At 45.4% G+C, this 71258-nt stretch overlaps 3 protein-coding genes and 1 long non-coding RNA gene across 19 annotated transcripts in view; 1 reads left to right on the forward strand and 3 right to left on the reverse strand.

Moving 5' to 3' along the window:
* The window catches only part of GNB1 (G protein subunit beta 1), a 72334-nt gene extending 61129 nt beyond the window's left edge, over positions 1 to 11205 (reverse strand). For 5 of the 14 annotated variants that reach the window (XM_083752793.1, XM_083752795.1, XM_083752803.1 and 2 more), the window contains exon 1: positions 10289 to 11077. The gene's annotated coding sequence lies outside the window, so the exon portion shown is untranslated. Of the gene's footprint in view, positions 1 to 8590; positions 8884 to 10288 lie in introns of those variants that run through there. The other 9 variants (XM_083752794.1, XM_083752798.1, XM_083752797.1 and 6 more) reach the window with 5 other exon arrangements.
* A 7025-nt stretch (positions 11206 to 18230) lies between these two features.
* Positions 18231 to 48980, reverse strand: LOC310850903. Of its 2 annotated transcripts, XR_014567455.1 has the most exons (5): positions 48820 to 48980; positions 46545 to 46623; positions 45740 to 45898; positions 28587 to 28737; positions 18231 to 18524 (listed from the first exon to the last, which is right to left on the reverse strand). It is a non-coding gene; the product is annotated as an uncharacterized lncRNA (long non-coding RNA). The 2 variants fall into 2 exon arrangements; XR_014567456.1 differs by lacking the exon at positions 48820 to 48980 and having other exon boundaries at positions 46545 to 47231.
* CALML6 (calmodulin like 6) lies at positions 35450 to 48534 on the forward strand. Of its 2 annotated transcripts, none has more exons than XM_083752895.1 (5): positions 35450 to 35734; positions 41914 to 42088; positions 42873 to 43017; positions 43789 to 43889; positions 47831 to 48534. In XM_083752895.1, the coding sequence occupies exons 2-5, from the start codon at positions 41965 to 41967 to the stop codon at positions 47875 to 47877; spliced, it is 417 nt and encodes a 138-aa protein (XP_083609021.1). In that variant the 5' UTR covers positions 35450 to 35734; positions 41914 to 41964; the 3' UTR covers positions 47878 to 48534. The 2 variants fall into 2 exon arrangements, with proteins under 2 accessions (XP_083609021.1, XP_083609020.1); XM_083752894.1 differs by lacking the exon at positions 35450 to 35734 and adding an exon at positions 36565 to 36743.
* Positions 48981 to 53229: 4249 nt separating the features above from the next.
* TMEM52 (transmembrane protein 52) lies at positions 53230 to 65070 on the reverse strand. Its single transcript, XM_083752845.1, has 5 exons — positions 64837 to 65070; positions 60634 to 60677; positions 60181 to 60225; positions 55708 to 55877; positions 53230 to 54360 (listed from the first exon to the last, which is right to left on the reverse strand). The coding sequence occupies exons 1-5, from the start codon at positions 64897 to 64899 to the stop codon at positions 53912 to 53914; spliced, it is 771 nt and encodes a 256-aa protein (XP_083608971.1). The 5' UTR covers positions 64900 to 65070; the 3' UTR covers positions 53230 to 53911.
* Between the last annotated feature and the right edge of the window lie 6188 nt (positions 65071 to 71258).

The following is a 71258-nucleotide window of genomic DNA, read 5'->3' on the forward strand; positions in this document are numbered from 1 at the left end:
AATATTCTATTCACATGCAAATAGCTCAGTAAAATAAGGTCAGAATTTTATATCAAATCATTAATATAATGAAACTTGTGAAGAGGTGTGTTTGGAATGGAGCCATTGCAGGTTGAGGTTTATGTTAAAAGTCTTAAATAAAAACAGCTCACACTACTGGTATCCCACATATATATGAAGGTCTTCTTAGTCTGCTTTTAAAACACTTTGCAGCAAACATTTGGATCTGCTTTAATATTAAGACAAAAGGCATGGCTCAATGCAGTAGAACACATACAAAAAATATCACAATCAGCCCCTGGCATCTTCCAATAGTGCTGGGAAAGATTCCTGTCTGCAAGATGTTTGACCACTGCCAGTCAAAGTAGACAATACTGAGCTAGATGGATTAATTTTTTGACTCTGTATATATCAGCTTCCTAAGTTTCTAAAACACAACACTACATTTATCACCTCCCAGTCCCCCCAACTTTTCAATAAAGTAAGGCCTCAAATGACACAGGGGCTGCATTCAGGAAATCGCACCTAAAGCCAAAACACATGGGGTTCATTGGCAGGTGAAATTGCCAAAGTCATTTTTTCATGGAACACCACCCCCATTCCAAGATTTTTTTAAAAAAATAAATAAATCCCCACACACACATAAAGCTGAATGCACACAAGTTAAATGTGTGTACGTTGTGGGCCTACTGTAATGGCAAACAATAAGAAGAAAGGTGTACTTGGGGGAAGGGCTGTAAAAGAAAGATCAGTTAATTTTAGCATTCCCACAGGCATCCAAAGGGACAAAAACACAAGTAATTCCAGGAATGCGTTGAAAATTACTTCTGGCCATTTAAATGAGCCTTTGAAACAGCTAACTTGTAATTAGAAGACAAAGTTAAAATTCTACTACACAAAAGCTCACATCCCTTACCATTCCCTTATGTGTCAACATTCTAAATGACGTTTCTCTTCTGCAAGTATCTTTTATACTTCAAAAAGATAGTGAAAGAATCATGGAAAGCTTATGTAGCAGATTTTCATAAATTTTGGCAATTCTACTCAAATTAGCAGTCATGGCAAAACACAGGTTTTAAGTCACCTAATAAGTCTTATACATTTCACCTCTTGCTAATGTGCTCCTAATTTAATAAGAAAACCTAAGCAACAAACCTATACACTACACTGTTATTTCATTAGGGTATACATAAAGCTCAGTACACTTTTTTATTGTTTAAAGTAGGGAGTATCAAAGTTTGCCACAAAAGACTCCTCAATTTCAACAGCCAGAAGTGTTGAACCTACTCACATATTCAGAAACACCACTCTGAACACAAAATTAGATTTTGGAAGGTATCACTCTCTGGCTTCTTGACAGGCAGCTTAACAGCTCTTGCCCAACTTTAAGCTGCACCTGAGAGATGCCTTTGTCCTCAAAAAAGAAAGACTCCTAAAAAACTGAACTACTGAATTAAAAAGTGACAATCTGCTTGTATATAATAGGAGAGTGGGGCTAAGGTATATCCTCATCAGAAAAATGAGAATTTTGCCGCAGATCACTTTGTTTATAACACCATCAATCAACATTCTTAAAAAAAACAAGAGCTTGCATTTAGATCTTAATGCTGTGGAGAATGCACATACCACCCTTTCAAGGTCCTACCAAACTACAACCTGTGAAGTAAATCATGCCTTCAAGAGTCCTGAAAACTCACACTTAGATGAACCACAGCTTTAGAGTTAAGATAGAGAATCCCTTCCTGTTCTTTGATGAAAAGATATGAAACAGTCTTTTAATGCATCTCCCTTGTAAGAGAACATATCAGCATAACTCACTTTTAAAGATGTAAGAGATGAGTATCAGATGAAGTTTTACATATGAATTATAACAATTCATGGGTGTGATCTTTGATAAAGGTTACCTCTTCCACTTGCCTCAGGTTAGCCTATTTTTCTTACTTGCAAGTATATACAACAAGAAGCAATAGGACTGAAGCAGAAAATTTGTAGTGAATTTATTTCCTCCCACACCCTTTCCCATTAATATATCAGCACTACATACACACCATTTCCCCAAATACTTATAAGATAATTTAAAAAGATGGTGCCAATTGGCAATTTTTATTGCTATGTGGCAGGAAGGTGAGAGTGAGGTAAAGATAAATATAACACATATTTTCAAAGTTAAACTATGGTAAAATCCATATGGTAAACAGTACTTACAGAAACGAAATACAGATAAACACACAAAAGGTTCTCAGAAAGATAAAGCTATTTCCTTAATTTCTAAATGCTATAGTTGTGCAAGTGATAAATATAAAGTGTGCATGTATATGCAAATATGTGTGTGTGCCCCCTTCACCATCTGCACATTTGATAACATATCTTCCTGATATAATAAAATTAAGTCAGCCTTAAAGATGGCAAAGAACACTCTGGTGTGGAAACAGACTAAAGATGCAACTAAATGACATTAAGACCTTCCCATTTTTAAAAAATGGTGAATGCAGCTGTGCAAGCAGAGAGGAATTTGTATTGGACCATGGTGCAGGAAGAGGAGCTTTAACCCTTCCCTCCCTTTTCCTAGTTAAAACCTACCTCCCAAAACTGCTTTTTGCCCAAGACAGCAAAGCGTATACCACAGGGCAAATGGAAGTGGAGCAAGGGGGAGTGTCAACCAGAAAAATTGTGGGTGGGATTAACTCCTATTCCTCAGTCCCTCAGTCTCAATATGAATGACTCCCACTGCTATATTTTAAAAAACAAATACAAAGCAAAGCAAAGCAAAACAAAACAAAACAAAACATGGAAGTAATGGATACAAACATTTTCCAGAGTATCCAAATTTTAAAATGCAAGCATCTAAACACACAACTCCTCTGAAACATCTCTAATATTTATTTAAGGGATGCATTATTTCTCATCGGAGGATTCTGCTCCAACATTTAATAAACAATGTATCCAAAGTTTGGAAACTGCTTTTGGTTTTTACAATCAAACAATATATGAATTTTATTAATTTATTAAATAAATAAATAAACAAATAAACACTGCTGAGAGGAGACCATCTTCTTATTGAATCAGTACCTCTCAACCAAACACACTATCAGATTCTCTACCTCTTTTATCCCTGACATTCTCCTTCACTCTACATATTCTCATCTGGTATCAGCTCCCTTTTGTCATCCATGGCATTTATCATACTACTCCTTATGACTGGAATAGCTTCCCGCTCTTTATCATCAATGCCTTTAAATTTTACCTTACAATGCACATTTTCTGAACAAAACCTTTCATAAACCTGAACTTATTCTACAGTGTCAGAAACCTCCCTCCTCCTGCCCTTTGTCATCATCTTAGTTCTGCCTTTGCCTAGAAGCCTTCTGGGAAGTGACCCTGTCACTTGCATTTGCAATGACTGCCATTCTAGGCTCCAAATATAATTGACTATTTGGTTTAAAAGTAACCAGTCTTTAGCCATTTCACAATGACTGATACTTTCAAAATGACCTATTATGCCTGCTGAGGGCAAGGGGAAAGAAGATGACAGCAATAAGGATTTTTCTTCAGTGCCAAATCTGCCATCTACACAAAATTATTCATTCCCTTCTTTCTTCTGTCAAGCTCATGTTAATGGCAGTCTCAAACAATACGGAATGCCATATGGCTACATCTGGATATTAAAATTGAGAATATCAATTACCAATCCACTAATGCAAAGCCAAAATCCACGGACAGTAAGAATTTAATCCAATCCAGGGACTGAAACTTGAGCCAATTGCAGGAAGCAAAATACAGGAAGCAAAAGCTACATTCATTTTTAGCAGAAGTGTGATTATTCCACTGAAAGTCCTCAGATAATAGTAAAATATGTTTTATTCAGTCATACACTTTAATTAGTACGGAGAAAAGTGACAAAAAACACGAGCAGTTACAGATTTCATGTAGTGACATTATTAATGAAACCAGTTGGATTATATCACCATTATGTGAGGTTGTAGAATCAACTCCATAATACAGTGAGGAGTAAAAGTATTTGATCCCCTGCTAAATTTGCCCGTTTGCCCTCTGACGAAGAAATGACCAGTCAATAATTTTAATGGTAGGTTTATTGTAGCTGTGAGAGACAGAATAACAGGAAAAACCCCAGAAACCCAGAAGACAAGTCAGAGATTGATGTGCATTATAATAAGTGAAATAAGTATTTGATCCCCCTATCAACCAGCCAGACGTCAGGCTACCTGGTATCTTCACTGTATCTAAGGAGCTGAGATTAGAGACACCTGCTGTAAGGGAGAGGTCTTACCTGTAATCCCAGCTCGTTACAGTACCTGTACAAAAGACACCTGTCAACAGAAGCAATCAATGCAGCAGATTCCAAAGTAGCCACCATGACCAAGATCAAAGAGCTGTCCAAGGATGTCAAGGACAAGATTGTTGACCTGTACAAGGCTGGATTGGGCTACAAGACAAGCAGCTTGGTGAGAAGGTGACAACAGCTGGTGCAATAATTTGCAAATGGAAGAAACACAAAATAACTGCCAACCTCCCTCGGTCTGGGGCTCCATGCAAGATCTTATCTTGTGGAGTTGCAATGATCATGAGAATGGTGATGAAGCAGCCCAGAACTACACGGGGGGGGGGGGGACCTGTCAATGATCTCAGGGCAGCTGGGACCATAGTCACCATGAAAACAGTTGGTAACACACTACGCCGTGAAGGACTGAGATCATGCAGAGCCCGCAAGGTCCCCTTGCTCAAGACAGCACATGTACAGGCCCGTCTGCAGTTTGCCAATGCACATCTGAATGACCCAGAGGAGAAGTGGATGAAAGTGTTGTGGTCAGATGAGACCAAAATCAAGCTCTTTGGCATCAACTCAACTCGCCGTGTTTGGAGGAGAAATGCTGTCTACGACGCCAAGAACACCATCCCCGCCATCAAACATGGAGGGGGACATATTATGCTTTGGGGGTGTTTTCTGCTAAGAGAACAGGACATCTTCACCGCATCGAAGGGACGATGGACAGGCCCATGTATTGTCAAATCTTGGGTGAGCACATCCTTCCCTCAGCCAGGGCATTGAAAATGGGTTGAGGATGGGTACTCCAGCATGACAATGACCCAAAACACATGGCCAAGGCAACAAAGGAGTGGCTCAAGAAAAAGCACATTAAAGTCCTAGAGTGGCCAAGCCAGTCTCCAAACCTTAATCCCATCGAAAATCTGTGGAGGGAGCTGAAGGTTTGAGTAGCTACACATCAGCCTCGAAATCTTACTGACTTGGAGAGGATCTACAAAGGAGTGGGACAAAATACCTCCTGAGATGTGTGCAAACCTGGTGGCTATCTACAAGAAACGTCTGACCTCTGCAATTGCCAACAAAGGTTTTGCCACCAAGTACCAAGTCATCTTTTGCAAAGGGATCAAATACTTATTTCACTCATTATAATGCACATCAATCTCTGACTGACTGGGTTTCTGGGGGTTTTCCTGTTGTTATTCTGTCTCACACAGCTACGATAAACCTACCATTAAAATTATGGATTGGTCATTTCTTCGTCAGAGGGCAAACGGGCAAAGTTAGCAGGGGATCAAATATTTTCTCCCCTCACTGTATGTAGTGCACATTTTAAAATTTATTTCTAGATCATAGACTAGACACAATCTTCACCTGAAGAAAAAGTGCTCTGACTCCAAACTGTGGTTGAGAAATCACAGCAATGCCTCCTAGAACAGTTAGTGGCTCTTTTAATGACCTAACTTTACTTCCTGGCATTTCGAGAAACTTATTGCACACAAAATGCAAGCTATGTGCAGGGCTGATTTGCAAAAAGGATGACCTAAAAGCCAAAACAGTAATGTGTGTTCCTTTTAATCAATCTGCTCAAAACATACAGCATTTATTTGCTGGCTACATAACCACTATTATGACCGGTTACCATGCTTAGCTGTTACAGATACAATGGAAATTGACATCCTTATACTAAAGCCTTGTTTGTTGTTAGTTTTCATCTGAAAAAGAGGCCAAGCAGCCTCTAACATATGCTTTTAATTTAGTTTAATAGAACATATTTCAGACTTCCTCATCTATCCCCCCACTACCACACGTAATGCCTAGGTATTGTAACATCAACCAGTGTCCCCATACAATAATATGGTTAACTTCCAAGTTCAAACTTTTCCAGGTAAGTGGATGAGTTTCTCAATGCCAGACACATAAAGTATCACGACAGAATGCTTACTGCCACATTGACCTAGCAGCTGCAATGAACAAATAGGGATAAACCCTAGTGAACACAGGCCCTTAGGTAATTTTAACACCTACTCATAGAGAAAAGGGCAAAAAAAGGAAAATATAAAACATGATCAAAATTCCAGTGGTGTGCACATGAAAATACAATAATGACAAGTAACTGTCAATCAATATCTTGTGCATTTATCCAAAGATCTATTCTTTATGTGGGCCTCAACTACAATGTAGAAACATAAAACAGACCCAACCCCCCAGAAAAACAAACCCGATGCCAAATGCAAAGAACACTGTTATGAGCTAACAATTAGAACCCATAATAAAGAGTATGGGGTTACTATTAAACTCAAAATATACTATGCATTTTACTAATTGCAAGATATGTGTACTAAATAAATAAATGTCATCTAGTCTGCCCTGGTGAGCTTTCAGATGTAAGATAAAAATTAAACTAATAAAATTTGATAGTATTATTTTAAAGCTATTAACAATAATTTGATGCCATCCAAATAGTGTAATTTCAAATGTTTCTGCAAATGCAGGTACAATTCCAAACATACAGACTGTGAAATATGTTCTGCTCACTTCTAAATTAATCTGCTTTGGGTCAGTTAGAAGTCTGCAGTACTGTACTTTAACCCAGCTGGAATGTGAATTAAAATTAGCTATTGGTTTTTTAATAAAGAATGTTACCAACTTTAAAAATCTCATTCAATTGTACAAGCTACTCCAGTAAGCACTGAAAATATGTAAAAACTTGTATAAAAAATATAAAAGACCAGGGAAAATGTTCTACTAATCAAGCAAGCTTCTGCTTCATGCCACTTTTTATTTATATATATATTTCACTGAAGAATTTCAGGTCAAATACTGTTGCAGAAGCTGTCATATTTTTGGCAAGGGAGCAGAACTGCATTTCCTTTCCATCACAAAGAGGTCACATGTGATCACACTGACAGATTACACAGTTCTACAAATAATGCTTGTATAAGATTTATGTAAGCCCTGCTGTAGAAGAAAATTGGTGGCAACATTCTGGGGAGGAAAGAGTTCAAAACTCTTATGAGGAGGCTTTGATAAGTTAAAAATGATCCCATCACTATATCCCATGTATTTATGCCACGATGTAAAAATTTCAATAAAACTATTTACTCCACCCACCCGGCTTTATTTGGAGACTGAAAAGCATCAAAAGATTAAAAACCTAGAACATCTGCCAATCCCCTAGCCCCAACAAAACAAATCTGTTAATTAAAAAAAAAAAGCTTATCAAAGTCAGAAAAGGAATTTAAACATGATTTGGTTTGGTGAAGCTGTGTTTAGTTGAAAACGAAGAGTTGCCTTCCTGCAAACGCCATCTTGTTGCAGTTACCGGGCCCAGCACAAAAAGATCCATTCATTCCCCGAAAAAATGGGGGGGGGGGAGAACAAGCACACCCTCCATAATCTGCAACCACTAAAACAATTGACCTATTCAATCCCCTCTTCCCAAAATTACAAGAGAGAATGCTTAATATCTAATATTAATTAAGATCTCATCTTCATCTCGTTTTCTAACATGCATTTCACAAACCCAGCAGAAGCGGTTTGTCTTTATTTACAAGCCTGTGCTTAGAAGGAAAGCCTCAAAATGTGCAACAGACCTCTCCTCAGACTATGTACATAAATGGCGACAGCAGCCTCCTTTCAATTTTTGGTATTATTCTTTCACCACATCCAAATCCCCAAGGATAGGTGGTGTGAGAAGCAGCTTTCCCCATTTCCAAGCTTTCATTTTTTTTAAGGAAACAGCATTTGCCTTGTTTAAAGTGGCTAATATATATATATATATATATATATATATATATATATATATATTGCATAAAATGTGTTCGAATAAGTGGTTTTCCTAAAGCAATCATGACAAAAATCACATTGGTTAAATTTTTAGTTCTTCATCACAGTGACAAATTGATAACCTCTACATCATTCTAATATTCTTCTTGACACATTATTTAAAAAATAAAATAAAATCCTTCCTTATCCTCTGGATTAATTCATTATTTAAAGTCACACAATAGTCTCCATAAGCATTTCCCTCATGTGGTTTTAAAAATTCACCTAGTTATTAAAAAAAAAAAACTTTTACTACAAAAGCAATTTTCCTTAAATTGCTTTAAAAAAATAAATCATATTTGTGTGCTCCCTGGTTCTCAAGCAACCAACGTCTACCCTGAGCAGACATTAATGGCAAAATTATACAACACCTATTAAAGCAGAAAAGCAACTAAAAAATACAGCAGCTAAATCTCTCTGCTATGACAGTGAAAGTAGAAGCATTTCTTATTCTCTCCCCGCCTCCAAACCATTTCCTACCGTAGGAAGAAGAAAACCACCAAGATTCCATTTTCTTAGCCTTCTCCTTGGCCAGGGGTTGCCTAAAGCAATCTCACCCTGTTTTCCTCTCCTCCACCCAATCAATTTTCCACCATTACAGTACCAGCCACACACAAACAGCACTCTCTTGATATTTTCTCCCAAGCATCCTCTGTGGACTTGCTTGCCTCCTTCCCCTCCCCCCACTTCTAGCCTCAACGCATGCAGAAAAGAATCAGTTCTTCAACACCCCGCCATACACACACACACCCTTTTCCTATCTCTGGCCAGCAGCTACAGAAAAACACTCCCCCTCCCTGATGTTCTGAGATGGGTGGGACAGTGATGGAGACAATGAAAGCAAAAAAACCGAAATGGTTATTTCTTGATTTCCTGTGTCAGCAGCCCTAACAAAAAAGGGCAGGGCACCTCGCCTAGTCAGGAAGGATGGCATTGTAAGCTGGGGGGAGAGGACAGGATAGAGAAGGGGAGAGAGAAAAAAAGAGAGCGCAAAATGGAGGGGATCAGATAGGGAAAGGATTTGAAACAGCAAGGGAGAGTATTAAAAAGGGAGGGGAAAGCAGAAGTAGCTGTAATAGGGAAGGGCAGTCTAAAGCAGCTGGGAGGGGGAAATTCTGCGGGGAGAGGTAAAAACAGAGGGGTGAAAGAGAAAGAAGTGGGGCAGAAAGGAGCAAGATTTAAGTCATGAAGTAGGAAGGAGATGAAAGTATGAGGTGAAAGGAAAGAGAAAATATGGGGGAAATTGATCAGTACAGCACAGTACTCAAATTTCAAGGAGGGGCAGCCTCCCTCCCTCCCTCTTAGTTTTTGCATTGCTCTTTTTAGAAGGCTAGAGAGGGAAGAGAAGCATGATTTGGCTAAAACAGGAGGGACCCAGGGTTGGGGATTTTATTAAAGGGTTCCTCCGTCCCCTATAACTGAAACACACTGAAATGTTTTTTCTTTTTTTGCCAACAATTTGTTTTTTTAGAAAAAGAGATGATATGGGGGGGATAGGTATCTAGACGGGAGAAGTGAGGAGAGAGTATTTTAAGGTGGGGGGGGGAGAGAAAATGATTTTAAAAGGGAGGAGCATGTGAAGGGGCGTAATGGAGGCTTCTGCGGGGGTGGCAGAGGAAGAAAGGGTTTAAGGTGACTTAACAAGGGCCTGGAGAGATCGTAATGGGGCGGGGGGTTGAATAGGGTCTCCGCGGAGAGATTTGATGGGGCTGCATGCACAAGATCAGTGACTGGGAGGTGGTTGGGGTTTTTTTTTAAGAGGGGATGAATAAGGCCTGATTTTCGGCGTGGGGAAATGAACAAGGTCTCCCGATTTTACAGGATTAACCGAATGAGGCCTGTTTTTTTGCGGGGTGGGTGGGGAGAGTATTAACACGATATGAGATGGGGCCGGGTTCCCCCCCCCTCCCGCCCAGGATCGGGTCAGTAAGGCCTGTTTTTCAGGGTGGGGATGTGAACAGTGGCTGTCATGGGGCTTCGGGTTTTTTTTTAAGAACGGGGCGAACGAGGCCTGTTTTTTCAGGGTGGGGATACGAACTGGGTCCGTAATAAGGACGGCAAGCAAAGCTGTAAAGGGTGGGGTGGGGGAACGTGATTAGGATCCCTGCGAGGGAGACTTCGAAACAACACCCCCCCTCCAATAATACCACATATTATGCTTTCCTCTCTTTCTCTCACCTTCCTCGACGGTCGTTGCTCATCCACGGCCTCCGCCGCCGCCGCCCCCAGCCAATACGCCCTCCTCTCCTCCTTTCTCCCTCCCCGCCGGGCGGGCGACCCCCTCGCAAGACCCCCGCCGAGAGGCGCCGGTTCTCCTCCTCCTCCTTCCTCCTCCCAGTCAATTCAGTCCGTCAGGCCAGCCAGCGGGGCAGGAGGCAGCGTCGAGGGAGGAAGCAGAGAGGAGGAGGAAGAGGAAGAGGAGGAAACCGGGGGGGAGGGGGAGGTATGGAGGAGGGGGGACACAGAAAGAGAAATAAACCGGGAGGAGGAGGAGGAAGCCCCTACTGCTGCTGCTGCCGCCTCGTCGCCGCCGCCGTCCGTCCCGCGCTGCGCTTGGCAGCCGCTCCGTTTCCTCACGAAGAGACGCACCGAGGAGGAGGAGGGGGGGGGAGAGAGAGAAAAGAGGGAGGGCGGCGGCTGCACCACCAACAGGAACGTCGAATCAAGAGGAGGCGGGCGGGCAAGGGGTCCCCTGAGGGAGTCGCTCGGGCGGGCAGGTTTTGTTATGTGTGGGAGGTTGTTTCCTCCTCCTCCTCCTGGTTTTTCTTTCTTTCTCTTCGCGGTCCTCGGTTTTTTGTTTTAAAAAAGCTATGGTGGGTGGGTGTGAGCTCAGCCGCTCAGCTCCCGCTCGCGGCCATAGGGAAAGCAGCGGAGTCTCAGCTGGCTGGGTTGGGCGCGGCAGGCGAGGGTAGGCGGCAACTCCCCGCTTGCTTGCTTGCTTGCTTCCTTCCTTCCTTTCTCTCTCTCTGCCTGCCGCTCGCTCGCTCGCTTCCCCGCCCTTGCGGCCCGGCTGGGAAACCCCGAGCACGGCCGTTTGGCCTGCCTGGGTGTTCTCTCTCTCTCTCTCTCTCTCTCTCTCTCTCTCTCTCTCTCTCTCTCTCTCTCTCTTTTTTTTTTTTTTTCCTCCTCGACCTCCCCCTCCCCCTGTCTCGTGCCGCCTCCTTCCTGGAACTGAAAACCAGGCAGTCTGAGGTGCTTTTTTTTTAATAAAAAAAAATCAAAAATAATATAATCAAGGTTAAAATAAGTCACTTCATGCTGCTTTGGGGTTCTTTTCTCCTTTTGGGTCATGCCCACCGCCGTCCTTTCTCACAGGCTGCGTGTGAGGCGATTTTGTTACTACACTAGTCGTTTCCAATAAATAAAAACGTCATGATTAGGAAGGAAGGAAGGGGGCGGGAAAGTTAAAAGGAGCCCCTTCGTGGTGGTGAAGGAAGGCAACATGGGTGGTCTTTGTAGGGTTGCCATGTTGTCCTCTTTCTCCAGGACACGTCCTCTTTTTCCCCCCGGGGTAAAATTTGAGGCAAAATGCCTTTATTTGCTTTGAATGGCCGTCATAGTGCCCTCTTTTTTTCTTTTTCTTCAAAATAGGGCAACCCTACCTTTTGGGTTCCCAATACTTACAATCTTTCTCACAGACAAAACCAGGCTACGTGAGGGGATTCGTTTCGTTGTGAATAAGAAAGTTATTGTAGTAAAAGTTAAAAGTTACTTAACAGCGATTCCAAATATAACTGGTTCTTTCTCCTTTTGGCCCACCCCCAATCCGAAAACCAAGCTATGTGAGGTGTTGTTGTTTTTTAAAGGGGTTTGTATGAGAAATGGATTTAGCCCCTTTTTAACATTGTTGTTGTTAAAGGCAAAAGTATTTTAAAAAACAAAGTCACTCCATGATGATATTGAAACATGACTGGTTACCGGTATCTCTCCCTTTTCTCACAGGAACCCAGACTGTAGAAGTTTGTGTTTAGAAAAAAATGATGATGATGACGATGATAAACTTAAGTCACTTCATGATGATTTGAAACATAGTTTTTTAAAAAAAATAAAAAATGAAATAATGTTGGGGAGAGTGAATGAAAGGACAGGCTACGTATGGAAAGGAAGAACACCACTTCACAATGTGCAAAGATGGCATAAAAGGGGGGGGGGGGAATGATAGAGAAAATAGCAAAAGGTTAAAAAGTGCAGTCTTTAACATAGATTTGGCCAGTCGCATTTTATACCTATCCATCCCTAAGACTTTAAGGAGAAACAAAGAGATTGTCAACAATGAAAGCAGGCTGTCAGATTATTTAATTTTTAAACTGATTTTTTTTTAAGTTTTAAATATATGCTGGGTTGAATCCAGCTTATACCCATTAGAAAGGACAGGGGTGGCGCTGTGGGTTAAACCACAGAGCCTAGGACTTGCCAGTCAGAAGGTCAGCAGTTCGAATCCCTGCGAAGGGGTGAGCTCCCATTGTTCGGTCCCTGCTCCTGCCAACCCAGCAGTTCAAAAGCACGTCAAAGTGCAAGTAGATAAATAGGTACCGCTCCGGCGGGAAGGTAAATGGTGTTTCCGTGTGCTGCTCTGGTTTCGCCAGAAGCGGCTTAGTCCTGCTGGCCACATGACCCAGAAGCTGTACACCGGCTTCCTCAGCCAATAAAGCGAGATGAGCGCCGCAACCCCAGAGTCGGTCACAACTGGAGGACCTAATGGTCAGGGGTTCCTTTACCTTTACCTTATACCCATTAGCAGGGGCTCTGAGAGTGCTGTACCTGGCCCCACAGCCTATAGGTTCCCCAGACTTTGCACTTTAATTTAAAACAAAATCCCAAGTCTCTAGTCCTCTTAAAAAGAAAGTTATGAAACAAAATATGCAGCTAACCTTTGGAGTGATTTTAGTTAGATGACCCAGCCTGACTGCTTCCACCTTTCCGTGTTTTTTGCCAATGAGTAAGTGAGAGATGGAATTGATGAGTGAATCGTTTGGACACCAGGGTCATGAAGAGCTGCTATATATTTTTTCCACATCGTTTTCTAGTCTATTTGTCATTTTCTAAAATCTCTATAGAGTGCCCTTCCTTTTCACCTAGCTACCAGGATTACTACACAATAAGTTCAGGTGGACGTTAAAGAATTCCCAATAGCAAATACAAACTTTGCAAAGAGTCTTAGGCATGTCTCTTGTTGTGCAACCTAAAGCCAAACACTCATTAAGAATCCACTGTATACAGTTCACTTATAGTACAATGCTTTGCATATCTACTTAAAAGTACATCTCTTTGTGCTTAATGGGGTTTACTTTGGGGTATGTTAGACTAGTTGCCTTGGCTTTAGTTTAGGATTGGCACTGTGGGAAAATAGGGTTCTTGTGCCTTTAACAACTGTGTCACAGGTAGAATATCATGAAAGCCTCTTCTAATATGGGAAAAGCTACACTTGTTCATTCTGTCCATCAGACATTTATTATCTGTGTGTGCCCCTGATTTGTACAGGAACAAAACATATGCAAATCTTATGCAAGTCTGTCTTCTTTTGCAAGTAGGTTGTAGAGGAATAATCCACAAACATCGTAGTAGACATGGTTGACACCACTGCCCTCTAGTCCACTCTAAGCATGGCTAAGAATGGTTTGAGCTCAATAAGAACATATACAGCCATGAGATCAAAACAAAATGCAAAATTAAAAGGTTAGGCTGTGATCTTGTATTCACATAAATCTTCTCTACATTTATTGTGGGGTGGGGAGGATAATAATTTTCAGCACTGGCTAAGTACCAAATTCAAAACTAAAATAAAATTGGTGAGCGATCAGCAATTATTGGGAAGAGAATCTAGCCCCACTGCCATGGGCCATAACATAGCTTTATTCAGTTGCATGTTGATAATGAAATCTTGAGAACAGAACCAAATAATTCTTTATGTGGTTGCTGTTTCTTTTTAAATGAGTCACCTTATAATAAAAAGTTATGAATGGCAAAGTTGAATTATTAATAGCTCCCCCAAATCCAAAAAGAATGGATTGCTTATCTCTCCCCATCCCCTCTGTTTCGGTGGTGCTACATCTGGACAAGTCTGGATCTTCATGTGTCTCAGAAGCAACCATAATGATGACATCAATTATTGATAGATGATTTTGTGTGAAAAAACACATCCCGCCATTTGGGGAAGCTGAAATGCAGCAAGGAAGCAAGCGGCCATATATGACTAATTTTGAGTATCTTGCAGAAGTCCTGTAAGCTATTTTTGAGGATGAAATTAAGCTGGTATAGTTTGGGTTTTTAATGTCAATTGGAAACCTCTTTAAAATAAATTTAATCCCAACCTCACCTCTTGGTGAAATGAACTGGACTCTGTATTTTATTTTATTTTATTTTATTTTACTGCACTGTTACCCTGGAGAGAGCCCTGCCTGAAACCCCAGAGAGCTGTTGCCAGTCAGTGTAGACAGGACTGAGCTAGATGGATCAAGTATAAGGCAGCTTCCTGTGTTCTGTTCATCAGATCTTCCAGGATGGAGCAGGCTGTAAGTCTGAATACAGGGGGGGAAATGATTCTATTTTTAAGCTGAAGCTGTGTTTTTCAACAGGGCATTTTAAAAGTAATAGACTGCAAGGTGGGAAGCCCCAGCCTGTAAGAGAGCTCCCTCTGCCACCTGAGAGTATCTGTAGGAAAGGAAGTTGTCTTTCAGATATTTTGGGACTCACTACTAGAAAGCACTTATTGACTATGAGCAACTGAGTAAATTGGAAGGACTACAGTAATATGAAAAGTGAACAGTATTGTAGGAGAAAATAAATGCTAGACCTCATATATCAAAGACTTCAAGGTCTAACCCAGAGAAGGGGCACCCGTGCTAGGAATGGATGATTTTCATCCATGCCTGCATACGTACAAAAGAAGTCTGTCCCATCCTGATTCCATGCAGATTTTTAGGGGAAATCCTAAAAAATTCCATATGGGGGACAGGACTTTCCAGGGGTAAATGTAGATACTGCACTTAGGTGGTGATCAGAGGGCTGCTTTCATTCTTATGTAACAGTTTGAAGTTTTCTGCCAGACAGAAAAGCATTTTTTTTTAAATACTCCAGGAAGTAGCCCCATGTTGCTTCCTGCTTAATTGTATTTAATACAGTGTGTACGAGAGGATTTTATATAGGGGTTGGAAATGGCTGCCTGCATCAGCATTGATGGCTCTTAGTCATTTCCTTAAATGGAAGGAGCCCTTTTGTTTGCCACTCCAGATCCAAGTTAGGGATGGGTGAATCAGAGGCGGATTTAGGGGAGCATAACCGGTTCACCTGCAATGGACACTAAACCAAGAGGGTGCCGCAATGATGACTTCAAACAGAAGACAAGAGGCGGGGGGATTTTCATGTTGCACAAGGTGCCACTGAAATTTGCGAACCCAAAATCTGCCACCGGGCAAATGTTTCATGTTGTGTATTGAGTCAAAGGATTTTATATCTGTATTATTATTGTCTGTATTGCATTAGGGTAAAGTAACTGCCTTTTGGTTCCAGAGGGTACAGCTACTATTGGTTCATTTAAGCTGCTGTATTTGGATCCTCTTATTGGTTTCCTCCAAAAGGCAGGACTGTGATTGCCTGATATTGTTCCCTCCAAAATGTATCCTTTCTAGCTTGTTCCCTGTCCCTATAAATGTAGCTCTCCCCTCCTCAAGTCTCCGTCTTGTTTGCTTTAATAAAGAAGTGTTACTAGAGAACTGTCTCCAGCATATTATGTCAAGAGAGCTGAAATCACAAACCCCACGTCACAACATTTCAGTTTCTCACTCTTCCAGTGGTTCTCCACATTTCCACACCAGCATGCAATTTAAGAAAAGAAAAAAGTATTTGTGAAGATTCATCATCAGCATTTCCCCTACCATGAATTTTTTGTATGCAATTTTGCCTAATATATCCATTTTTACAAAACAGTTTCCCCATATATAATGCATTTAGTAGGTTATTTTGACTAATGCATACATTTATATGCACATTGTACCTCGCATGCATTTTTGTGCTCACTGCAAAATCTGGAAAAGTGCAAGTTTCAAAGGACAGCTGTGTTTCAGTTCTTGTATTGCTTCATAATGGGGCACATTAGGTAAGTTCCCCTTTAAATGTAAACAGCATCAAAATTATCCCCTTCATCTCTAACCCATGTGAAGGAGATACGTGGCCACATCCAGGGCTGGCCCACCCATGAGTCAAGGTGAGGCAACTATTTCAGGCGGCAGGATCCACTAGGGTAGCAGGTCCGGATTTTGATGTTCCTTCCCGCTTTGTTCCTGATACAGATCTTCCCTCATGCCTTCTTTCCTGGTGGGGAATGGGGTGCCATTTTGGGGTGCCAAAATGTATTGGGGCCAGCCCTGCCCATATCACAGAGCTGGTTGAAGTCATGTTTCTTCTAAAAAAATGTAAGGGTAGTACTAAGGTGATCCATACCACTGGAGATTGCATTACAGTTCTGTCCCCCCCCCCTTTAAATTTTCTGAAAAAGAGGAAGCAACACGGGATGGGGGACGGGGTAGATACCTAAGAAAAACAGCCATTTGATGATGACATCATAATGTAGATTCCCCACGAAATCTGAGTGAGCAAATTGCAATTCCCGCAGTAAGCATCTAGTATGGAAGCATCTTAAGTGGAAAAGGTTATGAAAGAAAGTATTACATGCTCCAGGGAAAGGAACTAGCTCTTTTCAGCACTGGCATGCACTACGCTTTCTAAACAATCCATAAACAACTGCTTTTCGGCAAAACTGAATAAAACTGCATCATGCTTTAGGAAGGGCTCAGAAGGCAGATTGTAGGGCACACATCCTTAGCACTTTAGGGTTTTCAAAAAACAAAAAAAACCAAACAAAATTAAAAGCCTAATTCTCAGCCATTAAACAATATTCAGCTAGCACAGGAGGAAGAAAAAAGGTGGGAGTAACTAATTCAGTCTCCCTAGTTACATTCTTAAAGTCTACATTCCCCCCCCCCTTTCAGCTTGACTGTTTCTTATGCAACAAAGGGGTTATTTTAAACACCTTCTGAAAATAGAGAATTTAAAAGATTAGCAACAATCTTGATCATGAGAAGTTCTTCAGAGCTGATGTGCAGAGAAAGAGCTTCTGAGCGTAATGGAATATTTTAGAGAAGTTGAAAGGTACCTGAATTCTAATGCACTCCCCATAATTTTAGTCATATCCACACCATACATTTAAAGCACATTTTTAACACTTCATGTCTCCCTCCTTCAAAGAACCCTGTGAATTGTAGTTTGCCTTGCACAACACCTGTAACAAACTATAGTTCCCATTATTATGGGGGGGGGAGCCATTTGTTTAAATGTATGGTTCCTGACCAGACGGTTCCTCTAGTTAACCCATCTAATAAGCACAAGGGAATTTGAAAGTACCACATTCAAAACACATCATTTCAGGTAACCCATTAGAATGCACAAGTGGGAGCTGCAAAAAAATATTACAGTGTGACGTGCTTTTGTTCAGGATCCCAACCAAGCAGCCACACCCTTCCCCAGGATACAGTGGTACTTCGGGTTACATACGCTTCGGTTTACATACGCTTCAGGTTACATATGCTAACCCAGAAATAGTGCTTCAGGTTAAGAACCTTGCTTCAGGATGAGAATAGAAATCGTGCTCTGGCGGCGCAGCAGCAGCAGGAGGCCCCATTAGCTAAAGTGGTGCTTCAGGTTAAGAACAGTTTCAGGTTAAGTACGGACCTCCGGAACGAATTAAGTGCTTAACCCGAGGTACCACTGTACTCCAATCCATTCTGCTTCTCACCCTGGTCTGCAACTGACACTCATCATCCACTGAATACAGTCTTAATTGGGCTGCTTTAGAGGGTTTATTGTCACTGGTACACACACACACACACACACACACACACACACGTCTACAAAATGGCCACGCCGTTTTCATACCCCAGCCCCAGTTTTTATAACAACTTCTGGAAGTCCACAGGTTTCCCCATCTCAAATATCGAGACACAAGACACTTGTCAAGTCAGCTGCATCTTTAGTGGGAGATGGAGACATTTTTACCTTCAGGTTGTGGGCCAATGGAGACTAGTCCTTTGAAGCAAATGGGTCAGTGCTCCACCAACCTCAGCCTGATAATTTTTGTGGCCCTTTTCTGAACCTTTCCCAACTCTCCTCATAAATATCCTTTAAAAGTATAGTGTATATTTTGAGGCTATTCCAGCAGCAGCCTGTAACACCTTTGTTTCAGCTTTGTTTTTGTTCAAGGGAGCGTGTCTCTCCCCACACATACACACCCTGGCCATGCTCCCAAACAGCATGAGATGTTCTGCACACTCTCCTCGTCCTCCAGGATCCAATTACAGCACAGGCCCGGCTTATCGTCAACAAGGGAACCCTGTTCAGCCTCTCGAGTCAGCACCTGTTACTTCACAAATGAACTTGTAAAATGGATGTTTCCATGCAACAGAGCATACATGGAGCAAAAACGTCTTCTAAGCTGCCACTCCAGGGATCAGGCAACCAAACAGTTGCATGGTGAAGCAAGATCATTAGCCAAAAAGCTTGAGCAAGACTCCTGTGGGAGTCATTAAAATGATCACTTATTAGGGGAGAGAAACGTTTAGATTGAGACACCAAACGTAAAAGTGTTGTGTGTGCTTTTAAAGAAGTTAAACAAATAGTTCAAGTACTGGGGTAGCCACTCTCCACTTTGGAGAGGAGTAACCTTTAAATAGCAGTGGTGCAGAGTTTTGCCATTAAATTATGCATGGGGCCCACTTAGCTGAGATGGCTTTTAGAAGGTGGGTAGGAACGTCATAGGTATAAAATCATGAATGGAAAAAGTGAATAGAGAGATATCCCCCCCCCCCCAAAAAATATCCCCTCATAGTACAGTGGTACCTTGGGTTACATATGCTTCAGGTTACATACGCTTCAGGTTACAGACTCCGCTAACCCAGAAATAGTACCTCGGGTTAAGAACTTTGCTTCAGGATGAGAACAGAAATCATGCTCCAGCGGCATGGCGGCAGCAGGAGGCCCCATTAGCTAAAGTGGTGCTTCAGGTTAAGGACAGTTTCAGCTTAAGAACGGACCTCCGGAATGAATTAAGTACTTAACCCGAGATACCACTGTACTAAAAACCTGATTAACCAAACAAAACAGAAATGTTGAAAGAGTAAAGAAAGTATGTCTTCAAACCACACATGATTAACATATGGAATTCACTACCGCAAGATGTAGGAATGACCACCAACTTGGATGGCTTTAAAAGGCGGTTGGACAAATAAATAGTGATATAGCCATCAGTGGCTTCTCACCAGGCTGCCTGTTTTCTCTCTCTCTACTGTCCGATGCATTAGGCCCCTGAACTCCAGTTGTTGGGAGTCACAAATGAGAAGAGCACTGCTACACTCAGGTCCTGCTTTCGGGCTTCCCCTTGGGGCATCCGGTTGGCCATAGTGAAAACAGGACACTGGAGTAGATAGGCCTTTGGTCTGATCCAACAGGCCATAGCAAAGACCCGTTTGAAACCCCAGAGAGCTACTGCCAGTCAGTGTAGACAGTGCTGAGCTAGATGGACCAATGGTCTGACACAATGTTAGGCAGCTTCCTATGTTCTTATGAACTGCCTCTCGTCTATTTTAATGTCTTATACCATGAGGCAAATCTCGTTTTTGCACACCCAGCCCAGCTTTAAAAATCTGCTATCTTTAAAACCTCCTGTTTTTTTCAAATTCTCCACTTCTTCAGTCTCATAATGTGATTTTACCCTTTATCACATTAATTCAGTTGTCATTATACTAAGATCGAAACTAGCTCTGCAACATAAAGTAATAAAGCAGATCGCAAGCACTATCCTTTTTCTCATACACACACAGAATACCCCTTCTAAGATAAAGATGGCTATTATACACAGATACCTATGGATGACTGTTTTTGGCTTTAAAAACATACCTTAATTTATTTGCTTTGGACCTAGTAAAAAACCCAAACTTGCACATACACTAAAATGCATGTACACAATTATGTGGTGGCTAGTGGTAGACTTTAGACAGGATTCTTCAAATCTCCACTCAGCTATGAGGTGAAGGTAAAGGACCCCTGGATGGTTAAATCCAGTCAAAGGCGACTATGGGGTTGTGGCGTCCATGCCCATCTTACTTTCAGGCCGAGGGAGCCGGTGTTTGTCCACAGACAGCTTTCTGGGTCATGTGGCCAGCATAACTAAACCACTTCTGGTGTAACATGCAACGTGACAGAAACCAGAGCACACGGAAACACTGTTTACCTTCCTGCCACAGCAGTACCTATTTATCTACTTGCACTAGTGTGAATCAGGTGGGCTATCCCATGATCCAGCTGTTAAAAAGTGCAATGACTGAGCTAACATGTTGCCCCAGTAGCATTAGACCAAGCCATTTAGAAGCATGACTGGCTGTGCATGATGCAAATCAAGGCGAACATAGAGACTATTGTGTCTTCGGTAGGTTTTTTTGCAGTGCTGGTGCCAGGCAGGATTTGCATTCCGTTAATATCACATCAGCAAACACAACTCAGTGGATTGTTGGCCTCTGCCATTTGCATGCCTCTGTGGTTTTCAATGCAACATAGCTACATACCCTTTTAGTAGTACCAGCACCAGAATTCAATTATTATTCTACTGGTATTGCTATTGCTTACTGTTCATTTACTACTCATTGTAGGGAAAGCACAAGAAAGAATTGAAATGTTGTCATTCCTAAACAGAGGAGCTTACTAGATCCTGAACGCAGAAAGCTGCCCTATACTGAGCCAAAACAGTGGTCCACCAAGTATTGTCCACACTGACTTGCGGTGACTCTGTAGGATTTCAGACAGGAGGCATTCTCAGTAGTGCAAACCTAAGAAGAACATAAGGAGAGCCCTGATGGATCAAGTCAAAGGCCCATGTCGTCTGGCATCCTGTTCTCACAGTGGCTAACCAGATGCCTATCAGAGGAAGCCCAAAAGCAGGACTTGAGTGCAACAGCACTCTGCCCGCTTGTGATTCCCAGCCAGTGGTGTAGCGTGGGGGGTGCAGGGGGGGCGGCCGCACCGGGCGCAACATCTGGGGGTTAGGGGGCGCAATTCCACGGGTTAGGGGGCACAAATTACTTGCCTTGCCCCGGGTGCTGACAACCCACTCTATGCCACTGTTCCCAGCAACTGACATTCAGAGACATATTGCCTCTTATAGGATTTTTTGTGTGCCATTCAACACAAGGTTCCAAGGGGGGTTACAGGATAAAAATGCAACATCAAAATCAGGGAATCAGGTGGCCACTCAGGCATGGTTTGAGTGCAACAGCGCTCTCCCTTTCTGCAGTTTCCAGGAACGGGTATTCAGAAGCATTACTGCCTCCAACAGTGAAAGTAAAAGATAGCCACCAGTGTTAGTAGCCATTTGTTGGGGCCCAACGGCTCCTAGCTGGAGGGCTGTGGGCCAGCCAAAATTTGTTACCCTGCAATAGTGGGGAAAGTTTGGACCTCCAGGTGTTGTTGGACTCTGAATGCCGGTTGCTGGGAATTGTAGTTGGAGAGAGTTGTTGCACTCAGGTCCTACTTGTGAGTTTCCTGTAGGCAACCTGGTTGGCCATAGGATGCTGGACTAGATGGGTCATTGGCTTGACCCAGCAGGCTCTCCTGATGCTATGTTATCTGTAGACAGCTGACAATCCAGGAATTTGCCTTTCTGCCTGTCCAAGTATTATGTGGGGCATATTTCTGGTGATCCCACAGAAGTGGGGCCTGTCCTGTTGTGCATCTCCCAACCGCCAAGAAGCAGTAGCTGGCAGATCTGTGCTGAGGCATGGCAGAGCTCCCTGACATTTGCTATCGCTTGTGTCATGCTATTTATTATTTAGTAGGCCCTAGCAGCAGGAGCATGCTCAGTGGGGCCTTGCGCACGCAGGTGTGTGATTTATTATGTCTCTTTGCATGAGTGGGTGGCATGGATGCATAAATGGCAAGGGTGGAAAACACGCTCCCCACCCCCCACCTTGCTCATTTCTTGTTTATTCATTTTTAAATTCTAGGTGTTAAGTAGTCCCATAAAAGCTTTCGTCTCCTTACTAATGCTTTACATTCATTGCTATCAACCCAATTTAGGAAAGAAAAAGAAATGGAGATGAAGCATCTGTTAGTAGGTCCCTGCCTCTGCTACCCTGTGGATCTCACTGTGGTTTCTTGGTTACATTAATTCGCATACTTGCAACCCCTTCCACCTTTGCATTTTAAAAATAGCTGGCCAGTTTTCTTCATTTTATGAATTTGGAGAACAGATGTCCATAAATGTGCTCATTAGATGTTAGTCATTCTGTTCTATCCAGCAGTGATAAATGCATTGATGTGGTTTCGGGTACCAAATACCAGCGTAAAAAACTCTGGGTTGTATACAATGTTAGTCCTACAGAAAGTAGAGCCATTTAAATTAATGGACATTGCTAACTTAGGTCCATTAACTTCCATGGGTCTACTGTAAGTGAAACTTAGTTGGAGGCAACCATCGATTGAGACCATCTATGGCCAAGAACATAAGAGCAGCCCTGCTGGATCAAGCCAATGGCCCATCTAATCCAACATTGTGTTCTCACAATGGACAACCAGATGCCTGCAGGAAACTCAAGGAGGATCTGAGCACCAAGCACGCTCCCCTCCTGTGGTCTCCAGCAACTGGTACTGTATTTGGAAGCATTGCTGCGGCTACTAAGCTATGGTGGGCTGCATGCAACTAAGTCTTAGACTAAACCCATTGAAACTAGTGGTACTAAGTGAGTCCTGCCTATCACTTTCAATGGGTTTACTCTGAGTAGGACTAACTGGAGACAGCCCAATAGCTATGTTCTACCTCTACTTTTAGAGGCAGGATGTCTCCAAATACCAGTTTGCTGTGGATCACAAGTGGGGAGAGTTGCTGTTGCACTCAGGTCCTGCTTGAGAATTTCCCATTGAGTCATCTGGTTGGCCACTGTGAGATGAAATTGCAGGACCAAATGGGCCTTTGGCCTGATCCAGTAGGTTCTTATGGCTTAGTGCAGGAATCACTGAGTGAACATAGGTTGTCCCTGATCCTGACCTCAACACATTCCCCTGAAGGGTTCAACAGGGGCATAGGCAGGTATGCTTGCAGAGTACAGTGACGGTCCCTTTGCCGGGTCCCCAATTTACTGAGAGGACCAAGAGCAGTGGGTCCCCAGGGGGTACTCAAGGGTACACAGTACCAGCACCTCTATTTTGTTGTTGTTAAAAAGTGTGGCACTTACTGCAACAACTTCATGGTGAGTACCGGCACCTATTTTTGTAGAAAAAAAGCACTGACCGAGAGTCACATATACATTTTGGGTTACTTATATGTGTTGTTTTCCTGATGCATGTTAAGAGTGAGGGAATTGGGTTCTCCAAGTGTTGCTGGACTACAACTCCCACTTATGGCTGACATTTGGCCATGGTGGCTGGGGTTGATGGCCATTAGATGCCAACAACACCTTGAGGACCACAGGTTCCCCATCTCTGATAGATGTACTCCCACCCTAGGATCAACTGGTAAAGCAGGCATAGGGAAACATTGGCCCTCCAGATGCTGCTGAAGTATAGCTCCCACCATCCCAGGCCATTGGTTATGATTGCTGGGGCTGATGGGAGTTGTAGTTCAGTAACATCTGAATAGCCAAAGGTCTCCCATCTCTGTGGTAAAGGGTGGAGCATAAATCCCATAAATATAAACAAGTACCTGGCCACGTGGAAGGAGATTATAAGGGTTGTAAATATTGGTGATTTTTTCCCTAGGAGTTTATCATTAAAAAGAGGGAAACGCTTAATGGAATTGAGTGGGGAAACTCAGGCTCTAGAAGGAGAAGCAACTGGAAACAATGTCTTTGGGCAGGAAATGTGCCTTGGGTGTCCACTTATGCATCACCACACAGGAGGAAATGCATCACCAGATGAGGAAAAGCACCAGAAAGGGCACAGGGTTTACATAAAAGTTGCACATGCTAACTTTGCTGAGACCCACCTGGTGTGACCTTGCAACCCACCTGGTGTAGCCTCGTGACCCACTGATTGAAGATCTATGGGTTGGTGGACCTTGAGATGCTAGAGCAGGCATAGGAAAACTCGGCCCTCCAGATGTTTTTGGCCTACAATTCCCATCATCCCTAGCTAACAGGACCAGTGGTCAGGGATGATGGGAATTGTAGTCCCAAAAAACATCTGGAGGGCCGAGTTTGCCTATGCCTGTGCTAGAGGAAAGGAGATCCCATAAGCCTGTAGCTTCTTGCATGTGGAATTTCAGGGTTGTCTCCAATTAAGTCCTTCTCAGATTAGACTCATTGACCTAAGTTAGTCATGCCTGTCAATATCAATGGGTCTACTCTGAGTAGGACTAGGTTTGGCTGCAACTCCAAGTCTTGCCTGCCCTAGACTGTGTTATTCACCTCTGGCCCTATTGAATTGAGAACTAGACTCCCCACCATTTATTTTTATTAACACTATTTATATGCCACTCTCTCATAAAACATCAGGGCAGTGGACAACACTATAAAAATTTTTTTAAAAACCTAATATATATATATATATATACTTTTACACGGGAAGACACCCGAGGACACCAAAACCTGCATATATATATATATATATATATATATATATATATATATCAGGACAATCATTAAAATGGCTGGATACTCAAGAAAATTTTAAACAACTGCAGAGACTTGTTGGCATAACAAAGTCTTCAAGAGATCCCTGAAAGTTAAAGGATGGATCTGGCAACACCAACTGGTTGGGGCTAATCAGGTTTCTGCAGCAAATGGTGCCCATGCAGATGCTCTCACTGATCAACCTGGGGTATAAGGAATCAGGTAGTCCTCAAGGTATCCTCTTCTCAAGTTGTTCAGGGCTTTCTTTATGTGTCAACACAATTTGATCTCTTGGGGATGCGTCCTTAAACTCTTCTGTACCTGCTGCAATTTCCCCCATCAGAAGCTGCAAACATGTGCTTAGAACACCAGATGATGGAAAGCAGCTTGGTTTTTTAAGGGGGTCGAGGTGTTACACCCTCCCCTCCCTGTGAATTCCACCTTCCTTGCTAGCTGCACTGTCAAGAGCAATCTTTGGAGCAGTTATCCAGGGGTCTACTCAACAGAATGATTGGGCTGGCTTTTTTGGATGGAGTGAAGGAATATACATTACCATGTAAAGAGGAAGTCTCCGTTAGATCATTAAATTCAGAAGTATGACACATTGCCATCCCAAAAGCGCCCCTGCAAGACTGTTACACCCAAGTCTAAAAATCACCCTACAGGACCACCATCCCTCACTTTAGTTTCTCAGACATGCACTAGCAGAGGAACATGATAAAAGACACAACGCCGAATAAATCTTTACAGCGAAGTTAAATGCAATAGAAGGTGATCATAAGACACGGGGCTTGCCCATGTAGTACATCTCATGCAGGATGTAGCCAACCGATTCTGATTTTATTTTAGCTTTTTTGAATTAACAGGAGAGCTGAAGTTGCATCTTTTGCTCCTGCCATGTACACTCACAGACACACACCCCATGCGCCACTGCCTCCTCTTGTCGGCTTCTTCTAGCCAGTTCTCCCACCACAGGGACCTGAGCAAGCAAACACACCCAGCCAGCATCACACAATACTCATGCATGCCAAAGAATCACTGTTGCAAGATGACGCAATGATGAACTAAGTGGTGCAATGGAGGGATGTGTGAGTGCATAGGAGATCCTGCATAGGCAGCAATGCCCAACAGCTTACCAGCAGCATTTCTAAAAATAAACAGTATGATTTATTATTCCCCCTCCCTCAATGCCACATTCCCTGGAGGTGGCTGCACATGGCAGTCTTATATTATTCTGCTGCACTCTGCGCAAATGTGGTCCCCCCCCCCCCACTGCATCAGACCCGAGGATGGGATAGGAAGGATTCCCAAAGGTGTTGTTTACATTACAGAGGGCTATTTATTTCTTGCATTGGTTTATTTCTTGCATTTACAGTATTTACATCTGGGTGGCTCACTAATATTTGTTTAAAAATACAATAAATTTAAAACAATAAAACCAGTTATAAGCAAATATAAAAGAAGCATAAGAGAAGTCCCCCTAAAAGCTAGCAAAGACATAGCAGCATAAAGATTCCTTTCAAGCCAGCAAAGGGGAAAAGGAAGCTTTGTGCAAGATTTTAAAATCTCCAGGAGTGGCACCATTATGCCACAGGGCACTTTAGGAACATAGCAAGCAGACCTGCACTGACTCAAACTATTGCTCCATCCCTCTCAGTATTGTCTACACTGGATGACAGTGAGTCCCCAGAATTTCGGACAAGATACATTCCCAGCCATAGGTGTCTGCAGGATCAGACCAAAGTCCCACCAAGTCCAGTCTCCTGTCCTCAAAGTGGCCAATCAGATGGCTGCAGCAGTGGCGTAGCATGGGGGGTGCAAGGGGGGCCAGCCGCACCGGGTGCAACATCTGGGGGTTAGGGTTAGGGGGCGCAAATCCACGGGTTAGGGGGTGCAAATTACTTGCCTTGCCCCGGGTGCTGACAACCCACGCTACGCCACTGGGCTGCAGGAAGACCACAGGCAGGGCATGAAGGCAGCAACCCTCCCTCTCTATTACTCATAAGAATATCTTGGCTGCTGCATCTAGTCCAGCATTCTCTTCTCACAGTGGCCAACCAGATAGATGCCCATGGGTACAACAGCAATAAATAACAGTGGGTTGCACCCCAAATAAGTTCTAGTCAAAGTATATGCATTGAAATTAATAAACCTAAGTTAAACATGTCCACCACTTTCAATCTGAGTAGAATTAACCTTTGATATAACCCAGTATTAGTATATACTGGCGTTTGAAACAGTAAGGTAAAGGTAAAGGGACCCCTGACTATTAGGTCCAGTTGTGGCCGACTCTGGGATTGCGCGCTCATCTCGCTTTACTGGCCGAGGGAGCTGGCGTACAGATTCCAGGTCATGTGGCCAGCATGACTAAGCCGCTTCTGGCGAACCAGAGCAGCAGCACACGGAAACACCGTTTACCTTCCCGCCGGAGCGGTACCTATTTATCTATTTGCACTTTGATGTGCTTTCGAACTGCTAGGTTGGCAGGAGCAGGGACTGAGCAACGGGAGTTCACCCTGTCACAGGGATTTGAACCACCGACCTTCTGATCGGCAAGTCCTAGGCTCTGTGATTTAACCCACAGCGAAATAGTACAAGGCTTTAAAAAGCAGAACTCATCAAGTAGCAGGATACCAGTAACAGAGGTCCAGCTCTTCAGGAGTTAGGAGAGCTCCTAGGAAAGGCAGACTCTCACCAGAAGAGCCCACCTCTCTGATGAAAGTGCAAATAATTTAAACAGCCAGGCACTGTGGCACTATTGAATGACCTTGGATTGCACAAACTGCAAGGAAACCTCGAGAAAAGAGCGATTTGTGAGCCGATGTAGCCGTTTTTCTCTCAAAAAAGGTCTGAGCCGCTGCTCCCAGTTCAGAATCTGGAGAAAGGGAATTTCACCTCCTCTCAAAGAGGTCTATCCAATGAATAATAAATTTTGAGGTGCTGAGAGACTCACCTGGTTAAGTGATCTAATTGTCAGAATACTAGCTATCGGGGGTATAGAAGTCCTAGTCATCCTATCACATTGATTTCCTCAAGTTGGAGAAGGGAATGTGCATCATCTGGAGATGGAACATTCTCTGTTGTAGTTGGAATTTACATCCTTCATTAAATCCAGGGTAGTAAACGTGGTACCTCTGGGCGCCATCTTGTGGAAGATTAACGACACAGCAAGAGTAGCACGTAAAGGATTTGTTTGCACAATTGGATGGTTATGCATATCCCACCCTTCAAGGTAAAAACGGCAACAAAAGGTCACATAGAGAAGACTAAAATCAACAACTAAAAATACAACACAACAAGCAAGCAGAACAAAAATGGTGGGTAAAGCAACCCCTGGCTTGATGCAGGAAATCCACAACAGATGAATTCCTAGGCTGTGCGTGAAGAACTCCAGTGATTGGGGAGCCCACCACCCTGTGCTAGGGAACTGGTTCTGGGAAGGGCTATAGTTCAGTGGCTGAGCATCTTCCTTGCATCCAGGAAGTCCCAGGTACAATCCCTGGAATCTCCAGGCAGGGCTGGGAATGCCCTCTGCCTGAAAAGCCATGCCACTCAGTGCAGACAATACTGGACCAATGGACTGGCTCAGTACAAACATCTTCAAGTTTTAAGGCGAAGGCCTGTAGCACTGTGGTAGAGCATATGCTTGGCATGTAGAATGTTCCGGGTTCAATCCCTAGCAGGGCTGGGAATGTCCCCCTTCTGAAAAACTCTGGAAAGCCGTTGCCAGTCCATGTAGACAAAACAATGCTAGATGGAGCAACTGTCTGACTTTGTCAGGCAACCTCCTATGTGATTCAGATTTTTTCTAGTTATAAGACACATAACACACCTGGCAGCACATTTGGGGAGGGGATGGTGCTTCTCCAGTGCTTTTGGAAAGCGCTCACATCTCGATCCTTCTTAAAAGCCCTAATGAGCGCCCACATCTCCAACTAGCCGAACCAGGAGCGAGGCGTGGAACCTAGAGCAGCAGAAAATCTATGTACAAGAGAGAGCAAGAGAGAGCTATTTTTAGCCAGCCGGCGAGTAGGGGGCGTGCGTCTCTGTGTGTACACGCATCACCCATTTCTCCGCACACAACACAATTTTATTCAGACACCTCTCTTGGCAGGCGAAAGTACAGCTGGGGGATGCTTGGGGTTTGGAGGAGCGTTTGCTAGCAGCAGGCAGCTAGAGAGCTGAGCCGGAGGCTGGGTCTCCAAAGCAATTAAAATAAACTGCAGGAGCCAAATAACACCAGCTCACAAGAGCAAATGTAATGCAACAAACCAGACCAAGAGTGGGCAAGCGCTCTCTCTCTCTCTCTCTCTCTCTCTCTCTCTCTCTCACACACACACACACACACACTCCAGTGCTTAGCAGTTTCTATTTCTGACATCACACTGAAAAGCAATAGCAGGATTTCTCCTTGGTTTAAGAACATTGCCCCACCCCCACCCCTCCAAAAAAAAACTTGGGAAAGAAAAGGGCAGGAGATGTATGCACCTCAAGGGTCATTTGCATTTTCCAAGGATAGTCCCATTTCTCAGGACTGGTGTTGCCTCTTCAATGACTTTAAATCAGGCAAATTCATATAGGAGAAGACTATCATTGGCTACTAGCCACAATGGCTAGGTTTTCTCCCTCCACTGTCGGAGGCAATATGCCTCTGGATACTAGGTCACTGCTTGTCACAGACGGGGAGAGCTGCTTTTGTGCTCAGGTCTTGCTTATGGACTTATCATTGGGACTTCTGATCGGCCACTGGGAGAGCCAGTTCTTGGACACAATGGGCCTTTGGCCTGATGCAGCAGACAGCCTCTTTATGTGTTCTTACAAACTGTTTGCACTTGCCTCTACCCAGCCCTCACATTTCTGGGGGGAAAGACATGAGCAGTGTTTGGAAGGGGAAAGGAATACAGTATCTCATGCATGCTTTCTGAGCATCTGTCAGGATCTGCTGAGGCTAAAAGTAGGACCCATCCTCACTTATACTAGCCTGTCCTGTGTGCAGTGCAGCACAACTGCAGGCTGGCACACCTCCCTAGGCAGTGAACCAGGGAACCTGTGGCCCTTCAGATGATGTTGGCCTACAATGAAGTTTTAGGCTTGTTTCAGCAACTAAGCTCTTCTCGCATTCTTATGTGACTCTGTCTCAGCCAAATCACCAATCCTATTTCCCCTCTTAGGGAGGTATCGGGCATTATCTTTCCAAAAATAATGAATTGAGAGTAGCACTCAGCTTTCAACCTTCTCCTGCGGGTCTCTGAGCGATCCGTTTTAATGGGGAGGGACCGAGAGGTCTCTCTTGCATAGGCTTCTAAATGCACACACAGAAATGCTAATGCACGACTTGGGAGCAGTATCAGCTCATTGGCACAGCCTGGGCTTTGCATACAGAATCTTCCAGTTTCAATCCCTGGCATCCTCAGCTAGGACAGGGTGGGGAGGGAGCCTGTTTCATCCCATGGGCCACTGGCCCTTCTTAGCAACCTGCCAAGGGCCACATGCCAGCAGTCGGCGAAGCGAGGAGCAGAAGTGGGTGGGACAATTGACTGCAATTTAAAAACACCACCCACCATTATTTATTTATATCCTGCCCTTCCTCCCCAAAGGAGCCCAGGGTGGCAAACGCAGCAATGACTAGAACAATTTAAAAATATCTAAAAAAGATGCAGGCTGGGAAAGATCTCTGCTTAAAAGGCTGGTTGGAAGAGAAAGAGATTCAGCTGAGAAGGCCATAGAGAAGGTTTCTGTCTAATATTCAATGCTGATTAAGACCTTTCCAATCTCTGGACACTAAAACTATTATAATGGGCAAAGTTGAAGCCCTTCGTTGTGGGCACCCACAATCTTCAGCGTGGGATGGCACCTATGAAAGCCCCCCAATATATAATTCAAAATAAAAGCAGTACTAAACCAAAACTTACATGTATGCTGAAATGTGCATGCATGTGTGTCATGTGCAACACATGACAGGATCTGATTTCCTTGCATTACTTCAATTTACATTAGTAAGGGGGACGCACACACGGTTTCAGTGGGGATAAGGAATAAAGAAATAACAAAATAATGGGGAGAGAGAGTTTGGAGTGAAGTGTAAGAAGTCTAACCAAGTTCTAATTTTCCCCATGATGACTACTTTGGTGCTTTAAAAAATAATAATAATCAAATTCTTCCAAAAATTTCTCAATTTTTTCCCTTTTGGTGTCCCAAGTGCATGCACAGCCTGCCTGTTGGGAAGAGAGATAGGAAAAAACTGAAGAAAAGTCTGGCTGCTGGATCAGACCAAAAGCCCATCTAATCTAGTCCGGTATCCTGCTCTCAAGGGACGCGGGTGGCACTGTGGCATTCAGAGGCATACTGCAACCAACAATGGAGAGAGAGAAACATAGCCATCACAACTAGGAGGTGAGAAGGGTAATACAATGGAGGATGCTAGCGGAAGGCAAGGCTGACTGGTGGGAACATGGCAAAGCTCTGTTGCAGGAACTACCAGCTGTGAACTCCAGTGTCTGGTTATGATTGCATATATAGTCCAAAGATGGTAAATAAAGTGCATGGCTTTGGAAACCCCAACTTTTGCAGAAGCAGGGGAAATATATTGGGGGAGGATGTGAAAAGAGCGGGGGTGGGGGGCAGCCCAATGAGGACCGAACCACAGGATGCTGAGCATCTGTTGGCAATTTGGAGGGGGAGGGAGGAGGAAACAGAAAACCAGGAAGGGGCTCAAAGTGGAAGCTCCTGAAAGGAGGTGGAACTGAGCAAAAGACCAAAACAGGACCAAGCCACACTGCAGCATTTTGTTGCAGTTAGGGATGGGCAAATCCTTCCATTTCAGTTTCTCATTTTTCCGCTCTCGAGTTCACTTCTCCACATTTCCACGTCAGTTTGCAATTAAACGACGGCAAAAGCCCTCATGAAAATTCATCAGCTTTTTCATGCAAAGGTCCCCACTGTATGCCATATACTGTATACACAATTTTGCAACACAATCACCCTTAGTACAGTGTAGTTGTTGTTTTGTATCTTACTTTCACCAATGCATGCATTTTTCTACACACTTTACCCTGCGATAAGCATTTTCACACATATTATGTGGTTGGAGAACAGCACTGCAAAATTCAGAGAAGCCTGGATTTCGAAGGATGGCTGCATTTCGATTTTCAGAGTGTTCCAGAAAATGTGAATTGAGTAGACTTGCCTTTAAATGCATGCTGAATCAAATCTCTCCCCACCCCGCACCTGCATCCCTCTCTGGCTAATGGGTAGGTGCAGCTCTATCAGAAAGGGGGGGGGGGAAGCAACCTATTTGCTTTTGCATCACTGCAAGGCAGGCTACTGATGAATCAAAGAGTACAGGTGAAAAGCTTTCACACCATTATTCCATGCTCTCTGGCCGGGTTGTGACTGCAGTGTCTCAGAAGAAATGGACTATGTGTGTGCGAGGCCAGGAAAGTAGGAGGCTGGCTCAGATTGGGCTCATCCCTGTTTTTCTTCAATTCCTTTAAAAACTAAAACGGTAGATCATTCCTTGGTCCTAGATCACTGGAGTACCTGCTTCCAGCACATTCTGAAAGAGACACCTGTATACAAACAACATTATATTCTACATTCAATGCACACTGAGATCTTGCTTATTTCTTTGTAGTCCACACAGTCTGGACCTGACATATAATTTATGCCCCTGAAAAGCAGGCTAAAGTGTGCTTGAAAATATCTTAGTGAAAATATTATATGTGAGCTTCCAGACTGTCGCTGCTTCAAAGGTCAGATTTAATGACATAACAGCATCAGGGAGCACAATCAAAGATGATTTTGGAGCTCTTGCACAACAATCTCACTACCTGCCACTCTGCAAATTGAATTCTTTGGGATAATAACAGCAATGAGGAAATGCTTGGAAAAGGGGGAGCAAAATTTGCTTTCCACAATGTAATTTCACCTCCCCATAAATCAGAGGCCCCACTCCAAATGGGTGCTTTTAAACAGGTGTATTCTGCAAGGTGCAGTTGACACAATAATAGTGCATTAATGGTGGAATTATGCTGGACCATCCACACACCGTTCAGCATTATTCTGTGATGCTACTCCAATGTTACGGAACCATCGCTGTCTGGAGGGCAACTCAGCGCAACAAAAGCAGGATGAAACAACCCAATAAACAGAACATTCATGGTATTTAAAAATACAGGGCTTCAGCAGGAAATATTGGGATGTGCACCAATTGGAAAACAAGCACCCTGGAATTTTTGCAAAAAGTACAGAAAGCCAGATCACATATAACCACCCCAACACCACCATGAGCACAAATAGTCATGAATGCACAATTGAAAAGGATGTCTGGCATGCTCTAGATTAGAATGAATGCTCAATTAATAGCCAACATCATCCAACCTCATCTCAAACTTTGTTCTAACGAATCGTGACAAATGCTCAATAAACAGATTGTCTAGAAGTGACTTGTCTCACTCCATAGCCAGCAGCATTTAGGGCTGTGGAGAGTGAAGTTTCATTTAAAGTACAGTATCAGCCAATCCGAGGCTCCAGGTTCCTCTGAGCAAATGTGACCCTATTAAGCTGGTAACATCTCCCCCCCCCCCCCAAGTTGGCCTCCTCAGCAATATTTCCCCTCCCAGGCCCAGCAGCAGGAGTAAACTTAGTGGCTTTCCATAGCTAGTAGCTTCCAGTTCCCTTGACAGTGTTCAAAATATGCCTGTCCTCTGACCACTCCCCTTATATGGTGTGCACAACTTGGAGAGCCTTTGCTCTTGGGACTGCTGTCCACCTGGCATGGTGCTGGTGGTGCTGATTAATGCCTTTAGGGACAACAACAGGTGCTCTGCTTGCAACCGTATCATCCTATTTCCTTGCAAGAAAGATGCTTTCCCCCATTGGGTTCTGCAACAAACGTAGGGCAATCAACACACACACACACAAAGCCAGAGGGCGTTATCTGCATGCTTAAAGTTGTGGCAGGGAAGAGGGGACATGGCAGAGGTGTGCAGGATTATGCAAGCTGTGGAGGGGCTAGAAATAAGAGTCATCCAGCAAAGCAGAATGTTGGAAGGTTCAGGACAGATACAGGGACAGCATAGAGTTAAACTATGAATTCACACCCACTAGAGGCTGTGATGGCCACCAACTTGGATGGCTTCAGCATAGGGTGAAGGGGGCATTGGGATCAACCCTGAGCCATCTCCCACCTGCCTGCCTTCTTTCTTGCAAGCTGTCCAAGGCTGACACCTTCCTTAGGCTCAGTGTTGTAGAACTCGGCAGGGCAGAGGATGAAGAGAAAACAAGAATTAGCCTCACAGGGTTGTTGTGAGGATAAAATTGAGAGAGGGATAAAAGTGTGTGTGCCACCTTGGAGTAAAAAGTGGAGTGCATATGGTATAATAATCAACAAACACATTGATGTAAGCTATTGTCAATGTTCTCCTGGATCTAGGAATACTTGGCATTGCTAAATGCTGAAATCTCAAACCGACCGCTCTTCCAGCACCCCAGTTCTGCCCTCCTTCTCTGTCGCTGCTACTTCACGGCCTTCTGCTCTCCAAACCGTTCTCTTAATCTCCGCATTAGAGATGTTATGGCACATTTGTACAATTACTCTCTAACGTGCTCTGGCAATCATGCTAGGCTCTGTTCTGGCTAATCAGAGCTGCTATTTGCTCCCTTACGGGAAATGCCGCCAGGGGCATAACTCATTAAGAGTGCCAGCAGAGGCTGGACACTTTGCTTAGAGGGAGGAAAAACAGGGGTTGGGAGACAGGGGTTGGGAGTGGGTGGCAGGGAGGGGGGGATTGCGCCAAGAGAAAGGGACTCCTCAGAGTCAAACCAGTTTTTCAACGCACCTTAAAGAATATGCAATTGATCTGTGTGTTGATCACATACAAATGGAGTTTGGTGATTATTGTACACAACCTGGCACTCCAGGAACTGCTGTGTGCGACTTTCTCGCACACCTTACTCTGCCCTATTCCAGCCATGCCAGCAACCACTGCGGAGAACCCCATCAGAGGAGCACCCCATCTTGGAAAACCGCTGCTGCTGCCAGAAACACGCAGCTAGAGGTTGCAATAGGTACATCACAACTGGACCAGGCCATTGGCCCTACGTAAGGGGAGATTAGCTCTGCCCTTTTCTCCCTTTCTCAATATTCATTCATTAGACTTAGACTACGGACCTTTCCCAGACAGGACTTGCATGTCTTGTTCTACACTGCTTCACTGTCTGCCCCTTGGCTTGTACGCAATCATTTATAGCAATAGTGGGGGAGCTCTTTCAGCTCTAGGGCCATGTTACCTTGTGGGCAACCTTCCAAGAGCCATGCGGCCCTAGATGGACAGGTCCAGAGGCAAAAGCTGGCGGAGTAACGAATGTGAATTTTACCTTGGTACAGTAGGCTGGTTCCTGCACACACTCTCACAACCCTCTCTCTGTCCTTCTTCCAGGCAAACAAGAAGCATGATCAGAGTTCAAGGACACATTCCAGACAGGCAAAAACATTTGAGGAGGATGTGGAGGAGGGCTGGTTGTCTGGGGACAGTCACAAGGCCTAAAGTTTCCCACCCTTGCCTTACTTCTAAGATACGTTTTGTTCTGTTTTTCCAGAAGTGACCACACCAGATAAAACTTTGCAATCAGGAGCAAAGTGCTTAATGCTGAAATGTACTTTGGTGGAAAAAGTCCAGAAGGGAAATAATTACAAATTCGAAGGAAAGGATCTCTTTTTGCTAGCTTTCTCATTCCCCTGCAGCTGTAGCTATTTTCTCGTTCCATTCTTTGAAATGTATAGGTGTTTTTTTTTGTTTTTTAAAAAAACCTCTTTGTCCTAAAAAGAGCCTTTAGAAGCAGCGAGAGTGCTTCCACTCACTTATTTCCATGTCACCAGAATGTTGTGGGGGCCATACTTTATGAAGCAAATAATGCAATCCTAGAGACGTCTGCTCAGATGTAAACTCCCATTGAGTCCAGAGGGGCTTACTTCCAGGTAAGCACGCTGAGGATTGCAGCTTAACATCACAATCCAAAACACAGCTCATATATGAAGGGTTGGGGAATGGTTCCTGAACACAGTATAGCATAAAATCATTGAACTGTAGAGCTGCAAGGGACCCTGAGAGTCATCTAGTCCAACCCCCTGCAATGCAGGAATCTCAACTATAGCATCTGTGACAGATGGCCATCTAGCCTCTGCTTAAAAGCCTTCAAGGAAGGAGAGTCCACTGCCTCTTGTAGGAGTCTGTTCCACTGTCCTGAGTCTTCTTCCTCCTGCCCAATTTACATTTGTAAGCTCCTTGGGAGCAGGGAGCTGTTGCAGTCCTTTCACCTCCACCACTCTTTGTTAAAACAAAAGCCAAACACCTCTGCCTCTGCCTTATTATTCATATACAGGCGGTACCTCAGGTTAAGTACTTAATTTGTTCTGGAGGTCCGTTCTGAACCTGAAACTGTTCTGAACCTGAAGCACCACTTTAGCTAATGGGGCCTCCTGCTGCTGCCGCGCCACTGGAGCACAATTTCTGTTCTCATCCTGAAGCAAAGTTCTTAACCCGAGGTACTATTTCTGGGTTAGCGGTCTGTAACCTGAAGCGTATGTAACCTGAAGCGTCTGTAACCCAAGGTACCACTGTAAATGCTTTTACAAAGAACTCAGAGAGAGAATGTGAAGTAGGGGAGACATTTTTGAATGAACAAAATGGGCTTTTCTTCCTCGCCATTGTGACCACACAAAATAGCCATTGAAGTTTCCTTGTAGCCAGGGGGCCTCTAGGACGCAGCAGCAGATGCTGTTGAGAAGGAAGAACCCTCCAGAAATAGGGCTCCCTCCACCTTCACTTCCATAAAAGGTTGCCAAGAGGCTCATCCCCCTGGGTCCTGAGTGCTGAGCACTTTTTCTCTAGCTGTAAAAGGGAGTGACTTCATGCCCTGTCCTCGTGCTCAATTCCTCCACCGGCAAACTCACCTTCTCGAAGCAGTTTGAAAACACCAAGAAAATGGTGAGTCTCCTTTTACCTGGAATTTCCGCAACTTTGAATTAACTTGAATTATGCTTTCGGAACTGGGGAGCCTTTGTGGCTCAGTGGTTAGAGCACCTCCTTTGCATGCTGGTTCAATTCCCAGCATCTTCAGATAGGGCTGGGAATGTCCTCTGACTAATAACCTGGAGAGATGCTGCCAGTCCGTGTGGACAGTGCAGAGTTAGATGGACCAATGGTGTGATTCAGCTTAAGGCAGTTTCCTATGTGGGTAGAGCATCAGTGGTAGAGCATCTGCATGACATGCAAAAGGTCTCAGGTTCAACCCCTGGCATCTCCAGGTAGGACTGGGAGAGACTCCCTGCCTGAAATCCTGAAGAGCTGCTGCTTGCCAGTGTAGGCAGTACTGAGCTAAATGGATAGAATGTTCTGACAGTATAAGGTAGCTTCTTCTGTTCCTAACTGGAGGTTTCCTGTTGCACTGAACAAGTGAAATGGGGATAGAGGGACATTGTCCCTCTGCCCTTCCCACAACTTGGGTTCATCCAAAGTAGTGGACTTTGCAGTACGTTTAGGAAGGTTAGCAAAAGATCTTTAGAGGGCTGAACAGGACCCCTTCCATCAATTCCTTTAGAACAAGTGTTAACCAAGCTCACGGAAAAGATCTCTCAATGTCTATTTGACAGCCTTTGCTAAATGGAACCTCTGTGGCAGACCTCTAGATACCATCACCAGAAAACCTGAGCTTCTCAGAGGAGGTTATCTAGCTTTTGATTATTTGCTTTTATAGGCAAATCTCCCAGATGTAGGACTAAATAGATTTTTAAAAATTTGATGCAGCAAAGAAACAAACAAAAAAAACCCAACACTTTTAATATATTATTCAAATGTTCTCCACAAAGTATTGCTGTTTTACATGGTGGGGTTTTTTTGGGGGGTGGGCAGGGTGTATTACGCGGCAATAGGGTATTCATGGTGCATTTATCCAGGGCCAGTCATGCCCCCCCTGCCGCTTATTACTTTGCCATCTGCAGGGGCAATTATTGCACTGTAGAAAAAACAAACCAAAAAAATAAACTGGAATATCTGTGGCATGAAAAGTTACAGGATTTCAACATGTCACACAGCATGATTGGAAATGCAGCACTATGTCTACCCAAAAGCTTGGCAGGCACATACTGTTTTGGAAGCAAGGATATTGCATAACCACCTACAAATCATTGTGAACCCACCATAAAAAGGGCATCTGGAGGGTCTCTAAATTTTCAACCATAACTAGAGTTCTCCTGCTTATTCATCCACCTCCTTCTCCAGGGTGCTATATAATCTGCATGAGGCTCAAGGAGACAAATTCATTCTCTCCAATATTCTGAGACGGCTGAAGAACACTCAGCATGCTTATTTATTCCTTTCTGGGCTGCTTGTCTGAGAGAGTGGGGTTTGGGTGTGTGTGCTTTTTGCTTATTTTATTATTTTAATGCTTAGTGGCACAGATTTGGCACTGTTTCTGCTGGCACGGGAGCACTGTGTTTGCAATCAGAGGGATTGATAGAGCACTTTTCACCAGTGCAGCTATTCAGGGGTGGGTGTGCATGTAGCAGCTTCATATTCAACTTCCGGGCTTCAATATTGAAGGGGGTCCAAAAACATGTGGTTGTATCTAATTAAGTGCTACTGAGAGTAGACATTGAAATCAATGGTCACGATCTCACTTGGGTCTGTTGATTGTCTTGCCCCTCAGAATGCGATCCCAACCAATCAGAGATCACATAGTGTAGGTGTGGGAAACCTTTAGCCCTCCAGATGTTGTTGAACTACAACTCCCATCAGCCCTAGCAAGCCTGGCCAATGATTATGGAGTGGCAGCTCAGCAACATTTGGATGGCCAATGACTTCAACTGATGGATTAAATGTGATGCGGTGCTATGTAGCCAATCAGATTTGGGCATGCGATGACATCACAAAGCCGATTCAAGGTGGCAGCAATGTTGCCTGGTTGTATATCTGGCTCATTCTGAAAGGATGAGCCATTCAGCCCATTTTGCATCCCATTCTCAAATTACTGAAAGAGGACTATATTCCCACCACCACCAAAAAGGCCCACCCTCATTTAAACGCCTCATTTTTGCCAGCAGTGCTTTCAAAGCATTGGGAGACTACAGTTAATGGGGAAAGTCCAATCAAAGTTCAGAACTTCAAAGTTCCCTTGATATATCAATGAAAGAGCATGCCTATTATTACTAATATCTTCCTGGATTTCTTTTTAATAAACCAAGTGCTTTCTCAAGCAGAGATCTGATATCCCAAGCACCTTTCTCTAAAGAACAATCAATCATCTTTATTATAATTGTTGCAAACCACGCAGATGATGTGTTGCTGTAGCAACAATTACCTTCAGCGCTTCCCCTTCCCAAACAGTTTCTGTTTTCTCGGTCTTCAATGAAATAAAAAAAACCTCATTCATGGGATGCCAGGGGCACACAGTCTCCACCTGGGAGCTGAAATCAGCGGGAGCAGCGATACCCTCAGATATATTTTTTTCTACAGGAAAGTGGGGGAGAGGAGTGTTAAAGGACACAATCCTGACCCTAGTTTTAAAAAGTGGGTTGTAGGCAACATTAGTCCTGCTCAGAATAGACCTGCTGAAATTAATGGACCTTAATTAGTCATGCTCATTAATTGCAATAATCTGGGTCAGACCGACCCTGTGCCCCCAAATACTATCAGAATCACCACTCTTTGCAGTTAATGACTAACCCACCACTGACCCCCATTCCTCTTGCTCTTCCTTGCCCCCGCCTCTCTTACAAACATATATTTATTTCACCGGCACACTCTCCCCACTTGTCCACCACAGCAACTGGTATATGGAGGCATCCTACCTCTGACATCCTGCCTGTATATTCACTATAACTTTAAAGCACATCCGAAACACATTCTGTCTTCCAAAGAATTCTGGGCATTGTAAGTTCACCCCTCCGAGTGTCACAATTTCCCAGCAACCCCCTTACAAACTACAGTGCCCAGATTTCTTTGAGGGAAAGAATTATGCCCTTGGGTTCTCGATCAGTTGGTTAGAGCATGGTGCTGAGAATGTCAAGGTCGCAGGTTCCATCCCCGTATGGGACAACGGCATATTCCTGCATTGCAGGGGGGGGGGTTGGACTTGATGATGCTTTGGGTCCCTTCCAACTCTATGATTCTACGAAAGCACATGCTCTGAATGTGCTTAAAAGGCTTCGTGTGTACACAGGCCATGTGGCTAGCAGCCACTGTTAGCCTAACCCTCTTCCAAAGCCATCCAAATTGGTGACTGCCATAGCCTCTCGGGGGAGCAAATTCCCTAAGTTTAGCTATGTGTGCAGGGTGAAGAAATCCGTTTCCTTGGCCTGCACTTGAATCTTCCAAAATACTGCTTTACTGGATAGCTCTGAGTTCTAGTGTTAGGAGTGAGGGAGAAAAACTTCAGAGATTCTCCTCCAGGTGATGCAAGGCCAGAGAGAAAAAGGTGGCAGAGTGTTTGTGGAATTTCCTCCCCCAAGAGGCCCACCTGGCATCAACCTGATTCTTCTTCCACCCCTAGGCAGACATGTTTATTCTCCCATAAATACCCCCATGCCCTTTAAAAAAAATTCTTTTCTTTTTTTGTTACATTTCATTTCTGCATCTATTTTTTGTAAAATGCCCTAGACGTTGTGCTGAAGGGGATGGTAAACAAACCTTGATCATATGTATTGCAGAGGGTTGGACTAGATGACCCTTGGGATCCCCTTCCAACTCTAGAATTCTATTATTTTATCTCCCACACCCCAGGCAACAGCTATGGCCAAAAGCAAGACGTATTCCAACAAAGGGCAAATTAAATTGGTACAAGGCTTCCATTAGACTAGATAAATAAATAAATAAATTTGCAGTTATAAATTGGAAATGCCTCCGACCACCCCTTGCTCAAAAATGCTTTGCTGATAATAAAATTAGTCTGGGTTGGATTGAATAGGGCTCAGGATCCTGAAGCTACACAACACTGCCCTCTGGTGCTTGCTCTGAAAACAGGTGGCAAGCTTTCTCCTCTATTCTTCCTTCCAGAAGCAGTGGTGTGTGTTCCTCTTTACAACAACCCAGTGAGGTTGGCTAAACTGAGAGGCTATCATCTGGTGAATTTCATGGCTGGGTGAACAGCTGTGCCCAGGTCTTAAAAACAACAAACAAATAGTATTGTGGCAAATTAAGGAAAGACTGGCGAGTTTAATTTTGGCACACATCACTTAAAAAAATAAAAAGTTAAACCTAAAAATAAATAAATTGGGGGGCACAAATCACTGAGGAATATGGCCACTTCCTCAGATCACACATGGTGGAGGGCTACTGATGGTTTGTCCATGGTGAGAACAAAAGGAAATGGAGTTGTTGTTGTTATTACTTCTACTAAATGGTAAAGGACCCCTGACAGTTCAGTCCAGTCGCGAACGACTGGGGTTGCGGTGCTCATCTTGCTCTATAGGCTAAGGGACCGGCGTTTGTCCGCAGACAGCTTCCGGGTCATGTGGCCAGCATGATAAGTCACTTCTGGCGAACCAGAGCAGCACACGGAAATGCCGTTTACCTTCCTGTTGGAGTGGTACCTATTTATCTACTTGCACTTGATGTGCTTTCAAACTGCTAGGTTACTTTATATATATATATTTCATTATATATATTACATAATATATAATACATTATATATGTAATATATAATGATAATGATGGCGCCAGGCGAGCATCCCTGGAGAGAGTATTCCACAAAAGGGGAGCCACCACAAAAAAGGCCCATGCCTGTGTTGCAGAAAGTACAGTGATACTGATTTGCTTAGGTAAGAGGTGAGGAAATATTTTCAGTCTGAGGCAACCTTTTCTTTTTTGGGGGTGGGAGCAAATGCCAGTGTCTTGCTCTCTCTCAGTGTGTGTGTGTCAAGGTTGGCAAAAGTACAAAAGGGGGCAACTCTCCTGAAACAGGCAAACAAGACATGAACAAGCTCTGTGGGCATGGAATCCTGGCTGGCTGGCAGGGACAGGGCAGCACAGATCCCTGGAGGGAATGGAATGGAGTACCGTGGGAGAGGAGGTTGGCTGGGGCCCCCTGAACAGGAACACTACCCAAGGCATCGTTTTGTCACCCAAGCACCAGTTGCTTAATGCCTCTCTTCACCTGCAGTCGATCGCCCTGACGCCGGAGCAGATCACCGAGTACAAGGGCATCTTTGAGATGTTCGACGAAGAGGGGAACGGCTTGGTGAAAACGGATGAGCTGGAGAGGCTCATGAGTCTGATTGGCATCAACCCCACCAAGAGAGAGCTGGCAACGATGGCAAAGGATGTGGACAAAGACAGTAAGGATTCCCCGTCTGCCCTGGCTTTTCAGAAAGAATTCTGGGGGGATAGGTGAGGGTATGGTACAAAGTGGGGTTGGGGGTTGGTCAGGTGTGTGGGAAAGGCAAAGAGCTTGGTGAGTGGAGCAAACAGGGGAAGTAGCATCCCTCTCTCTCTCTCTCTCTCTCTCTCTCTCTCTCTCTCTCTCTGTGTGTGTGTGTGTGTGTTACACATACATTCTATTTTTCTCTTCCCCTGCCCACACACATTAGTTTGCAATTCCCAACCATTCCTCCCAGTAAAAGGAGCCTATTTATAGTGGTATCCTCAAGGCAGGACTGTGTGGCAGACCAGGCAGAGGGAGGAGGCAGCCGGGTACACTTGCCCCTGACCTTGGAGGGCTAAGCTGGCCAGGGCCCCCCACTAGGGGCTTGCCAATCTTACACTGTCATGCCAAGATCAAGACTCCTGCCCCAGGGCTCAGACAAGCTCTGCACGGGCCTGGTACAAATGTCAGTGGCCCTACGCGAAAAGGATGAGCAGAAAGCATCCCAAAGTGCAGCAAAATCTAAAATGTCCAGAGTCTAAAATCACCAGCGGGACTTACTTTTGCATAAGCACAGCCAACGTAAAATCTGCACCTACTGTTTTGCATCCACTGCCCCTGGTCCTGACCACCACTGACATGTGTCCCTCAGACAGCTGTCCAGAAGGGAATGTTTTCGACCCTTGGGTTGAAAAGAACTGGCTTATAGGAATGCATTAATGGATTCCAGAAGTCTGTCCTTCCTTTTCTTCCCCTAGACAAAGGCACCTTCAACTGTGATGGGTTCCTGGTTTTGATGGGGATTTACCACGAAAAGTCAAAAAACCAGGATGAAGAGCTAAGAGCAGCTTTCAAGGTCTTTGATCAGGAGCATAAAGGCTACATTGACTGGAACACCTTGAAGTAAGTGAGCAGAAGACAGGGCAAAGGAGGGCGGGCGTTGGAAAGTCTCCCGTCCAAGTTTGCTACTCACATCCACACCCTTTAAAGCCCAGATAATCCTGGGGATTGTAGTTTAAGGGTGCTGGGAGTTGTAGCTCTGAAGGGTAAACTACAGTTCCCGTGTGGTTGTGGTTGTTTTGATGGGGAAGCTGTGTGCTTTAAACGTAGGGTATGTATGTGAGCCCAGTCTCCATTCTGTACAGATTAGGAATATGCATAAGAACATGAGATGAGTTTGCTGGATCAGTCCAGCAGCCCATCTAGTCCGGATGCCACAAGCAGGACCTGAGCACAATGGCATTCTGTGCACCTGCCATTTCCAGGAATTGGAGGAAGAACATAGCCATCTTTCTGGTTTTGATGGGCATTCACCTCGAAGAAACCAGGATGAAGAGTTAAGAGCGGAATTCCCAGATTCATAGGAATTGTAGTTTACCTCTCCCACAGCCTTCTATTCCACAAATTTGTCCAGTCCTCTTTTCAAGCCACCCAGTATTCATCCTGGCCAGGAGCAATCCAATTCCGTTCATCCAAGATGACATCTGTGATGGTTGTCATGTTGGCGGCCATCACTGCCTCTTGTGGGAATGAGTTCCAGGGATTAAATATGTGCTGCATGAATTGAATGGATCTATAGCTCTTTGTGAGTGAAGGTAAAGCAGAACCTCCATGTTTAGAGGCAGCATACCAGATAGTGCACAACCACGCCTTACCGTGGCCTCTGCCCTTTAGGTATGTGCTGATGAACGCAGGGGAGCCGCTGAGCGAACAGGAAGCAGAATTCATGATGAAAGAAGCTGACAAAGACGGGGATGGGACCATTGACTACGAAGGTATCAGAAATGCATGGGGAGTTAGAAGGGAGGAACATCTCATAGGTACAGTCAGCCATATAGAATCATTCATAGAATCATAGAACTGTAGAGTTGGAAGGGACCCTGAGGATCATCTAGCCCAACCCCCTGCAATGCAGGAATTTGCAGCTGTCCCACATGGGGATCAAACCTGCAACCTTCGCGTTATCAGCACCATGCTCTAACCAACTGAGCCACATCAGCACCCCTATCTTTTTGTTCAAAATACACATAGCATTAATGAAATACGTAGACACAATCTAACAATTAGCAAGACTTCCACAGTTCTGCCTCCTCCTCCTCCTAAATATCTTATCACCAATGCAACATGGTCTTACTTGACCTGGGCTTTGTGGATTGCATTCTTATTTTTCTCTTTAAGAATTTTGGAGTTTTAATGAACATTCCATAGCCCCTCCCTAGCTGAGGCAATGGTTCAAGACTGCTCAACCTTAATTCAGCAAACCCACGGTTCTTGCACATTTTGTGTGCACACATTGTGCAATAGTGTACAATGCCTACTCAGAAGTAATGTCAATTGAGTTCAATGGGACATAAAGCAACAGCAAAAACTCTCCCCCCCCGCCCACTGCACACCTTGGTCTGTAGAGTTTACAGAGTACAACAGGTATTTGGCTACACCCTCTGAGATACCACCACCTGACTCTACTGTTCCTGCCATTATTTTGCACGTATCCTGAACTCAATTTCCTAACCAATTTCCTAGCAGGATGTTTGACTTGAAACACAGATAAACCTAGGAAGCACCATGGCAGTTCTTCAGACCTTCCAGCAGATGGCAGTATAGTGCACCAATTTGACATTAGTCAGTATCCGTATTTGATAAATTGCAGTGTGTGCTACTTACTTTTCCTTCTCTTAAAGCGACTGTCCCTTAATTTGCTTTTACAAAATACGTGGCAAGGATTTAAAGACCGTTCTTGCATTGCTGTAGGACACGCGGTGGTTGCTGCCCAATCGTTTGATCCCACAGGTTTTGGTATAGTGGTTAAGGCGTTGGAATAGGACCTGGGGGAGACCAGGGTTCAAACCCCCATTTGGGTGACCTTGGGGCCAGTCACTGTCTCTCAGCCTAACCTGCCTCACAGGGTTGTTGTGAGGATTAAATGGGGGGGGGAGAGAAACTATGTATGCAACCTTGAGCTCTTTGGAAGGAAAGGTAGGATATAAATGCAATAAATAAATTGAAAACAATGCTTGGATTACTACAGAAACGTGGCTGTGGTTTTTGGTGGTGCAGACAGCGGCGTAGAGATGGTATTACCTAGCAGGAGGTTCCTTAGACAGTTTCCCCCAAAGACCAACTGAGCATGTTGCCCACCCCCAAGATCATGTATGGACAAGAATGTCTGGCTCGGAGGCACTCTCCAACCAAGGATGTCCCTGTACATATTTGTTTCAGAGCAGCAAATGGAGGGGCGCTCTTTCTGCCTCTGCAAGACCTATCCAGGCTAATGATACAGCTTGCCTGCACCCTGACCACATAGAAAGTCTCACTAATATGACCAAAATCTCTCTGCTTTGACTCCAGAGACTTTGGGTTCTCAGGGCCCATCCTTTAGAGTCTGACACCCTTAAATCTTACATGCAGCCCCCTACAAGGTTGCTCGGAAGGTCATGTGTCCCCTCCATCTGGCTGAAAAAATGCTCCCCACTCCAGGAGTAGTGTGAGGCAGCGACTATTTCCACATTGCCAAAGGAGAAGAAATACATTAACTCCCAAAGAGGAATAGGACATATATTTGAATAAGATACACATATGTAGAGATGCACACTTTGCAATAACTACTATTCACAATGCATCTCACCGTAGCAGGGAAGATTGTGACTGGGTTCCCCATGTGTTCTCTTTGGTCTGCTGTCCAGGTGATCACTGTTGGTGGATGGCCTCTATTTGGGTGATGTGTCAGTGGCTGCAGCTGGTTCCATTCACCCACACCTGGTTGTCGTTTTTGGATTTCTATGCTCTAAACTAGATAAAGAAGCAAACTACTGTCACAGACTGGTTGGAAACAGAGAAATGGGGGGAGGAACCAGCTGAGGAACACCCCCCCACACACACACAGGGGAAGAAAGCTCAAAGCCCGGGGAGTGGTAGTTGGACAAGGATGAGAGGGCAGAGGGGAAAGGGGGGAAAGACCAGGAAGAGAAGGTATCAGGGGCTGAAGATGTAACAGAGCTTAGTGAGCTGCGAGAGTCTGTAGCAGAAAGAAGTCCAGAATCAGAGGCAGAAGCAGGAAAGTGAGGAAAGGGATGCCAAGAGGCAGAGATGAGTCAGGCTGGTGCAGTGTCACAGGTGTCTCCCCCTCCTACTGAGACAAGCTCCCTTCTGTCCTGGTCTTCCAGAGCTAGAAGAGGTATGAAAAGGGCAGAGGAGAGGTTGGTTGCACTGAGACGCAGTCTCTGATTGCTTGGGAAAAGACCTGGAGAGGAGGGGACTTAGACAGCTGCGAGAAGGCGGGGACATTCAGACTTATCAACTGGTTTTCATGGAGTAAGACCACCGGGAATGAGCTACTCTGCTCATTAAGTCTAACACACAACCAAGTCTGCAGAAATAGTGTTTTTGCTAATAAATAGTTAAATCCGACTTTAAACTGTGTGATTACTTACCGGCATGCTCCTGTGACAACTATTGATTGGCAATTGAGGCAGGGTCCTTGAAGGTAGGTTGCAGTCTGAGCGCCTGAAGCTAGGAGGCAGAAGGAAGGGCTCACTAACAAGGCAGAAGGAAGTCAGAAGGTCTGCAAGGCTTACATCTCTCTTAAGCTGCTGACTGGCCCCTTCAGCGTCACCTGATTTCCCAGGCCACATGGACCATGCACTGTTGGAACAAACTTGTAGCAGGCCCCATTTACACCATACATTCAAAGCACATAAGTAGCCATTGCTTCTCCCAAAGAATTCTGGGAGTTGTCATTTGTTAAGGGCGCCGAGAACCATTAAAACACCCCTCACAGAGTCGAGTGCTTTAGCAACCAATCCCTCTTCCCAGGGAATTCCGGGAATTGTAACTCTGTGAGGGGGATAGAGCTTGTCTCCTAACAATTTTCAGCACGCTTAACAAATGACAGCTCCCAAAAATTGGGTGGGGGGGAGCCATGGCTGTTTAAAGTGAACATGGCCAAACTCTGAGAGCTAAGGCCTGACCGGCAGGACTCTACACAGCACCCAGGCCTACCTCAAACAATGACTGGCTGGTGCTGATGGTCAGGCCTACCAGCGCAGGTCTCCATGTGAAAAGAATGGATGGTATCTATCAAGTGTAATCCTAAGCATGCTTGCTAATATGTGGCTTGGACTCAGATTACCAGAAAGATTGTGCCTCCCTTTATGAACCTGCCCATGTGCTAAGATTCTTAGGCGAGCACTCTGTCTTGGTCCCATTCACATCAGAGGCACAGTTGGTGGTGACATGATAGAGTGAGCCTTTTCTGTGGCTGCTCCCAGATTGTGGGATTCTCTCCTCCCAGCTACCTGTCCACCAGCAGGCTGAAGACCTATTCAGGCAGGCCTTTGAAAAGGTGCAGATCATGTTGACCGATGGATCAACCATTGGGACTACATTTTTATACCAACTTTATCTCCCAAGGAGCTCAAGGTTCTCTCCCCCCCCTTTTCATTCTCACCACAACCCTGTGAGGTAGGGTAAGAGATTTACCCAAGGTCACCCAGTGAGTTTCATGGCCGAGTGGGGATTTGAAACCTGGTATCTTACAGGTCATAGCTTGGGAGAAGTGTGCTATAAATACATTGCATGAAATAAACAGATGAGCCCCTCTGAGCTCAGCAGGGCTTACTTCTCTTGTATGTGTGTTTGAAAATACACCAGAAAGTTAAGAAATGGGCAAATTCCACCTTCTTCCTAATAAAGATCTATGTTTGTTTTCCCCTTCTAGAGTTTGTGGCGATGATGACCGGCGAATCATTTAAATTGACCCAATAAGGCCCACTGGAAGAAATTAATTCTTGATGTCTGAGTCCCGTCCCCCCTCTCTCTCTCCACCCAAGCGACTTTCCTGCTTGCAATGTAAATAGACAAAAGGGGCAAGTCTCACAATGTCTGTAGGTAAAATAAAAAATATTGGTGTACAGATCTCTACATCCCTACAGCAAGAAGTTTGCAAGCAAAGAGGAGTGAGGGAAATCCAGTCCCAGTGTGTATCTACATGACAGAGTTAAAACAGGTTTAAAAGTGTAATTCGGTCATTCTGCAAAAAGAGCCAGGCTAAGCCACTTTACCAGAGGATTCTCCTTCAGCTACAATTTCCATAATTCTTCAGAGAAGACCCCGGAACTCCGACAGGCATCTACCCCATACAAAGTTAGCATAGCTTTAAGACTGTGTACTCACAATACATATAGCACATTATTTCCCCCAAAGAATCCCGTGAGCTGCAGTTAACCGTGCTGGGACTTGTAGCTATGTGAGGGGTAAACTACAGCTCTCAGGAATCTTCATGGGAAATAATGTGCTTTCAATGTGCTAGAAATACATGGTGTGTGCCCAGATCAAGTAAAATCGCCTTGGGCAGTTGAGGGCTGGAAACTGGACAGATTGCCCATGTTTAAGATTCATATTAATAAAATTTCAATGAAATCAGTTTCCGTTTTCTTTACCCCCTAAGTGTGGCTTTTTGGGTAGAATCAGTGAAAGAAACGAAGGCCTGTAAGGCCAAGAACAGATGTGGTTAAATGCTGGGAGATGCAGGACAGATTTTTCAAAGAACTTCTTACACAGCACATAGTTAAGCTATGGCACTTGCTCCCACAGGAGGCAGTAATAGCCAACAACTTGGACGGCCTTAAGAGGATTGGACAAATTCTGAGGGGATAAGGTTATTAACAGCTACATTAACTGTACTAGCCATGATGGCTATTGTTCTACCTCCACATTTGGAGGCAGAAATGCTTCTGAGTATCAGTTGCTAGAAACAATAAAGGAGGGGAGAATGTTCTAGTGCTTGGACCCCGCTTGCAGGTCTCCCCAGAGACATCTTGATGACCACTGTGAGAATAGGAGGCTGGACTAGATGGGCCATTGGGCCTCATCCAGCAGGCTCAACTTATGACCAACATATTGAGTTTCCAAACCATAATGCACCGTGTTCCTGTGTGAGTCACATGGCCTGCACAAGATTGCAGCCCCCCCCCCGCCCAGTTTTTTTGGTGGGGAGGGAGCGCTTTTTTCTGGCAAGATCTTGGCACCCAAAATGGCCGCCATGCCCTCACGTGAGGAAACGGGATGTCCCATCTTCCTGGGACAGCTTGTGCAGTATGCCAGTAGAGAGATTGGTTATGAGGAAGAGACAAACTGAAGCCCGATTCCATCTATATCACTTAATGTTTAGAAATGCTAAATGTCTCCACCTATGTAGGTATCTTACATAGTCTTGCACCATTGTTGCTGGACTATAAGGTCTATCTGTATTGGCATTCCACCTGCTTTTGAAAGACACATCTGTTCACACAAGCCTCTCCTTGATCTCTTTGTCCTCCTGTTTTAATCCCTGAATTGTTTTATTGTAGATTTTAATTCCAGGCATTTATATTTTATAGTCTGTGTACCCAGTGTTTCTTCTTTGGAAACTGTTCAGAAGCCTATTTTGGCATTATGTGGTATATAGATATTTATTATTCACAGTCATCTTTGACTACAGGTCAGGCTGACAGGACCTAGAGTCCAACACCATCTAGATAACGTAAGTTGATACATCCCTAGTTTACACTGACTGGTAACAGCAGCTTCCCACCAGAGTTAAAAACAAAACTGGAGATGGTGGGAATTGAAATCAGGACTCTCTGTGCACACCAACTCCCTCCTCAAGAGTCCTGCCCAAGGTATTAAAATTCCAAACTGAGCCACTTGTTCCATGATGGCCCCAACACAGATGCAACCATTTACTTGATCTTGCTATCAATCAGCCACAAACAACCATTTGGCAATTCTAAATTTGCATCTGCTTTGCATACAGAAAGCCCCAGGTTCAATCCTGCGCATCTCCAGGTAGCGTTGGGAAACATCCATCTCTGAAACCCTGGGGGTGAGGAGGTATTGCTTGGTCAGTTATAGGCCAGGTTTGGGGAACCTTTGGCTCTTCCGATACTGCTGAATTACAACTCCCATTACCCTCATCAAGCATCACCAGGGATGATGGGAATTGTAGTGAAGCAACATCTGGAAGGCCAAAGGTTCCCCTATACCAGGTATAGGCAATAGAGAGCTAGATGGACTGACTCTGTAACAGCAGCTTGTTATGTTTTGGAGAGAAATAAATAGAGGATGAATTAATAGCCAAGTGGTAGAGCAACTGCATGTAACCCACAATGTCCAGTTAAAAGGAACATGTAGCAGATTATAGGAAAGATCTCTCTCAGCTTCAACCCCGCAGAACTGCTGCCAGTCAGAGTAAGCAGTACTGGACTAGGAAACTGGCTACAGGACAGCTTAAGAAGTCTCCCAGCCAACTTTTAGCTGAAACTGGCAGCTGCTTCTGTGTAAAAACATGAGATGAAAAGAGATGCAATCATGGATCTCCTCTGCAGTTTGGACTTGAGGCTCTCCAAAATACCAGAAAGGAGGGGGAGCTGCAAGAAAACGTTGCAGTCAGGCGCTCTTGTTCAGTTCCAGCTAGCAACACCTTCTCACAATACTCCATTTGTCATTTCCGATCAATTTACTTGCACGTTTCCAAGCCACTCAGCATTCTAGGCCTATTGATTATGATCAAACCTTGCTGACCTGGTTTTTTGTTTTCATTTAGCAAGGGGTGCCCCTCTTTAGGGAACCTCCCACAAAAAAGATGATTTGTACTTCTGCAAATCTCAAGAATTCCTTAAGCATACCAGGAGCTCCTCCTCTAGGGCATGGGCGGTGGCACGGTGGCACCATAAGGAATGACGATCACCCTGAACCTCAGTAACAGAGAGAGGCCTTTAAAAGGTTCCCTTTTTTTACACACTGGATTCTCCTTTGCAGGTTGATATACACACATGTGCGACAGCCAAGTCACTTTTGGTCACACCTGCTGAGGGAAATGCAAATCCATTTTGGTCTGGGGAGCTGAAAAGAGAAACAGCCTCCCTTTGGTAGATGGTTGCAATTTCAGCACTTCCCGAGCGCTGGAAAATACCAGGAGGTGTTATGTTTGCGAAAGCCTGCCCAATGTGCTGACGGCAGTGGAAACCCTCCTTCTCTCCTCGGAAGGAGGAAAAGTATCAGGTACCAGCGGCGGTCCTGGTTTGAAACCAGAGCTCTCCAGGGACAATGAAAGATTCGAATAGGAGGAAAGGCTCAAGATCTCTGAAAGGTTACTGATGTTATTCTTAGAACAGCATTTCGATTTGATGGCTAAAATACCCATGGGCTGCCAGAGAGAGCTTGGGAGAAATGCAAGGGCGGGGGGATACACTCTGGGCCCAGGCAGTGTTGGGCATAGGATCCTCCAACCAATGGAGCCGGTCCATTAGGGAGTACAGGGCACTGCCCCACCAATGTCACTGTCCTTTCAGCCAGCCTGCTGGTGGTCTCCTTCCCTTCCGCCCTACCAGTCTCCACAGGCACCAGCCAGCACTACCTAGAACCTGGGCGTACAAGGGTGTGCACATGCCCCAGTTTATTTCATTGGGGAGGTTCTTATGGTGTGCTAGAACAGGCATAGGAAGCGAATGAAGAGTCTGTGTAAAAAAGTGAACCCAAGAACCACCTTTCTGGAAGAGCCCATAGTACCATCTAAACTACCCTGTAGTTGTTTTTAGGACAGCATTACATGCTAAATGTAAAACAAACCTAGTCCATCATTTTGTTTCAAATGGCGAGCAACCAGATTTCTCTGGAAATGTTTCATGCACACCAAGCATGCTCAGTCCTCCTCACTGGGTTATTTGGGAGAAGGCCCGCTTAAATGCATGTGTGTTTGGTGTTTTAATTGCCCTCCTGCAAAGCTCTGAGCTTCCTCGGGGATGCAGATACTTGCCTGCTTCTTGCGCTCATGGGTGCTACTGCTTCAGCTAAATATGCAATGGTACTCACAACTGGAACTACTGGAAACAGACAGAATGGCTGAGTTTGGGAAACCCTCCCTCTATGAATGAATTACACAAAATGTCAGTCAGCTAGGAGACATACTGAGGGGATGGATGCTCACTAATGAAGTTCCTGGAGCTCTCTTTCACGTCATGAAGCTAGGACAATATTAAGAACCTTTTTGAGTCCACGGCTCCCTTGACCAACTACATTCTTTCTGCGGCACCCCTGTAGGGCTCAGGAGCCCAGTTATGTCACCCCTTGCCTGCCGAGCTGGCAGCCTCTCACCCTTTTTTGAACACCCTTGTGGAGTGTTCCCTCAGCCTCCTCCCCTCTCCCTACGAGTCCTCAAAGCTGCCGCTGCCACCACCTCTGGTCTCTGAGCCAACTCGGCTCCTGGCAACCAGCACCCCCTGTCCAGCTCCAGAAGAATCATTCACCCGGGGAGCTTGTAGTCAGGGCTGCTGCAACAAACAGCTGTGTAAGCATCTGGGAGTCAGAGATGCGAGTGGGCATCAGAGGGAGGGAGGGAAGGAAAGAGGGACAGAGGCCAGTGTTGCCCGCGGCACCCCTGACCATCATTCAAGGCACCCCAGGGTGCCACGGCGAACAGGTTGAAAACCACTGACATAAGACAAGCCAGCTGGATGAGGCCAATGGCCCATTTAGTCCAGCATCCTGTTCTCACAGTGGCTGCCTGTGGGAAGCAGGGCATGAGGGGATCAGCACTGCAATTCCCAGTACCTGTTATTCAGAGGCATACAGCCTCTGACAGCAGAGGCAAAGCATAGCCAACATGGCTACCTGCCACCGCTGACCTTCTCCATGAATTTGTCTAATCCTTTTTAAAGCCACTCAGGTTGGTAGGCATCACTGCCTCCTGTGGGAGCGAGTTCCACAGTTTAATATGTGCTGCATAATTTTATGAACTGCTATTGTGTAGCCTCTTTAACTTGCCTTTTCTCTAAAGACCTCTCCCAAAAGGTGAAGTCAGCGGAGGGATTTACTATGGACTAGACTAGCACCAATAACAACTGAACAAAAACTAAACACTGGGGACTATCCCTTCTTAAAAGGGCTTAGTGAAACGTGTTTCCACTCGTTATATGAAGATATGTCACAGATCCTCTCAAACAGGTCTTCACTTGTTTACTAAGCATTCCTTAGAGGGTGATTTGTCAGCCTGTATTTCTTAAGAAACACCCCCCTCCCTTGATTAAAACACACACACGAACAATTCACTATTCCCAAAGGCACAGGACACATTAGCATTATATGTATATATTTACATTTCAAACCAGACATTTCTTTTTTTGAGGGAACTGAATCTTTGGAACAAAACTGGACAAATCTCTTCAGATTTGGATAGGGATAGTTGCTTAGAAAGGGGTTTCGGCCTTTCAGATTAGACCAGTATTATCAAAACCTCCCACCCCCCCTCCCGCACCCCCCTCTACCTACAGATAAAACATGGAGCATTAAAACAACCATCGGAGTCAAAGGTCGTCAGCCGTTACATAGCAACGAACCCAGTACTTCAGCAATTTGCTGGATAGTTCAATCTTCTCAGAAGAAGGGAGCAAGAACCTGTATTCGGTTTTGCCTCGTTTCTTCACCTCACCACAAGGGGAACAGGTCTCTGTTGAAGCCCAACCAGCGGCCATTTCCCCTTGCCTGGTCACATGGTGTCCTTTCAAGAGCAGCTCTTCTCCACCCCCACCCAGTCTCCACAGCCATATTAAGTCCAGAGCATCGTTTTTCACACTCGCATGCAGAGAGCGGTATTTTTAACCTGCCGTTCCCTTCGGTACCCTTGAAACGTCAATGGAAAGTTATAACAACCGGCAGCAGACATTCCTTCCATGTAACAGGTCTCTTCTGACTCTCTCCAGGCTAACCAAGTACATACACAGTCAGGTTTCTCATGCCCAACAGTTCTTCCCACTGGGCTGGGCTACGGTTGCGGCTGCTCTTCTGTGGAAGCTTCCGGAACCCCAGGGCTTCCTTGTACTGCCTCAGGGTTGTTGTTTGACAATGTCTCAGGGTTGTTGTTTGACAGCGACTCAGGGTTGTCATTTGATGACGTCTCAGGGTTGTCGTTTGACGACGTATCAGGGTTGTCGTTTGATGACATCTCAGGGTTGTCGTTTGACGACGCTTCCGGCGGCGTCTGTGGCTGACTTTGTTCCTCAGGGGCTGTTTGTTCCAAGGTGCAGCTGTCCAGTTTCTGGACAACAACTGGAGTCTCAGTGCAGGGCTTGGCCATCTTGATGGCCTCGTCGTAAGATGGCGGCATTTCAATGGCATACAGGCTGTACGCTGGAGGGCTTGCCATACTCCTATCCACCTCTCTGAAGGGCAGGGGAAGTGGGAGGTTCTGAGGATACTGCAGAGAGCTGTATGCTGCAAAGGGAAAACACAGAAAAGTGTTCATTTTAGGAGGTCAGCATAACAAATGTTCAACAGAAGGGATGGTGAGAAGGCAGGTCCCTGGACCATTCACAGGGCTTATTTCAGGTATTTTAGGATACCTTTTAGGGCAAAGGTGGTGCACAAAGAACTGTAGAGTTGTAAGGGAGCCCCCCTCCAGGGTCATCTAGTCCAACCCCATGAAATGCAGGAGTAACAGCTAAAGAATCCCTGACAGATGGCCATCCAACCTCTCCTTCAAAACCTCAAAAGAAAGAGAGTCTGTTTCATTGTCAAACAGTTCCTACTGTTTAGTCACAATCTCCTTTCTTGTAATTTGAATCCACTGGTTCGGGTCTTACGCTCTGGAACAGAAAACAACATGGCTTCCATGAGGCGACCCTTCAGATACTTGAAGATGGCTATCCTATCGCCTCTCAGTCTTTTCTTCTCCAGACAAAACAGACCCAACTCCCTCAACCGTTCCTCTTAAGGCTTGATTTTCAGACCATCTATCATCTTGGTTGGCCTCCTCTGCACACATTCCAACTTGTCGATATCCTTCTTAAACTGTGGTGCCCAGAACCCAGAACTGGACACAGTGTTCCAGGTATGGTTTGACCAAAGCAGAATAGAGGAATACTATTATTTGCCTACATAGCCTAAACATACTTCACAACAGGGGTGAAGATCCTTTTTCAGCCCAGGTCAGGGCTTTGATCTCCCCACAACACAGGTCAACTCTGACTGATGTGCGAGACCACTTATTTGTCAAATTGCCCAAAGCCCTGATCATGTCAGGTGACTGAAGTTGACCCATGGGGCGAGAGGTCCACTTCACCAGCACATTCGCCGCAGGGAACCCACTGGCAAAGTGGCAGCCAAGGAGATTCGAACTCTCAGCTCATCGGCGGATGGGGCAGTAAGTCAATCTTGCTCTCTTGAAAGGGTCTGCTTTGCCAGAGGGTTTTCTGCAGAGATGCTGTGGCAAAGCAGCACCAAGCAGGATTGAACCCCGTCCGCCTCTGCTGACATCACTCAATGATGTCAAGAAGATTGGCAGGTGGGTTTGGCGACCCTCCTGCTGTGCAAAGTCGAATTCCAACGAGGCAAAAACACTCAGCAGAGTAGGGCCTGCAAGGATTGGGGCCCAGGGAGAGAGCCAAAGGATAGGGCTTGGTGGACTGCTTTTGGACCTTTGGTTCCCCCACCAGTGTACATATTGAATGAATGGATGAAAACAACCCATCTCCACACTGTTTTCCAGCTGCAAGGTAGGATAGAGTTCTCCCTCACTTCCCCTCCCACGGCTCCCAAAATCTGGGATTGCCAAATACTCACAGGTGACGGTGCTGTGGGCGGTGCTGTCGTGGTCCATGGGGATGATGGTGAGGTCGTGGGCATGAGGCGGAAAAGTCTGAATCGGGGGCCTCTTCTTACGGCAGCAAAACCGGACACAGCTGGCGCCTATGCCGCACAGCAGCAGCAGAAACACTGTGAGCAGGATGAGCCTGAAGGAAAAGAGGCAGAGCCCCACATCAGCCAACGGACCCTGCAGTGTAAGCCCCCATGATATTTAGCAAGGAGGACGTCTGCTGCAGTCAAAGCACAGGGAACTGAGCAGGGGCAAAGAACCTCAGGCTTGGGAGCTGAACTGAAGCTCCCAGGTCTCTCTATTTGGCCCTTGGAACTCCCCGCAGGCCACACCCCTTCAGTGGCCTGCTTTGCACCCTCCTTGAATGTTTCTGTCTGTCTGGGATATGTCCTTCAACTCTGAACATGTCTCTTGCTTGTCTGGATGGAGGAGAGAGACTGGGTATATATGTCCGTGTGGTGTAGAAACTAGCCTAATGCGCAAAAGTAAATTTACATGTGTTGCTCCAACCAACTTCTGCCTCTGGCCCCACCCACCACTGCCATGCAGCCCCCCACCTAGGGCTGCCTAGAAGGGAATGAACCCTCAGCACAATATGGCAAGTGGGTCAATCTTTCTGATACTGGCATATGGCGTTGTGGCCGATTGCTGCATACCAAAAGCTGCTTAGGGAAATAGGGTATGCTTAGTGCGCCAAACACTTTAATGAGTATTAACAACTACGAGACAGTGTGGTGCAACAGTTAGAGCAGTATTTCTCAAACTTGGGCTCCCCGGCTGTTGTCGGGTTACAACTCCCATAATCCTTAGCTAGCAGGACATGTGGTCAGGGTTTTATAAGTGCTGGAAACCGCCTAGAGTGGCCAGGGAAACCCGTCCAGATGGGTGGGGTATAAAGAAATTATTATTATTATTATTATTATACACACACACACACACACACACACACACACACACACAACAGCTGGGGGCCCAAGTTTGAGAAACACTGTGTTGGAGTGTCAGACTAGGAGCTGAGAGACCAGGATTCAAATCCCTCCACTCAGCCATGAAGCCAACTGGGTAACCTTGGGACACTCACTGTCTCTCAGCCTACCCTACCTCACAGGGTTGTTGTGCAGATAAAATGAGAGGGGAGAGAGCAATGTATGCTACCTCGAGCTCCTTGGAGGAAAAGGTAGTATAGAAATACTCAAAACCAGTAAGTAATAACAAAACCCTCTTTTTAACAAAAAAGTATTTTCTATTATGTTTTTATGGATGCCTTTTGCCAATTTTTTCCTTCTACGTTGTATACTGCCTCAATATATTTTTTAAAAAATAAAAATGTTTATTTGCTTTCATGTTTATAATCGGCAAACATAAAAATGTTTCAGTCCAACATTTCTGGATGCAAATCTACATTAGAGGAAGGCAGGCAGTTGGAAAAGTAACCAGCCAATGCCATCGAGACCCCAAATTACTCCCAGGAAGTATGTGAAACGAGAGCTGAATGCCAATCAGATGAGCAGAGAGAAGGCGGCCTCCTTCCACATTCAGCGAGGCTTCAAAAGGCACTCAAAATATGCGGTTCGATTTTCCCCCACCTGCTTCTCTCAGAAGAAAAACATTTACGTTCTCACAGCATCATTGAGCAATAAATCCGTAAGCTGGTCATTCATAACTATGTCACTGGATGACGAAAACTAAACAATTTTCCATGGAGGATCAGATCACAAGATTGTTTTGCAATAATTCACAGAGAGCAGACCTGTCTCGTTATTACATCATGTCCCCTGCCTCCCTGGTTTTAAAACTGCAACGCTGTGGCTCCTCTTTTGGAATCACAGGATGGACATTAATGTAATAGGAGCCTGCTGGGTACTTCAATGGGAGACCTGCGAGCAGGACTTTATCACAAGAGCTATCTCCTCTCCTGTCGTTTCCAGCAACTGATATTCCTATTCAGAAGCACTGTTGCCTCCAACAGTGAAGGCAAGGCATAGCTATGGTAGCTAGTAGACATCAATAACTCACGACTTTTGGCCCTTAATCTGAAGAGTGGTGGCATTTTGGCCTCTTTTATTGGGAATGGGTGTGAGCTTCAGGTGAAGGGCAGCGCACAAATTGTAATAATAATAATAATAATATAATTATTATTATACAGGCAGCAACCATCTTAGGAATGTCCAATTGATGCACGATTGCAGGTCCTTATGCACCTGGAAGAGAGCAGAACAGGGCCAGGGGGCGCTTATGCAAGTTCTGCTGATGCACATGGGGGCTGGGAATAGAAAACACACACGCACACATAATGGGTCACTGTGTGCATATGCAGGGCTATTATTCGGGGGCATGGGGAGGTGCCAGAACTCACCAACCTCTCTCTCCCTCCCTGCTGTGGAACCAGCAATGGTGCCCACTTGAGAGGTGTCGAAACTGAGCTGCTTGCTTCCCCCTCCCCACTTGGTTTTAAAAACCCTCTTAACAAATATAATAAAGTCATAAGGTCTCCTCTGAGTAAAACTTAGCTGAATTCCACTCCTGGGTGTTATAGGACTGGCCATCCCTACTCTATGGAATAGTATGGTCCAGGGAACATTTTTAGCTATTTGTGGACCCATTTGCCTTTTTTAGAGATTCCTGGGGGGGGGGGGGATTGAAACAGGAAGTAGGCGGAGAGAAAATACCTGTTTCTCACCACTGGGCTGGTTTTGCCACTGAGTGGATGATGCAATGAGAGTTTCAGTTGATTACAGGCCAAGCAAGGAGCGATGATAGTTTGACACAGCATAAGCCCAGAGGGCTCCTTCATGTGCCAAGTTCTCAATGGCTAAAGGGCTCCACGTGTCAGCTTGTGAAAGTGAGGGAGTTTTATAACAAAAATGTTCCATGAGAGCAACTGGGGGAAGGAAATATTACTTCATTCCCAACTATGCCAGGATTCTTGTCAAGTGGGATTGCGGCCTGCCCTGTTTTGTTTTCCTTTTCTGAGGACCTAGTAACACATCCTCACCATCACGGGCTCGTCACCACCTGTCCCTAATCGTTACTTATTAGTCAGATTTCCATAGACCTCCAGGGGACAGGAAAGTTCAGAGGTCACCACATGACCTACTAACCTTCCAGCAGCACCAAGTTTTGCGCCTGCTTGTTGTCATTACAGCTAATCTCCCAGGGAAACACCCCTGGCACCATCAAGGTTGGTTTTCTAAGTGCCAGGCGAAATTTTAATTATTATTTTTTTACTGAAGCGTTGAGTGATTTTGTTAAGATTGGCTAACAGTTTTAGGCCTGAGGGCCACACTGAAGCTTGATAGTTCCTCCAAGGGCCACATGCCAGGTGGGGTAACTGTACTGACCAATGCACACATGCAGACAAAAACATTCTGACCCAGAAGACATTTTTTTTCTCCCCATGGCAGTGCTGCTGTGGGGAGATAAAGCAGCATTTTTCAACCTCATCCCAGTGCTGGGCTAGGAGGATAAAAACCTCTCATGCTAGTATGTGTCGGAAAAACAGCCCCATTACAAGAAGGTCTCTTGAGCGCCTTCCTGTCTTCTAAGATTTGCTTGTGGCACCAACAAACCAGAGGGAGAAAAGGCCTCTTTTTCCAAGGCATCAAACACCAGTCCTGCAAAGCCCCTTTCAAAGGGCCACCTTGCAAAGCACTTCAAAAGACAGCCTTGCAAAGCACTCTGCAAAGGATGAACTGGGCAAAGAAGTCACCTGATGTCACGTGTCTGCCAGTTGGGAGCCCCGCCCACCTGTCCAACAAAGGGTGGGGGAGATAGTGATCTGGCCTTCTGCCCAGATCCAGTTCCTTACCTCTGGGGCTTGATTAACCAAAGGGCTGGCTCCAAAGTGCAGCCAAGGGAAGGGATGTGAAATTGGATCCCTGACCCACTGCACACCCAACAAGCTTAAAGAACAGTAACTGTTGCCCCCGGCTCCAGCATCTCCAAACCCTCCTTTAGCATCCCTAAGTAGCTGCTCCAAATTAGTCACACAATGGCTTTATCACAACCTGCTCGTTTCATAATGCACTCGGACTGTGTAACAGGAAAGGTGGTCATTTGTTTATCTACCGGTTGCATTTCTGCTTTGCTAACTTCCTCTTCAAACAGGGCAGTGAATGGAGCTATTGTCAGGATCTGAACAAGGCATGGTCACAAAGTAAACAGAAACGAAATACACACGCTGCCTCTCTTTCTCCAGTATCAAAGGAGAGAGGAAAGAGGAGACGGAGATGGGCTGCTGGATGTGGCCCTCCAGGCCTTTCAATCTGGCCCTCTGTGGTTGCCCCAGGCCACGCCCCTTATTGGCCCCGCTCAACACCTTCCTTGAGTGTTTTTGCCTGTGCAGAACGAGCAAAGTGGGGGCTGAGGGGGAGAGACAATGTCTGCCAGCGACTTCCTGAAACAAATAAAGCCAAGGCCGAAAACTGATCTGAACTCACCAGACATACCACAGGCTTGTCCAACTGGTTCCCTGCTGAGTGCACCTGGAAAATGAAGACAAGGAAATGGGACATCACTCATCGAGTCTCGGATTTTTGATGCAGCTCACACACATGATCTCTCTCTGACTTTTGCGCAACGGAGGACGGGGAACCCCTGGCTTGCCAGATGTTGCTGGCTGCCATTCCCATGGGATGATTCCAGCGGCAGCCTAACTAAAGCTGGAGGGACACAGGTCTCCCAAAAAAACACCAAACAAAAGCAGGCCAAGCAATTATACTTTCCACATCGCAGATGGGGAACTGAAGATAAAAGAAATCCCGGTTGTGTGTGTGGCCAAGGTTAGATGCAAACTAGAAAATTTCTCCCAGGCCTTTCCTTATTTAAATAAAGCTTGCAGATGGAGACACATTCCCGTCAAAGAAAAGCACCTCATGCAGGTTCTTACTCACCCTTGCGGGCTACTGCAGTGGATCTCAGCAAAGGCAGGCAGGGCCTGGAAGTAAGGAAAAGAGAAATAATGGATTTAGAACAGAAAGCTAGAACTAAATGCTGCAGGGACAGAATTCTATGGCTCTGAAACTGAGCCGGGGAAGCCTTTTTCAGCTTGAGGGCCACATTCCATCCGGGACATTCTTCCAAGGCAACAATTGTTAGCGTGGCCTCTGCACAGTACCCAAGTTTCTACGCATGTTCCCACACCCCTCTCTGTCATCTATCCAGGCAAGCAAGAGGCATAGCCCAGCCAGGCAAAAACACTTGGGATGCAAAGCAAGCCTTGGTGAGTGGTGTGGCCTGGGGAGACTTCTAAGGGACCGGTGGGAGTGGGAATGAGCCCCCCAGGCCTGCGTTTCCACACTGCTTGCTCTAAACAACATACCACTCTCACAAGACTTGCCTTATTCTTACTGGATCAAACAAAAGATCCCTCTAATCCACCACTCTCTCATCCAAAAGAGCTAGGAAGATGCTCATGGGATGCTCATGAAAGAGAATGACCAGTATTTCGCAATCCCAGATTTATCAGAATGCATTATCCTGAGGTTTGCAGCTGATGAATAAGGAGGTGAATATACATACAGTGGTACCTCGGGTTAAGTATTTAATTCGTTCCGGAGGTCCGTTCTTAACCGGAAACTGTTCTTAACCTGAAGCACCACTTCAGCTAATGGGGCCTCCTGCTGCCGCTGCACTGCTGGAGCACAATTTCTGTTCTCATCCTGAAGCAAAGTTCTTAACCTGAGGTACTATTTCTGGGTTAGCGGAGTCTGTAACCTGAAGCGCATGTAACCCGAGGTACCACTGTAGAGTGGCAAGGCAGTTAAAACTTTTCGCATCTCTTGTAAGTCCAGCAGCTTTGCTCATATGCAGAGCTAAACCATGGTTGGTTGTAACCATGGTTGGTTCAGAAAAACCATACACGGTCTCACAGATGAACAAACAAGCTAGGGCTGGCCAAAGATGTTTTACTGACTGAGGCAAAGAACAAGGCAGTACTCCTCCTTATTCCACATACAGATGATAAACATGCTACGAATAGACACTTGCTTACTAGTGACAGGAAGAGTGTCCTCCATTGTGCCTGGGGGGTAGCAAGATAGTCACTTTCAGCTTAACTATGGTTTAGAGCAAGGCTTTCCAAATCTGGGTCTCTAGCTATTTTTAAACTACAACTCCCATCATGCCTAGCTAGCAGGACCAGCGGTCTGGGATGTTGGGAGCTGTAGTTCAAAAACGACCGGAGACCCAAGTTTAGGAAACCATGGTTTAGAGTGACATGCAAGCGGTAGCGGGTGGCATGGTAGGGCTGTGCCCCTCTCCTGACCTCCCTCTGTCTGAGCCGTTGTTGGTATACAAGGAACAAAGGTCAGCGCAGTGAAAACTGGCACCTACCACCTCCCCATCTGTTCTGGCGGATGCACATGGTGCTGTTTGCTACTGTGTGCAAGCAAGGCCACTGCATTTAGATTTCAATTTCCAAGAGGTAGCTGTGTTGTGGGCTTGTTGCAGCGAAAACAAAGCCCTGCAGTGCCTGCAAATTTATTATGGCATAAGCTTTAGTGGAGTACAGTCTTATCCGATGCATGCATTGGTATCCTAAATTGCTGTGTGTGTGTGTGTGTGTGTGTGTGTGTAGAGCCAGGGTAGGATTGTGGCTGGACTAAGGACTGGGAGACCAGCGTTCACATCCCCACGCAGCCTTGAAGTTCACCGGGTGACATGTCTCTTAACTTAACCAACCTCACAGGGTCACTGCTTGGATAAAATGGAGGGGCGGGGGAAAACAATTATGCCGCTTTTCAGCTCCTCAGAGGAAAGGTGGGCTATGAAGGAAATTAATACAGTGGTACCTTGGGTTACATACGCTTCAGGTTACAGACTCACTCCGCTAAGCCAGAAATCGTGCTTCAGGTTAAGAACTTTGCTTCAGGATCAGAGCAGAAATCGTGCTGGCGGCAGCAGGAGGCCCCATTAGCTAAAGTGGTGCTTCAGGTTAAGAACAGTTTCAGGTTAAGAACAGACCTCTGGAACGAATTAAGTACTTAACCCGAGGTACCACTGTACACACACACACAAAAAAGTGCTACATAAACACTGAACTTTGTTATTGATTGACTTTGTAAAGTCACCCAATGTAGCTACCCAACCAAGAAGTAAGATTATGATCCATTTTATTGCACATGTCCTGGCAAGCCATTCTTCAGCTGTCCAAACCTTGCCCCCAGCATATTGGAAACTTAAGTTACTTTGAACAGATATGCTGCCGCTTGTGAACATTTTTTGCCCCCAGTATCAGCATTTTAAAAAAAAGAACCTTGTGTTTGTTGTTAGTTGTATACACGTTTTCAGTGATTTTTACTAAGGTGCCTTCAATGATATTTAACCGATTTATTTTCTTGCATCTATATCCCGGCTTCCTTCTGCCATGGAATCTAAAAGCAGAGTACATGGGGTTTGCAGGTAGTCACCCATCCGGCCACTTACCAGACCTTGACCTGCTTAGCTTCTCCAATGGCTACTAACCCCGATGGTTCTGCTCTGCTTCCATTGTCCGAGATAGCCTATGCTCTGAGTTGCTGGGAATCACAAGTTGGACATTGCTGTCCCACTTGAAAATTACCCATTTGGGGCTTCTGATTAGCCAGTAGGAGATCAGTAGGCTACACTAGGTGGGCCACTGGCCTGATCCAGCACTGCTCTTCTTGCATTCATTTGCTAGAAAGGGCAACATGTATAAATTCTTTTAAAGCAAAACAAATATTCCCAAATCTAAAACTTCCAAGTATTTTGCACGGGGAGGGTTATTTTGGGAGGGGGGCAGGAAATAGGTAGCATGTTGTATCACCAGTCAGTTGCTGCTGGGACCACCTACAGCCAGGACTTTAGGGTACATATCCAGCTAACAAGCCCAGAGTCTAAAATTACCCAACTGCACCCCTGTCCAAGACTCCTTTTCAGCAATGGTATACAGCTGAAAATACGAAGCTGTTTACATGGAAGCCTGTTCATTACACCAGGATTTTAAAGGAAAAAATCATGCCTTAGCTATTAAAGTGAAATGTTCAGTATGCATTATGACATGTAAAGCAAAAGACTGATAAAATTAAGAGGGATTCTGGCAAAAGAAAAAAAGAAAGAAATAGGTAGATGATGCAAAAACCAAACCAATTCAGCTTGGAACAACGCAAATGAAAATGCCTTTTGATTCGTGCATATATGGAAGAGGGGGTGCGGCTCCAGCCGTAGACCTGTCTACGTGCAAATCCCGTTCATAGGCTGGGGTGGCCCTCTAGCTGTTACTGAACTACAACTCCCATCAGCCCCAGCCAGCATTGCTCATGGACAAGACAGACGGGAGTTGTAGTCCCAACATCGGGGAGGACCACAGATTCCCCCACCTTTGATTTAGACCAAGAGAACTTGAAGCCCTCCCAACATGATTTCTGGACCACTCGGCTCTGTCAGAACGGAGATTCTGATCTGATTCAATGTATACATCTTTCTCACTTTGTCCTCATCAGGACGGATAAGTCTGCTTTCACCTGCCTCGTTAACAACCAGTCCAGGGGAGGGTTCTGCCTCTGCCTGCTGGTCTCCCTGTCTTGGAAGCCTTAATGGTCACCAGTTACCACTGGTCTTAAGATCTAAGAAGGCAAGACTCAGCAAACCCCAGTAGATAAGGAGAGCTAAATCTCAGGGGTTGTATTCAACTAAGCTCGGAGAGTAGGACCCACTGAAATTCACACACACACACACCCATCTAATTTAGATCCAGATCGTTTAGGGATACTGTGAACAGGATACAAGAAACGTGGTTAAAACGATAGAAAACGGCAGAGAAGGAGGACGGCAGGGAGGGCTGTGCGTGCGAGAAAGAAGAAAGGTCTGAAGGAAAGCCCCCCCCTCCCCACAAAGGGCGACATTCAAACAGAAAAGCATTTTTTTTTTCAGAGCCGCAGACGGAGCCACTCCGATCGGCTGCGGGGCGAACCACAAGCCGGTTCGCAAGCGGCGCGAAGCTATGCTAGCAAGGAAAGCAGGAAAAAAAAGAAAATAAACGGACGATCCCAGCCAGCGATCAGCCCCGAAACGGAAATGCAACCCCCCGCCCCCGATCCACCCACCCACTAAACGTAGCTCACTGCGGCACCCACCTCCAGCAGAGCGAAAAGGAAGATTTTGTAGGAGAAGCAGCTCGCTCGCTGTGCCGCAGCCATGGAAAGCGAAGGGGAGTCGCCTCGCCCGTTCCCCGCTTTTCGCCCGAGGACGCCGAGGCTCTTTTGTCTTTCACGCACGCGGAAAAAAAAACCGCCCCGCGCCCCCTTCGGAAGACACCCAAACAGCCGCTCCTGCGCTTGGCGCGCACTCCTCGGCTGCAGCCGCTTTGCAAAGCGATATCTCTCTCCTCGGGCCCCGCCCCTTCCCCAATTGGCCCCGCCCACTGCTGGCTTTCCCGCGCTTGCTTTGTTCCCCCGCTGGGTTGCTGCAACGGATTAGGATTTTGCAAGCGGGAGGGGGATTTCTTTGCACCCATGGGTTGCTCTCCCTCCACGAGGTTCTGGGGGAGCGGAGGTAGGCCCAAAGCGATGACTCAACGGGGTGTGTGTCTGAGAAAAGTCACCGGTTGAATGGAAACGAAGCCTAATTCCGCCCACCCGGCGCTATTCCCCCCCCACCCCCGCGCAACCCGCAGAGCAATTTTAAGATTGCAGCATTAGGACAAAGGAATTTCAGAGGGGAGCTCCAGCCTTAAATGGCTGGATTTACAAATCATTCAGAAGTTCAAGTCATCATAAGTCAACATTTTTGTGGGTGGGGGGGTATATGCACATATATCCTTATATATGCACACATCCCACAAACGATTTCCCACTAATAACTTTGGTAAATTATTTTAAGTCCTGGGCTTCTAATGCATGCTTTACCCCAGTCCATCCATTTTTGTACATGCTGCTTGGCTGAAAAACTACATGGCAAAATTCAGAGGTGTGTGGCTTTTGAAGGATGGCTGTGGTTTGCTTCACCTATTGTTCCAGAAAGTGTGGATTAGGTAGGCCTGCCTTTTAATGCAAACTGAATCCAATTTCTCCTTAATCCTTTGTTGTACCCATCATTAGTACAGTGGTACCTCGGGTTACATACACTTCAGGTTACAGACTCCGCTAACCCAGAAATAGTACCTCAGGTTAAGAACTTTGCTTAAGGATGAGAACAGAAATCGTGCTCTGGCGGCGCAGCGGCAGCAGGAGGCCCCATTAGCTAAAGTGGTGCTTCAGGTTAAGAACAGTTTCAGGTTAAGAACGGACCTCCGGAACGAAGTACTTAACCCGAGGTACCACTGTACTATGCAGTGTAGACCCACTGAGTAAACACGACTAAGTGAGGCCTATTCCAAGGTTGCATACGTACCACACATTCAAATCACTATTATACCACTTCAACAGCCATGAGCTTTCCCCAAATAATCCTGAGAGCTGTACGTTCCCCATCACAGAACTACTAGGCTCAGCACCTTTGACAAACTATACTCCCCAGAATTCATGGCTGGGGTGGGAAAGCAGTGACTGTTAAATGGTACGGCCCTCTCCTTGAATCTCGTCTCCCCCACAAACTCACTAGAGGGCTGAACTTCTCAGCAAACTGCTTAAGACGCCGAGGAACGCTGCAGCCTTCTGCCTCACTGGTTGATAAGACCCAAGGATTGGCTCACCTTATGCATGCTTTCGCTTGCCAGCTGCTGTGACTTGCATTTGCAAATAAAGCCTTGCCTACTTCACCCTGTAAAATGCACCTTCATGTTGTGCCAGTATATATATACAGACTGCTGGTAATCAGGTAAAGGTAAATGGACCCCTGACCATTAGATCCAGTCGTGGCCGACTCTGGGTTTGCGGAGCTCATCTTGCTTTATTGGCTGAGGGAGCCCGGCGTACAGCTTCCGTACAGAGGGTCTTGTGGCCAGCATGACTAAAGTGCTTCTGATAAACCAGAGCAGTGCACGGAAACGCCGTTTACCTTCCCGCCGGAGCAGTACCTATTTATCTACTTGCACTTTGACGTGCTTTCGAACTGCTAGGTTGGCAAGAGCAGGGACCGAGCAACGGGCGCTCACCCCGTCGCGGAGATTCGAACCACCGACCTTCTGATTGGCAAGTCCTAGGCTCTGTGGTTTACCCACAGCGCCACCCTATGGATCTTTTAAGTGGGAGTTGCTTTGGGTTCGATAGAAGAAGAAGAAGAAGAAGAAGAAGAAGAAGAAGAAGAAGAAGAAGAAGAGGAGGAGGAGGAGGAGGAGGAGGAAGAAGAAGTGTTTAGATTTGATATCCCACTTTATCACTACCCTAAGGAGTCTCAAAGCGGCTAACAATCTCCTTTCCCTTCCTCCCCCACAACAAACACTCTGTGAGGTGAGTGGGGCTGAGAGACTTCAGAGAAGTGTGACTAGCCCAAGGTCACCCAGCAGCTGCATGTGGAGGAGCGGGGAAGCGAACCCAGTTCACCAGATTACAAGTCTTCCGTTCTCAGTGGCACAGGGTCCCAGATTCAATCCCCCAACAGCTGCAGGTAAGGCTGGGAGAGTTCTCTGCCCCAAATCCTTGAGAGCCACTGCCGGTTAGTGTAGACGAGTGAGTTAAGAAGGACTAATGGTCTGATTCAGTGTTAGGCAGCTTCCTGCGTTTCCTATGGAGGGCAGCTGGGATTTCAGAGGTGAGAAAGGAAGCAGATCAATAAAATATTGTCCAGCAGAACCTCAAATGAAATACCTTCCCACAGATATAATTTGTGGGTTGAATTGCTAATAATCCAGCAATGAAAAAGGTGTGTGTAATCACCACAAATCAGTGGAGAATCAGAGAATCAGAATTGTAGAGTTGGAAGGATCACACTAGGATCACCCCTGCAATGCAGGAATGTTTTGCCCAACATGGGACTTGAACCCACAACCCTGAAATTGTGCTCTACCAACTAGGGCACCATCTTCCATTTGTTCTCAACCACCTACCTCCCTTCTTACAACCAGTTCACAGGGTGGCCTTGCCTGTCACCTTCCTCCTCCGTAGTCTCAGTATTACCCTTGTACAACTTGGCAGGGAAGGGGATGGGGACAAAACTAGAATTAGTTGCCTTTTATCTGAACCTGCCATCCGAGCTCCCTGCCTTCTGCCCTCCCAGTCACAAAGCAAACCACCAACCTCTGCAAATCAAAGCGTTTGCTGTTACTGTTTTACGGTGGCTCCATTCCTTCCTGGAGGGGCAAATCCAGAACCCTATAATTGTAGAGTTAGAAGGGACCCTGAGGACCATCTAGTCCAACCCCCTGCAATGCAGGAATATGCAGCTGTCCCATACAGGGCTCGAACCTGCAACCTTGACGTTCTCAGCACCATGCTCTAACCAATTGAGCTAAGTGTTTTATTATAAAGGTGGTGCTGAGGGTTCAACACCTTGGCCGTTCACCTGTGGGGTCTTTCAGGGTCTTGTTCTGCCCCCCCCCAATTTTATTTAACATATACATGGAACTGCTGGGAGAGGTTGCCTGGAATTTCAGGTTCAGTGTCACCAGTATTCTGAAGACAGCCAGCTCTATTTCTCCTTTCCACCTAAATCCAACAAGCTGTCTTGCTTCTAAACCCGTGTCCGCCATCCTAATGGACTGGGTGAGGGTGAACAAATTTAAACCTAACCCAGACAAGACTGAGGTGCTCTTGGGTCAGTCGGAACGCAGAACTGGGAATATGGATTCAGCCTGTTCTGGATGGGGTAACAAGACTCCCCCTGAAGACACAGGTTCGCAGTTCGTATGGGCTTCTGGACTCAGGTCTCTGTGGTGGCTGGGAGTGCATTCTCACAGTTATCGCTAGTGCAACAGCAGCACCCTTAACCTTGAGGTGATTTGGCCATAGTGACACATTCTTTAGTTACATCCCATTTGCATGACTGTAACACACTTTAAAAAGCGCTCAGAAACTTCAGCTGGCTCAAAGAGCCGAATCCAGATTGTTGACTGGGGCTGGTTCTAGGGAGCACACAACTCTCTTGCTAGAACAGCTTCACTGGCTGCCAGTCTGTTTTCAGGCACAATTCTAAGTGCCGGTGATGACCTATACAGCCCTGTGCAGCTTAGGTCCAAGCTCTCTGAAATCCATATTCCCTTGTGCAAACCTGCCCGGGTTTGGAGATCTTCAGGGAGGCCCTTCTCTTGGTCCTGCCACCCCTACAAACAGGCTTGGTGGGGACACAGGAGAGAGCCTTCTTGGTGGTTGCTCCCAGACTTTGGCAAACCCCACCACCACCTCCTCAGAGAAGCTAGACTGGCTCTATTGTTGTCCTTCTGCCAGCAGGTAAAGACTTTCTTGTTTTAACGGGCTTTTGGGAACTGGCTAGTTTTAATAAAAGGGCTTGTGCAGTGCTTTTTTATTGTAATTTGTATGGTTTTAATAGATTTTTAATGTAGATATTGATATAATTAAAACTATACATGTTTATTTTTTAAAAAAAAATTATTGTTCCCCGCCCCCTGAATGTTTTTAGCTGTTCTTGTTTTTATCTGCAAGCCACCTTGAGTCCGTGTCAGGGGAAAAGGCAGGGTATAATAATACTAATACAGTGGTACCTTGGGTTAAGAACTTAATTCGTTCTGGAGGTCCATTCTTAACCTGAAACTGTTCTTAACCTGAGATACCACTTTAGCTAATGGGGCCTCCCGCTGCTGCCGCACAATTTCTGTAAAGTTCTTAACCCGAGGTAAACCCGAGGTAAAGTTCTTAACCCGAGGTACTATTTCTGGGTTAGCGGAGTCTGTAACCTGAAGCGTAGGTAACCTGAAGCGTCTGTAACCCGAGGTACCACTGTACTAGCCTACCTTACAGGGTTGTTTTGAATGCTTCAGAAAAAAATTCCAGCTACTGTTACATCCTAATATGGAAAAGACAAAAGAAAATCCCAACTCATGCTTAGTTTCACATTAGAGAAGCATGACTGATACTGACCTGAGAGCTGACCTGCTCATAATTTCCCCCATGAGGTCATTTCTTCTGGTTGCCTAAAGGAGTATTTTTGAAGGATATGCCCATCCCTTCTCTCACGATGCAGTCCAATTACAGAGCTGGCAAAGCAGGGCCAAGGGGATCCCAGCTGACAGCGGAAAGAGCAGCTGACACACATTGTGCTCCAGTTACATATTGCTATCCTGAGTCACCACCCAAAAGCAAGTAAAATGTACAGAGAAGGCAGAACAACCCTTTGCAGAAAGGCTGGTGAACAAAGCGATGGGGACACATTAGCATCCTGAAATGCAGCAACAACATTTCCACCTGTTGTGTTTTAAGACACATCTATTGCATTTGTATTCCGCCCTTTTCCTAGGTGGGTTACATGGTTCTCCCCACCTCCTCAATTAACCCCCAGAACATATCTGTCTTCTTCCACTATCTCACACATTCCAATCCTTCCTTTCTGTCACCTGCTGCTATGACAGACGGGACGAAGTGGGTTCCGTTAATTTCAGTGGGTCTGCTCTCAATAGAGCTTTGTTGGGTACAACCCCTGAATTCTGGTTCTCCTTATAGAATGAGGCTTGCATGGTATCGTTCAGCTAAATCCAAGACCTGACCATTGGAAGGCAGAGAGACCAACACCTGCTGAGGGCAGTGACAGGCAGACCAAGCCCCTGGGCTGGTTAACAGCATACTAGGGACGTTGAGGCAGTGCCCAATTTACTTTTCTTCATGAATTTTTAAAAAAATATGTTTTTATGGCACAGAGGTATACATCTATCTAAGTTTACAGCAATAAAAACATAAAACTATACAATAAAAGCCATAAAAAGGTAAAAACAGACACCAATTGACCACCGAGGAACGGTGTTCTTAATTGCCTGCATAGGGATAGAAAAGCTTTGAGCAGGCATTTAAAAGTTGGCACAGAAGGCTCCTTCTGAATCTAGTGGCAAGGTGTTTCACAGGACCAGGGCCATGACACTAAAGGCTTGGTCCTTGTTGTCATTGTCAAATGAACCTCAGGGATCTCCCACTGACACTCTTGCAGATGATCTCATTGATCGAGTGGGATGATATGACGCATTAGGAACTTGGCAACTGTACAGAGAGATCTATAAATGGATCCCCAGCCCTGCCCAGCAAGGAGCGTCCTCTCCCCTCTGACCCAACCCTATTTCAGGCTGCAAGGAGAAGTGAAGATGATGTAGCATCCTTGCTCCTTCTTACTCTCGCCTCCTGCAGCCACACTCCTGACGTCGCTTCCTGGGGCCCCCAGCTGATGCCATTGATGCCAACCACTGGGCAACGGAGCTGCCCACCACAGCAGACACTTCTGCAGACCACCCACAAGAGACATGTCTGCATTCTAGTTCCTATATACTTTCCATTCTGGGAAAAGCCTAGAAAGCCAAAGAAGCTGCAAAAGTGTCATTTCTGCGCTTGCCAGATGCAACGAACCCATGGCCCTGCAGATGTCATAGGACTCCAGCTCCCATCTTTCTTTGACCCATACAGAACAACGAAATTGAAAAAATCTACATATGACATTCAATGACACCTGGCATTAATGTTTTGTA

Source organism: Podarcis gaigeae, assembly GCF_964106915.1.
Source record: "Podarcis gaigeae genome assembly, chromosome: 8".
NCBI lineage: Eukaryota > Metazoa > Chordata > Lepidosauria > Squamata > Lacertidae > Podarcis > Podarcis gaigeae.

Coding starts and splice junctions, on each gene's coding strand:
- TMEM52 (XM_083752845.1), bottom strand. CDS start 64,899: ATGGCTGCGGCACAGCGAGCGAGCTGCTTCTCCTACAAAATCTTCCTT. Junction 60,678..64,836: donor TCCTTTTCGCTCTGCTGGAG/GTGGGTGCCGCA, acceptor CCTTACTTCCAG/GCCCTGCCTGCCTTTGCTGA. Junction 60,226..60,633: donor CACTGCAGTAGCCCGCAAGG/GTGAGTAAGAAC, acceptor TTCATTTTCCAG/GTGCACTCAGCAGGGAACCA.
- CALML6 (XM_083752894.1), top strand. Junction 42,089..42,872: donor AAAGGATGTGGACAAAGACA/GTAAGGATTCCC, acceptor TTCTTCCCCTAG/ACAAAGGCACCTTCAACTGT. Junction 43,018..43,788: donor ATTGACTGGAACACCTTGAA/GTAAGTGAGCAG, acceptor TCTGCCCTTTAG/GTATGTGCTGATGAACGCAG.